Below are 65749 nucleotides of genomic sequence, written 5' to 3' on the forward strand. Positions count from 1 at the left end.
GGGGGCTTAATGGCTTCGTTATCCACAGCTCACTCATCCCCAAAAGGGATTTCTGCCTCCCCCTCTCCTGCGCCACGGTGGAAATAATTTGAATATTTTAGGAAATAAACCTTTTAAGGGGGGGGAACCGCCAGGGGAGAGGTGGCTCCTCTGCCGTAACGCCCCTCTCCCCGCTGCCCTCCCGGGGTCCCGGTCCCCATCCCCTGCCGTGTCCTGCTGCACAGGGCTGGGGTGCGGCAGAGCCCGGTTTGGGGGGTCCCACACTCCCGGCAGCCCCTTCAGGGACCACGGGCAGCTCTGGGGGGGGCCCTGGTGGGGCCGTGCTGGAGGCAGCTCCGTGGCGCTGGAGCCGCTGGCGTGATGGAGCACCGGGCGCTGGCGGCACAGCCACTGGCATGTGGGGGGCACCCCCAAGCCCTGGCTGACCCCCCTGCTCTGTCCACAGCGGCACAGACGCGGTTTGTGGAGGAGCCGGAGGACCAGACGGTGGTGGCCGGCCAGAGGATTGTCCTCTCCTGCGTGGTGCTCAATTACTCCGGGATCGTGCAATGGACCAAAGATGGGCTCGCCCTGGGGATGGGGCAGGGCCTCAAAGGTACCTGTCCTGTGTGCTGCGGGGTCCCGCGTGCCCTGGGCAGCCCCCGTGTGCCCGGGATCCCGTGGGCACCAAGGATCCCACGTGGGCCAGGGATCTTGTGTGCCCTGGGCATCCCCTGTGTGCCCGGGATCTCGCGTGTGCCCAGGATCCTCTGGTCACTGGGCATCCCACATGTGCCCTGGGCATCCCCTGTGTGCCCGGGATCCTGCGTGTGCCCAGGATCCTGTGGTCACTGGGCATCCCACATGTGCCCTGGGCATCCCCTGTGTGCCAGGGATGCTGTGGGCACCAGGGATCCCCCGTGTGCCCAGGGATCTTGTGTGCTCCTGGCATCCCACATGTGCCCGGGATCCTGTGGGCACCAGGGATCCCCCATGTGCCCAGGGATCCCCCGTGTGCCAGGGCCCCGCTGGCTGCCCATGTCCCCCCCAGGGGCTGGCAGCGGGCGCAGGCACAGCCCCCCCCCGGCCCTGCCCGGGCTGTACCCAAACAGGCAGGAGCTGCTCCTCCATGAACAGGGAGGGGGGTTCCCATCCACGCCGTCCTCTCCTCCCTGAAAAAGTGGCCTTGGAGCATCCTCCCAGCCCTGCAGAATTCAGGTGAACCCCCATTCCCTCCGTGCTGACCCCCCCGCCCCGTGTCCCCGCAGCCTGGCCGCGCTACCGCATCGTGGGCACGGCCGACTCGGGCCAGTACAACCTGGAGATCAGCGACGCCGAGCTCTCCGATGACGCCGTGTACGAGTGCCAGGCCACCGAGGCCGCGCTGCGGTCCCGCCGGGCCAAGCTCACCGTGCTCAGTAAGGAGCCAGCAGCCCCCCCACTGCCCCCCACGTCCCCCCCCACTGCACCCCGCGTTCCCCGCAGGCAGCGTGGCTGCTCGCAGGCAGGGGAAAGGCTGTTGCTGCCTGCGCTGCCGCCCTCCCCCTTCCCTCCAGCAGCCGGGATGTGCCATTATCTTTAATGCCTTAATCTATATTCACGCCGCGGCTGAGTTACGGGACCTACGAGTGCAGTAACTTTGATTTCCCTGACTTTTGTGTCTTGTAAAAAAAAAAAAAAAAAAGGGAAAGAAGATGCTGGAGCCGCAGCGGAAATGTTGCATGAATGGGGTTTTGGGGCGGATTTCTTGCTTTTCTTAATTTTTTTTTTTTTTTCTCCTTCTTCCCCTGGCATTGAAATTCCCATTAGAAAGACGGGAGAGAAAAGGCGCGCGAGCAGGAGATGTGGCCGGGGTACTGATGTGGCACGGCAGCCACTGGAGCAGGGAGGGTCCCCCAGGGACCCCCCCAGCCTGAAAGGGCCACGTTTGGCCTGGGGGGGCTGTGAGTCAGTGGGAACAGCCCCCCCCCACCCCCCCCAGAGTCTTTGGGGTGGCACTGCCAAGGCTGGGGGTACCTGGGGTCTCCTCCTTACCCTGCCAAGCTCAGCGGGGTCCCCCTGCATCCCCTGCCCAGTGTGGGGCTCAGCTGGGGCAGGGCAGGGGGTTCCCCAGGTGGGGGGGTCCCTGGGCAGAGGAGGCTCCTGCGGGTATTGGGGTCCCCAGGCAGGGAGATACTTGGGCCCAAGGGTCCCCAGGCAGGGGGTTCTCCAGGCAGAGAGGTCCCCAGGCACGGGGGTCCCTGGGCAGAGGAGGGTCCTGTGGGTATTGGGGTCTCCAGACATGGGGGACCCCCCTGCTCCACCCATCCTACTACCACCAGGCAGCCAGTCCCCATTTCCATCCTTACCAGCTCCCCGGGGCGGTTCGCAAACACGCACCCAGCTCCTCATGCATGGCACGAGCCCCCTCTCCACGAGCCCCCCTCTCCAAGCCCCCACCTTGGGGACACCCCAAATCAGGCCACCGCACCCGGCTCGTGCCTCCTGCCTGGCTTCTGCCGGCACAGGGTTCCCCTCCCGACGCCAAACGGTGCCTTTACCTCTCCCCGAGAGCTGAGCCCTAATAAATCAGTAACGGGGCTTTAGCTCCTGATCAAAACAGGGATTAATACCCAGGTGGTGCCGGCCCAGTTGAGGCTCCTCTGCCAAATGCTGCCTGCACTTGCAGGCAGCAGCGAGGAGATCTGCCTCCGCTGCCCGTAATGGCTCTCCCGTTATCAGAGCAGCATCGATTTTTCAGCGTCACGTGGCGCGGAGCGGGGCCTGCCTGTCCCCAGGCAGCTGGCACCCACCCGGTGTCCCCTCGCCCCTCTGCAGTCCCCCCCGAGGACCCCACCATCGACGGAGCCCCCGAAATCCTGCTGCGTGCCGGGACGCCGTACAACCTGACCTGCCGGGCACGCAGCGCCAAGCCGGCGGCCACCATCGTCTGGTACCGGGACGGGCTCCAGCAGGACGGAGCCGTCACCAGCACGGTAACGGGGACATGCCGGGACCCCGCGTCCATCCCCTTCACCCCACGCTGTGCTTTGGCGTCCCCGGTGCGGTGCTGGGAGCCAACGGGGACTGTCCCCTCTCCCTGGCAGGAGGTGTTGGCCGACGGCAAGCGGGAGACGACCACCAGCCAGCTCGCCATCAACCCGACCGACCTTGACATTGGGCGGGTGTTCTCCTGCCGCAGCACCAACGATGCCGTCCCGACGGGCAAGGAGACCTTCGTCAAGCTCAACGTTCACCGTGAGTCGGTGTCGGGGGCGGAGGGGATGACCCCTGCGTGTCGGGGGCATCGGGGTGTGGCTGGGGCAGGGAGCGGGAGACGAGTTCTCGGGGTACGTGGACGTCGTGGGGTGCCCGGGGTGCCCCAGCCCTGTGGTTGGAGCTAGGTCTCCGGGGGGGGCGGATTCACCCAGTCCCACCCGGCCAGTGCCGGCTGGAGCCTGGGCTGGGACTTGGTGGTGAACACCGACCTCCAGTGGCTGCTGCGGGAAGGCTCTGCCGGGCCGGGGCCCAGCACCCACCACCAGCACCCACGGTGGGTGGGGATGATGGGTACCCACTCTGGGAAGGGATGCTGGGCACCCACGGTGAGCACCCACACTGGGCAGGGATACTGGGTGCCCACACTGGGGAGGGATGCAGAGCACCCGCAGTGGATAGGGATACTGGGTGCGCACCGCCAGCACCCACAGCGGGTGGGGATGATGGGTACCCACTCCAGGAAGGGATGCTGGGTGCCCACAGCAAGCACTCACACCGAGAAGGGATACTGGGCACCCGTGGGGAGCACCCACACCAGGCAGGGATGGTGGGTATCCACACTGGGAAGGGATACGGGGTACCCACACTGAGGAGGGATGCAGAGCACCCACAGTGAGCACCCACGATGGACAGGGATGCTGGGCACCCACACTGCGAAGGGATACTGGGTGCCCATGCTGGGGAGGGATACTGGGTGCCCATGGTGAGCACCCACACCAGACAGGGATACTGGGTGCCCACACTGGGGAGGGATGCAGAGCACCCACAGTGAGCACCCACGATGGACAGGGAGCCCACACTGAGCATCAGAGCTTTTGGGACCCCCCCCCACCCTGGTGGGCCATGCCCTGGGTGTCACCATGGGGAGTGGGTGACACGGGCAGTGCCAGGCAGGGGGATTGTCCCTTTGTCCCCTCTCCCTCTGCCCCACTGAGCCTGTGGCAGCGCCCGTGACGGCTCCATCCACCCCCCCACCCCCCCCCGCAGATCCCCCGACTGTCACCTTGTCCATCCAGCCCCAGACGGTGCAGGAGGGCGAGAGGGTCGTGTTCACCTGCATGGCGACCGCCAACCCCGAGATCAAAGGCTACAGGTGAGGGGCCCGCGGGACCCCAGGACGTCCCTCCCCAACCTCCTGGCTTGGCTTCAGCATCATGCGGGATGGAGGAGGCGGGGGGGGGGGGGGTCAAACGGGACCCTGGGGGTCCTGCGTGCCCCCTGAATGTACCCGCCTTGCGTCTCTGCCCTCCCCCCCCCCCCCCCCAGGTGGGCCAAGGGGGGGGTGATCATCGAGGATGCCAAGGAGAACAAGTACGACACGCAGGTGGATTACACCTTCTTCACGGAGCCCGTCTCCTGCGAGGTGCACAACGACATCGGCAGCACCAACGTCAGCACGCTGGTGGACGTGCACTGTGAGTGGGGCAGCTCCCCCCCCCCCCCCCCCCCGCCTCCCCGGCACCCCCAGGCTGCTGCCGTGCCCCGAACTCTGCCCCTCACCCTCTCCCCCATCTCTCCAGTCGCCCCTCGGATCGTGGTGGACCCCAAACCCACCGTCACGGACATCGGCTCCGACGTCACCTTGACGTGCGTGTGGTCCGGCAACCCGCCGCTGACCCTCACCTGGACCAAAAAGGAGTCCAACATGGTAGGGTCTGGTGGGGGGTGGTCTGGGGGGGTGGCAGGGGGGGGCTCTGTGTATCCCCTCCCTGATGTCCCATGGCGCTTGCACCCAGGTCCTGAGCAACAGCAACCAGCTGTACCTGAAGTCCGTCACGCAGGCCGACGCGGGGCAGTACGTCTGCAAAGCCATCGTCCCCCGCATCGGTGTGGGCGAGCGCGAGGTCACCCTCTTCGTCAACGGTGAGTGACCCCCCCGCCAGGGGAGCCAGCCCCAGCCCCCTCCCCGTGCCAGCCCCGCGATGGATTGATGCGGTTGCGATGCCCGTGACCAGCCCGCGGCGTGTTCCCCCCCCGCCACCTTCTCAGGGTTTCAGGGTCAATCCCCCCCCCCACCCCACTTTGCCTCCCCCAGGACCCCCCATCATCTCGAGCGAGGCCGTGCAGTACGCGGTGCGCGGGGACCGCGGCAAGGTGGAGTGTTTCATCGGCAGCACGCCGCCCCCAGACCGCATCGTGAGTGCCGCGGCGGGGGGCCGGGGGGGTGCTGGGGCCGGCGCTGAGCCGCGGGTGCTGACACAGCCCCCTCTCCCCCACCCCGGCGGGACCAGGCGTGGGCCTGGAAGGAGAATATTTTGGAGGCCGGGACGCTGGAGCGGTACACGGTGGAGCGGACTAACACGGGCAGCGGGGTCCTCTCCACCCTCACCATCAACAACGTCATGGACGCCGACTTCCAGACCCGCTACAACTGCACGGCCTGGAACAGCTTCGGGCCGGGAACCGCCATCATCCAGCTGGAGGAGAAAGGTAGCGCCGGCTCGGCACCGGGGCTTCGGCGAGGGCAAGCGCCCTCCCGCCGCGGCCACCCCTTGGCGGTGCCACTGTCCCCAGCTAACGTCTCCCCGTCTCCTGTAGAGGTTTTGCCCGTGGGCATCATCGCCGGGGCCACCATCGGGGCCAGCATCCTCGTCATCAGCTTCCTCGTGGCGCTCGCCTGCTTCCTCTACCGGCGCCGGAAAGGAAGTGAGTGGGGGGGCACGGGGCGGGGGGGCTGCGGCCATGGCAGAGGGGACCGTGGGTGCCACCCGTGGGAGGATGCTGCCAGCGGCCACCTCCATCCCCGGTGCCACATGTCCCCAGGCCGCAAGGACGTCACCCTGCGCAAGCTGGACATCAAGGTGGAGACGGTGAACAGGGAGCCCCTGACGCTGCACGCGGACCGCGAGGAGGACACGGCCAGCGTCTCCACGGCCACCCGCGTCATGAAGGCCATCTACTCGGTAAGGGACACCCCGCACCAGGGCGGGGGGGGTCACCCCACAGCACCCTTCCCCGCGCTGGGCCGGATGGGACCGTGGAGGAATGAGTGTGTCTCTCCCCCCACCCCTCTCCCGCAGTCGTTCAAGGACGACGTGGACTTGAAGCAGGACCTGCGCTGCGACACCATCGACACCCGCGAGGAGTACGAGCTCAAGGTGCGGGGATGGTGCTGGGGCGCGGGGGGGGTAGAGGAGGGGCAGAGCCCGCTTTTGGCCTGGGAAAGGGGCCAGGACTCTCCCTGCAGAGCCGGGTCCCTGCTGGGCTCAGCACAACCCCCTTCTCCTCGCAGGACCCCACCAACGGCTACTACAACGTCCGCGCCCACGAGGACCGTCCGTCCTCCCGCACCGTCCTCTACGCCGACTACCGCAACCCCGGCCCGGCGCGCTACGACACCCGCCCGCCCTCCCGCCTCTCGCACTCCAGCGGTTACGCTCAGCTCAACACCTACAGCCGCGGCCCCGCGTCCGACTACAACGCCGAGGCGGCGCCGGGTCCCGGACCCCCTCCCGGGACGGCGGGCGGGGAGACGGCAAGCCAGCTCTCCTACGAGAACTACGGCGGTCACGCCGCCTTCCCGGCCGGCACCGGTTATGCCACCTATCGCCTGGGGTACGGCCAGCCCCCCCCCAGCCTGGACCGGGCCCCCTACGACGCCTACGACCCCATGGGCAAGTACGCCAGTGCCACCCGCTTCTCCTACACCTCCCAGCACTCGGACTACGGGCAGCGCTTCCAGCAGCGGATGCAGACGCACGTTTAAGGGCGGGCAGGGGCTGGCAGGCAGCGCCGAAGCCGGTGGGGGGGGGTGGTGCAGGCAGCGGGGGTCCGCAGGTACCTCACGACTGTCCCCTGATATTCAGGGGCTCATCCTGACCCTTCTGCCCCGCTTCTCCTCCGGCGGCTGGACTCCACGTGCCGGGCCAACCCCCCCCTGCCCACCCCGCCCCGGGGTTTGCTGGCAGCGGGGACGTGCCCCGAGTCTCTTCGAGCTTCCACTCATTCAGTTCTTTCTTTTTGGTACCTTCCTGGAGGAGGGAGAGGGTTGGGGGGCATCCTCCTGCCCCCCCTCCATTCCCACCCCTGTCCCCCCCCATCTCCATCCCACCCAGTCTCAGCGGGTGCGTGCGGCTGTCGGGGCCGGCTCTGCAGCCTCTGCTCTCCCGCCACCCCGGATTCCGCCCCCACCAAAAGCTCCGCGGGGCCAAATCCTCCCCCGACGGGTCCCCCCAGCACCCCTGAGCCAGCAGGAGCGAGGGGCTGCGCAGAAGCTGCCCCCAGAAACCCCCCCGCACCCCACCGAGACCCCTGGGTGAGGGAGCAGGGAGGTGCTATATGTGTGTATATCCGTGTCTGTATGTACATACATATATGCCCGGTTTCTGGTTTTGCCCAAAAAAGCCCCATCCCAGCCCATTTCCATTCCCTGTGCCTTGATTTTGGAGACAGCCCCCCACTCGGGGCCAGCCCTACCCCCCCCCCCCAACCTTTCCCATCCATCCCACCCACCGACAGCCCCCCACGCCCACCCTCCGAGCCACAAGCAGGGGGGGTGCCCGGGGGTCGGATGGGCGAGTTCAGAGCCGCAGACCCCCGGCACCCATGTGTGTGTCGTCCCCCCCCCCCCCCCCACCTCCATACGCACACTCGTACCTATGGGCCAGGCAGCGGTGGGTGTCACCCATCCCGCTGGTGTCACCCTGACCCCAGCCAACACCCCGAGCAACACCCGGTTGGACCGGCCGGCTCCATCCCACCACTGCTGGTTTGGGGGTGCGGGGAGGGGGGGGGGTCCCTCTTATGAATGTATATAAAGGTGTATAGAAGGGGTGTAAGCACCCTCCCAGCCACCAGCGTCACCGCTCTGCACCCCTGGCCCTGGCACGCCCCGGCCCCGAGGGTTTGGTGAATGTTTTCAGCCTCGGCAACCAAACCAGCTGGGAGCGGGAGCTCAGCTGGTCCCCCCAGTTCCAGGGACTGGGAGGCACTGGGCAACCAGGGACCCCGATTTTGTGTGTGTGTCTGTCCCCCAGTTTCGCTGCCTGCAGCCATAACGCTCGCCCGGCTGCTGGCTCAGGAGCTGGGGGACGGGGGGGTCTTTGGGGTGCGATGAGTTGTGGTGGGTTTTGGCTGGGGTCATGTTGTTGCCCCAAGTGGTCCCCCAGGATTAGGTACGAGACACACACACACACACACACCCCCCCATGTGTGCACCCACCCCGCGGGGTGTCCCCCAGGGAAGGGACATGCTTCGGGGTCCCCGGGAGCCGGCCCCCGGCGGGCTGGATCCGGCCCTGTGGCGAGCAGGTACGATTTTGGGGGGGCTGCCGGGAGGGTTTGGCAAAGCCGTGCTGCCGACGCAGCCCAACGGCACGGCCGGGGGGGTTTCCCTGCCCCCCTCATTTCCCCCTCAACCCCCCCGCCCCCCAAAAAAAAGGTACTGTCAGGATGGGCCAAACCCTGGAAGGTGCTGAGCCCGCGCCCAGCCTGAGCCTCCGACTGCAGGACTGCGTGCCATTTCTTGCAATGGTGCCTGATTTAACCCCCCAACACCCCCCTTCTCCCCCCCGCACCCTCCCAACCCCCCCCCTCGGGGACAGCCCCGTTTCGGGGGGCTCCCGCCCCAGGTGCTGCATCCCCACGTCGATAGCAATAGCCACCGCGGCAGCGCGGGACGGGCGTCCTGCCCCAGCCATCCCCGGGTGTCGTGAATCGAAGCCGAAGCTTTAAATTAAAACTTTCCCGAGGGGGGGGGGGGGGGGGGGCGGAAACGGGGCCCCCCAAGGCCACGGCTGAGCCCCCCGGTACCGGGCGAGCAGGTCCCTTCCTTAGCACAGGCTGTTTTAGACCCCTAGAGACACGTATCTGTGATCCCCCCACCCCGCCCCAACCTCCCATTTTTTATTTTTTCATTTTCCTTTTTTTTAAATATTATGTACTATATTTTTAGTCTTAAACACGATATATTATATATATTTAATTTTTTTATATATATATATAAATATAAATGTTAAAAAAGGGGCTGCAGGTCGCCTTTGTTCTGCGGGCGCATCGTGACGGGGTGAACGCGAGTGACCCCCCCCATGGTACAGAGTGGCTGGGGGGGGGTGACCCAGTGGTGGCACGACCAGTGGCACTGGGGACATGGGATGGGGGGGTCCGGTGGCCCCACAGACCCCAACCAAGCAGCCGAGGTGGGGGCAGGATGCACGCGGGGCTCCGCTGACCTATTTCACCGAAGCTTTTAAGCGGAGCCGATGCCAGGAGGAGCAGGGGAGGTTTGCTAGCCTCTCCACACCCAGCCTGGCTTTATTTTATATATATAATTATTTTTTTTTCCTCCAGAAAACCTTGCAAATAGGCTCGCTTAACGATTTTGTTTCCCCACAAATGTAGCCTATTACTCGGTGTGTTTCCACGCCTGGTTTATTATGCATGAACCAGGCAATTTGCCTGCTGCTCCCGGGGACCCATCTTTAAAACAAAAAAAAAAAAAAAAAAAAAAAAAAAGGTGCTTTGTCATTCTTAATGGCTTTCGCTGGAGCGAGGAGCGGGCAGATGGAAGCCCGGATCGACGGGTGGATGGACACGGAGGAAAAGAAGAGATATTAAGTTTTTTCGCCGTCCGTAACCCCTCGAACTCATACGCCGCCGTGCGAACCACCACGCCGGCAGCTTCAAAGCGATCGGCTCCGCTCCGAAACCCAAGCCCCGGAGGTGTCTCTACCTTGAAGAGGCAGCCTCCTTTCCCCAGGAAACAAATCTCCCCTCCTCGCCATCCAGCTAATTTATTCCCGAGATGTATTCTAATTTATCCCCCAGGACGGCGGCAGGCTCACCGCCTCCTCGCAGAAATCTCTCGCCTGGTTCTTCCTCTCGCTTCCCTTCCCTCGCGGCCTCAGCCTTCGGCGGAGCAGGGGGGCGGAATTTGGGGTGGGTTGCGTGATTTTCTTTCGCTTCCATCCCCGTGTGCCCGCTCTCCCCTCGATGCGACGGAAAAGGAGGGCGGCAGGCGGGAGGGGAGCGTCTCTGCCAAAGTTTGGGGGTGCAAGTGAAACCCCCCCCCCGGTGTTTTCATGCCCCCCCAAGGACCAACACCCCCCCGCTCTCAGATCTCAAGCTTTTCTCCAAAATCACAGAATCATCTCGGTTGGAAAGGACCTTAAAGATCTTCTAGTCCAACCGTAAAAAAATCCACCCTGCGCCAGCAAAAACTTTACCAGGGGATGCGAACAGCCGCGATTTAACTCCCGAATCGCCCTGACAGCTGCAGCAGGTTAAAAAAAAAGATAAAATTAAATAAAGATTCCCTCAAGAAAACTGTAATTTGTCTCTCAGAGCCCAGTGCCCGATAATAACACGCTGTAACCAAAGAGAGATATGATTCCCGTCCCTTCCCTCATCGCTGACTGTCATGCTGGAATTTAATCTTTCAGTCCTCTGTTCCCCAAGCCGGTGATAAAATATAATTTGATTTTGCTCCTAATAAATCACAAGCTCTTGGAGAAAAAAAAAGACAGAGAGAGGGTTGAAAGTTCCCTGAGTTTGTCTGCGTGGCAGAAGGATGGAGAAGTGGGAGTTAACGCCAGCACCCCGGCTCGGTGGCACCCCAGGACGCAGCGAAGCAACACCGAGGTGACAGGGAGGTGCTGCCCACGGGCCTCAGTGTCCCCTCTCGCAGGGGCCAGCTCAGCCCTGGGAGTAAATCGTGACGCGGGGACTGTGGGACAGTGGGACCCAGCGGCCACCCCTCCAGGGCCTGCCCGCGGCAGGACGGCTGTGGAGAGGGGGCCTGAGGGACAGAGACCCCCCGCCTTGGCGCTAGGCCTCAGCGCCCGGCCTCGGCCCTCACAGCCCTCAGGAACAAGCCTCAGGCTTCAGCCGTGCCCCTTCAGGGCAACCGCCAGGGCTCTCCCGAGCTAGCCTGGTGACCTGTCGCCCTGGGGACCTGTCGCCCCGAGGAACCTGCGCTCCTGAAGCCTCCTCACCCCGGCCTGCGCGGGCACTGAGCGGCGCTGCCCACAGCGGGGCTATTTATAGACTCTCGAAATCTCGCGAGATTTGGGCGGGGCCGCCTCCAGGTGAGAACGAGGCGCTGGGCGGGGCTTCACTTCTCGAGGGGGGGGATCCCGCCCACTGCGTGCGTCATCATTCGGCGCCCGGCGACAGCCAGGCCGGAGGGGGGGGGCGGCCCTGGGACCCCGCGGGGGGGGGGGCGGTGGGTGAAGGGGCCCTTGGTAGAGCCTGGGGGGGGGCGGAGGCTCCAGGGGCGCTCTGGGGGGCCACAGGGGAGTGCTGAGGGTCCTGAGCCTGGGGGCGCAAGGTTGGGGGGATCCGCGACCCCCATAACCCTGAACCCCCCGAACCCCATAACCATACAACTGTGTGAGCTTCACTAAGGGTAAATGCCGGGTGCTGCCCTTGGGCCACAACAACCCCCAGCAGGGCTACAGGCCTGGGGAGGAGTGGCTGGAGAGCTGCCAGTCAGAGAGGGACCTGGGGGGGATTGGTAATGAGCCAGCAGTGTGCCCAGGGGGCCAAGAAGGCCAATGGCATCCTGGCTTGTACCAGCACTGGCGTGGCCAGCAGGGACAGGGAAGGGATGTGACCCCTGGGCTCGGCACTGGTGAGGCCGCCCCTTGATGAGTGGGTTCAGTTTTGGGCCCCTCACTCCAAAAAGGCCATTGAATGACTCGAGCGTGTCCAGAGAAGGGCAACGGAGCTGGTGCAGGGTCTGGAGCACAGGTCTGATGGGGAGCGGCTGAGGGACCTGGGGGGGTTTAGTGTGGAGAAGAGGAGGCTGAGGGGAGACCTCCTGGCCCTCTGCAACTCCCTGACAGGAGGGTGCAGAGAGGGGGGAGGAGTCTCTTGAACCAAGTAATAAGCAATAGGACAAGAGGGAATGGCCTCAAGCTGCGCCAGGGCAGGGTCAGACTGGCTCTTAGGAAGGATTTCTTTGCAGAAGGGGTTGTTGGGCGTTGGAATGGGCTGCCCAGGGCAGGGGGGGAGTCCCCATCCCTGGAGGGGTTGAAGAGTCGGGTTGACCCAGCGCTGAGGGATCTGGTGGAGTCGGGAACGGTCAGTGCTGGGTTAACGGTTGGACTAGATGATCTTCAAGGTCCTTTCCAACCGAGATGATTCTGGGATTCTGTGAGTTCGGCTCCTTCGCAGAGGGTCAGAACTGGGACCCAGCCCTGACGCTGGTGGGTTGAGCTCTGGCCGTGGCAGCGCGCAGCACAAGCACCCCGGTTTATGTTACCGGCTGAGCCCCTTCTGGTTTTAAACAGTTGGGTTTTGGTCACTAGCGTGTACTGGAGGGAAACAGGAGCTGGCCCTGGCTTGGCTTGTGCCGTTCTGGCCCTGGGTTCAACCTCACGCTTCAGGGTGTGAGATGGCGGCACCGGGGTGAGACCCCGACCCTGCACTGGGACAGGGCGGTAACGGGGTGGCTGCGGCAGGGGCACCCCATGAAATGGGGGCTGGAAGCGAGGCCCTGGGCTGGGGCAGCCACATGGCACCTGCAAGATCCCTATAAAATACTATTTTCTGTCTGCAGCGGGTGAGGAGTAGCGGTGACTGGCACTGGGTCCTTTCCTGAGGCCACACTTCCCTCTGCTGGAAGGCCACACGGACGCATCCTTCTCCATCCCGGACATCTCCTTTACTGGGAGCGGTGGGAAAACCCCGGAACCCTTCTGTCCTCGGGTCGTCACCTCCAGGGAGAGAAACAACCGTGTGCTGGGTGAGGAAAACGTGCGGCGGTGCCTCGGCCATGGCGCTTTGGCTGCTGGCGGAGGCAATTCGAAGACGACGCTGCTGGCGGGGCTGAGCTGAGCCCACGCTCTGAGCAGGCTTTGTCACTGCTGCTGTGACAGCGATGGGGACAAAGAAAAGTGGGCTCTGACGCCCAGGACCCCCCTTGCTCACCGAGGCTTGGCTGGGGGGAGGGGTGTGACACCATCTGGCACCCCCAGAGCCACGGGGGTCCCCTGGTTTTGACGCAGGGATGTTGCTTCTCAACCTGAGTCACCTGCTCCCCCCTTGCCTGTCTGGCAGGGGCAGTGCCTGGGGGGCACGGCGGTGGGGTGGGGGGGCACAGCAGGTAATGTGGCGTCCCCTCCTTGTCCCCCTGACCCTGCTGATGTGGGGACAGCAGCACAGGAGGTGACGGAAGGTCTCGCCGAGCTGCGGGCTGGCAGATATAGGCAAGGTGTGAAACCACAGCGGGGGGGTTGCTGTTCATAGACACAGGGTGTGAATGTGGGACACCCCCCGCTCCCCGTCCCAGCTTCGTGCTTTCGTTTGCCGCCATGCGAGAAGGCGGCGAGGGTCAAGGATGGGTGCATCTGCCTTTTCGGGGTCCCTTTGCTGGCCGCAGCCATCGGCTTCGCAGGTGGGTGAAGGGTGAGAGCGGGGGGGGTCTGCAGAATGGCCGGGGACAGGGGGGCTCATTTCAGCCGCAGCGTCCCACCCCTGCAGGACTCCGACCAGCTCCTCCTGCCCCAGCCATCAGCTCCCCCGCTGCGGGTTTTGGGGTCCCCCGTCGCTCTGTGCCTGCAACCCTGGGGTGAGGGACGAGGCAACAGGCTCCTGGGACCTCCCCCTCTTCTGCACCAGGTTTTTCTGATGCTCGATCACCCCAAGCCTGGGCACAGCCCTGGGGGGGTCCGTGCTGCTCTCCCCGGCTCTGCCCCCCAACAAGACGGTGAAGGAGATCGAGTGGAGCTTTTCAATCAGCGCCAGTGCCACCATTCAAGTGGCAGAATTTGGCCCCGGTGGCTTCGAGCCCCCCCACCCCAAGGACCAGTTCAAGGACCGGCTGGAGACAGCGCTGAAGATCGGGGCGGGGGGTGGGGGGGGGCCTGGAGCGGGGTGACTGCAGGGTCTACAGGGCTTGGACTAAGCTGCACCCGGCACTGGCGGAGGATCAGTTCTTCAACCTCTCCGTCTCCAGTGGGTGGTTGCAAAGGGGGGGATGGAGATTACAGAAATTCTTCAGTTTTGGCACTAACCGCCAGCACGCCCGGCCCCTCTGCTAGAGCAGCTGGGATGTTCCCAGCCCTGGGAACAGATTCGCCCCCGTGTCCCCCTCCCTCCGTGTGTGCGAAGTGACGATTTACGGTCACGTCGAGCTGAGTGCTCAGCAAATTCTGTGGTTTTCCTGGCTGCAAACAAGCGCGGTCCCTGCCCCCAGCCCCCTCCTCTCCCTCCGCCCGCCTGGGGCTCAGCACCGCTCCGCATCGGCCACGCACCGGGTTGCGGCTGCGTGCCAGGGCCCTGCTCTCCCCGACGCGACACGCAGGCGCTCGCTGCTCTTCACCCGCCGAACAGCAGCTGCCGAGCCGAGGCCGGCGAGCACGTAGGCGGCTTCAGCTCCCCGCTCCCCGCGCTGTTTCCTGACCTCCCGGCTCCGGCACGCTGCAGCCGCGCTGGGCTTGAGCTAACGGGCTCCAGCAACCGGCTACGGCACGGGGCGTTCGGCTGGTCCCCATGGCCGTGGTGGTTGTTGGGCCACATCCCGCCTGCTCCCAGCCTTCCAGTCACCCCTGAGCCCCCCGGGACAAGAGGGCAGCGGGGGGAGACCCACTTTTACCAGTATATAGAATCCCCTCCCGTTGCAGCAGCGCTGCCGGACCCCAAAATCCCAAGCTGGCACCTTTCCAAGAGCCCCGTGTGGTGCCACCTCGTGCTGCAGCGGGACCGGAGGCACCGTCAGCTGGATGAAACCCTGCGGGGAACTGGGGGGGTGTCAGGGTGCATCCCTGCTGCAGCGGGGTGCTCCGTGTTGGGGTGCAGCCCGGCTCCCCCCCAACACCCCCCTGAGCTGCGGGGCCTGGCGTGTGCCAGGGGAGAGGAACCGACCCACAGACCTGACCAGCGTGTGCTGGGGCCGGGGGGAGAGTGAGGCTCTTGGGGGGGTCTCTGGTATCTCCAGGCACCCACGAGCTGCCTCCTACCCCGCAAAGGGCTGTTTTGGCAGCCAGGCGTCCCCCCCACCGTGGTCTTTTCCCCATTGCAGGCTCCTGGCAGCCTCCGCTGCCACGCTGGAATTTGCCAAAGTCCCTCCGTGGCTCCGTCCCTGGTGAAGAGGGACGTGGTGACAGCTCAGACCTCCGTGTCTTCACCAACGCTCTCGGCTTTGCGCTGGCGCTGCCCGGCTGCCCCTTCGGGCCGGCTTCCCCCGTGCCATGGGGACATCCCTCGCTGTCACATGCCAAGAACCGCAGCCCATTCCCACGGCCGGCCGGTCCCAGCCGCAGGGAGCGGCTCTGGCAGTGACACGTGCCAACGGGAAGGACCTCACTCCAAAAAGGCCATTGAATGACTCGAGCGTGTCCAGAGAAGGGCAACGGAGCTGGTGCAGGGTCTGGAGCACAGGTCTGATGGGGAGCGGCTGAGGGACCTGGGGGGGTTTAGTGTGGAGAAGAGGAGGCTGAGGGGAGACCTCCTGGCCCTCTGCAACTCCCTGAAAGGAGGGTGCAGAGAGGGGGGAGGAGTCTCTTGAGCCAAGGACCCAGCGGCAGGCCAAGAGGGAATGGCCTCAAGCTGCGCCAGGGCAGGGTCAGACTGGCTCTTAGGAAGGATTTCTTTGCAGAAGGGGCTGTTGGGCGTTGGAATGGGCTGCCCAGGGCAGGGGGGGAGTCCCCATCCCTGGAGGGGTTGAAGAGTCGGGTTGAGCCAGCGCTGAGGGATCTGGTGGAGTTGGGAACGGTCAGGGTGAGGTTCATGGTGGGGCTGGAGGAGCTTCAAGGGCTTTTCCAACCGAGATGAGTCTGGGATTCTGTGACCTTGTGATGCCAACCTTGGGACTGGTCCTGGGTCCCACAGACACCCCAACATCCCCCCCAGAGAACCAATTTCTCAGCGTGATGGTGGGGGTGTGACGGACCCAGCAGCTCTGCTCGGTGTTTCCCAAAGTCCTGAGCCAGCGCCCGGTGCCTTCAGCCCACCCGGCAGCGAGCGGCTGCCCCTCGCCTGGGGAGCGCGGGGGATGTCCAGCGCAGCGATGCTTCACCTCACTGCGGATGTCCCAGCCCACGAAACCCCTCAGCGCCGGCTCGCAGGCAGGAGGAATTGGCAGGAGGAAGCCCCTGCCCTGCACAAGAGCCGGTGTCAGTCCCGGCGAGCGCCTGCCGCGGAGCCCCGTCTCCGATGCTTGACCTTCGTGCCATCAGCCGCCTCGTTCTCCTCTTCCTCGGACCCACCGATTTTCCCCATTTGCTGGAAATTTCAACTCAGCGACTTTCACTTCCCCTCTGCCCTCGAGGAGGAACTGGCAGCGTGGGCAGCGTGTCCAGCCCCTGCTCAGCTGCCCGCTCACCTCGGGGGGACCCCGACGGGCAGTTTTGGGGCATTCACTGGCCGTAAACAACCCGTGTCCCTCCCCACACCGGCCTCAGTTTCCCCAGTCGTTCGAGGATCCTCATTTGAAGGTGCCCCAGGAGAAGGGCTGGAGTTAACAGTCCCCTCGGTGCTTTCACTCGTAAGTGGGGAGCAGCAAACGCCGTCCCCGCTGCTCCGTCCCGCTGCGGGGAGCGCAGCCCTGCTGCGGAGGCTGCTTCCCCCCTCCCCATTTTCCACTTTGAGTTGCTGGAGGTTTTAAATAAAAAATAAGCTTTCTGTGCTGCTAATGGAAAGTTCTTCCTTCCAGCCACAGCCCCCGCAGCAGCTCAGGGCTCTTAAATCATGGCTGAGAGGGCTCGGGGGGGAGAGCGGGGGGCGCTTTTCTGCAGCCTCCTGAGGGGGGAGAGGTACGTGAGGGAGCGGGGGGAGCCCATGGGGATGGTTTGGCAGGTCCACGGCTGCCTCGGCACCACCGCCGACCCCTTCCAGGGCATCTATTCCCCAGGTGTGACCCCTGTGATTCATCCCGGACCGCGCATCCACTTGGGGACGTCCCCTCCCGCGCTGTTTTCTGCACCCAAGGGTGCTCGGGTACCCCCATACCCTCCCCCGGGAGCAGAGCTGCGGGGTGCTCCCACCGTGTAGCTCCAGGGTGCTCCCGCTGCCCTGGGTTTCCCCAGGCAAATGCTGTAGATACTGGGAAGCCCCATTTCAACGAGCCCTTGGGCCAGCGCAAGACCTGGCAGGGCCAGCGCTGATCCGGGCACCGAACCTGGGCTGGCGAGGGATGCCGCAGGGTCGGGGGTCACCCCAGCAGCCCACCCCCCCCTCCCCAGCGCTGGCTTCGCATCCTCGGCGGCGCAGCTCTCGCGCGCTTCCCCCGGTCCTCTAATCATTTCTGGCGAGCTAATTAATAAGCTGTGCCCCGCGATGCACGGCTTCCTACGGGTTGCAGCAAGAGGCAGATTTGCTCCTCCCCGTCTCTTCTGCCGCTGACTCTGCCCACTGAGCCGCACGAAGAACCGAGGAGGAGAAATGGAGGGGGAATTGGCCAGGAGCAAAGCCCGGCTGCCCTCGCTGCTCCTGGCGCTGCTCGGCCTCGGGCCAGGTGAGTGTGTGGGTGGCCACCGCCGAGCCCTCGTCCCGCGGGAGCCTCGTGGCAGGGGGCTGGCGGCGGGGTGGGCTGCGGGCAGGGATGCCGACCCCGTCCTGCCTTCTCCCTGCCTGCTGCGGGCTAATTGTAGCCCACCCCAACGCTGCCCCTCCATCCCTCCGCGCTCCCGGCCAGGTACGGGAACGCCGGCTCAGCGGTCCAGCCTTAACGAGAGGTTTCATAACGAGGCGGCGGCCGAGCGGCCGCAGACCCCCCCGGCTCCGTCCCCCCACGAGGGTCCCTTCGCCCCTAACGCGGCTTCTGCCGGGTGCCGCTGTCGCCCCACAGAGCCCTTTAACCCCCCCACTGGGGCCGTGCCAGATCCGGCTGCGAAGCGGCTCCTTACGTAAAGCAGGAACGAGGAATCCCCTTAATTCCCAGCGTGCTAATCCACACATTTAATAATTCCCATAAAACCTCCAATTCCTACAGAAAGCATCTAATAGTACGGGCAGATTAGCGGGGGGGGGAGGTTTATCTTCCTAACGATTAATTGGCTTCACGAGTAAGTCGGGCTGTCACCAGGCATCGGGCAGGAGGGCTGTGGCACAAGGTGCCAGCCTTGCCGCGCCGATGACAAATATCTGACCCAGCTAGATGGAAAATAGGTTGTTAATGATGCTTCGGAGTTTTCCAGCTGCTTGCTTTCATCAAAATTATTCGATAACAGAGCGTAGCCGGGGAGTGATGAGAAAGAGCAAAACCTGGGCTCGTGGTGAATAAACCCTGAGCTAAAATCTTCGGGTTTTAGGGTCTGATGGAGACCCGAGTTGGACTGATCCGGGTGCCGAATGCATCGTGATGCATCGAGCGTCAACATCTTTATCCCCGTCCCTCAGCCACCGGATCCCGCCGTGGGGTCAGGGCTGCGGAGACTCGGTTCCTGGAATCCTGGGGGTAAACAGGATGAGCCGGGAGGATGCCGGGGAGGCGAGGTGGCGGCCTGGCACCAGCCACCTTTTCCCAGCTGTCATTTCCTCCAGCCGCTCGTACAATAGCGCGGGGGCGGCCGGCGGGGACCCCCCCAAAGAGCCGCGGCGGGGCCGGCGGATGTGCTGCGGGGCGGGAGGGGGGGGTGGAAAATGCAGGCAGGGGTGCAGGGAGGATGCCCGCGTCGCTGCTCGTGCTGCTGCCTGCGCCGCTGCCTGCGCGGGGCCCTGGGCGAGCAGCCCGCGGTGTGAAGGCGGCGGGTAGAGCCGCGTGGGGGGGACGGACAGATGGACAGCGGGCAGACGGGGCACACGTGCACCTCCAGGCTCGGCACGGGGTGGGGGAAGAGCATCTGCCTGAGCCTCTCCGTAAGAAGCTCGATGAGCTTCTGCAGGCCCCCCCGCAGCTCCTTCCTGCCACTCGGGGCGGTGGGTGTCCCCTCCTGTCCCCCTCTGGACCCCAAACTCAGCGCCTCGGGACCCCCAACTTCCCCGTCACCACCCCGCTCCCACGCACGGGCTCAGCATCCTCTCTCCAGGCATTGGTGCCCATAGCTGGGGCAGCTTCAGAGGACCCCAAAAACTTCACAGTCACCCCGGGAAGTGTCAGAAATTTGGTCTGGTTTAAGATTCAGCCAGAAGAACGGGAATCGAGCCTGGGATAAGCAGGATCAGAGCGACAAAAGCTCCAGCGCCGGGGAGCGCTTCTTTATAAAGCAAAGCAAAGAGGCAGCTTGTAATGTGGGGCTGCTGGAGGGTTTTATACAAAGTAAACACTTGGATGTCTGTGTTTAATCTGCTTTAATATACAGGCACATCTGCTTCTGCCTCCTGCGAGCAGGGGGGAGCGGACGGGAGGCGGCGGGGGGTTGCAGGACCCCTCAACGCGGCCATGGTGGGGACCCATCCCAGCCGGGACAGGGGGCAAACTTCGCCCCAACTTCACCATCCCAAGGGTTGGGCATCCCGGTGCCCGCGTGGGACAAGGACAGGGAGAAGGGGAGGCTGTTCTCGCGGTGGCAGAGGGGCGTGGGGGGCCGCGGGGGCCGGGGCTGGCAGAGGAGACAGCTTGTAGGTAGGCGGGAGCTGCCAGGAGCGAGGGAGGTGGTGCCGAGCGGTTCCTGGCGTGATTTTGCAGAGAGCTGTCGATGCTGCCAAAAAAAAACCACGGTGGAGGCTCAGATGGAGGGGCTGAAACCTGCCCCTCGGGCGGGGGGAGCCGCAGGGATGGAGGCAGCAAACTCCATCCCTGCGGGAATCGCCCTGGTCCGACATCTCAGAGGTGGCCCCGTCCCTCCTGGGTGCAGAGTCCCCACCCCGCAGGGACCCCCGCAGCCGTCCCCGCTCTCCCCCATCGCCTTAACCCTTGTTGATCTTTCGTAGGCATCTGGGCCGAGGCGCGTTTTAAGGCGGACAATGAGGTTTTGCAGCCGCTGGCTGGAAACTCCTCCCAGACTCTGTTGGAGCGTTGTTCTGGTGAGAGCCCGGCCGCAGCGCCGGGGACGGCAGTGTTCAGATGGGGCACCCGCATCTGAACCGGTAGATCCTTTGATTTCTTCATGGCGACCAGTCTCCAAGCCCGGCATCCTTCCCTCCCTGCCGGAGCAGGAGGCGGCTCCGCCGGGATACAGGGTCTTTTGGGGGGGACATCCCCGTCCCCAGCCCGGAGAGGGACCAGCCGGCGGAGAGGAGACCAGGCGGCTGCGTCAGAGCAGGGAGATGCTGCTTCTTCTGCCCAAAAAGGGACCTGTCCCCGAGGGTCCTCCTGTCCCCGTCTTGTCCCCACTGTCCCCATCTTGGCCTCACGCATCCGCTGACTTTCTGTCTTGTCCACAGAGCTCCTCTTCGGCCAAGCCCGGGCACAGCCCCAGCAGGTGAACGGCGTCCTGGGGGGGTCCGTGCTGCTCTCCCCGGCTCTGCCCCCCAACAAGACGGTGAAGGAGATCGAGTGGAGCTTTTCAATCGGCGCCGGTGCCACCATTCAAGTGGCAGAATTTGGTCCTGGCAGCTTCGAGCGCCCCGACCCCAAGGACCGGTTCAAGGACCGGCTGGAGATGTTCAACGAGACTGCGCTGAGGATCAGGGCCCTGGAGCGGGGTGACAGCGGGGTCTACGGGGCTCGGATTAAGCTGCACCCGGCGCTGGTGGAGGATCAGTTCTTCAACCTCACCGTCTACGGTGAGCGGCTGCGCGCTGGGGTTCGGCAGAGGCGCTGGGGGCAAAAATAGAAATCCCTGAGTGTGAGCACTAACCCCTTTACAGAATCCCAGAATCATCTGGGTTGGAAAAGCCCTTGAAGCTCCTCCAGCCCCACCATGAACCTCACCCTGACCGTTCCCAACTCCACCAGATCCCTCAGCGCTGGCTCAACCCGACTCTTCAACCCCTCCAGGGATGGGGACTCCCCCCCTGCCCTGGGCAGCCCATTCCAACGCCCAACAACCCCTTCTGCAAAGAAATCCTTCCTAAGAGCCAGTCTGACCCTGCCCTGGCGCAGCTTGAGGCCATTCCCTCTTGGCCTGCCGCTGGGTCCTTGGCTCAAGAGACTCCTCCCCCCTCTCTGCACCCTCCTTTCAGGGAGTTGCAGAGGGCCAGGAGGTCTCCCCTCAGCCTCCTCTTCTCCACACTAAACCCCCCCAGGTCCCTCAGCCGCTCCCCATCAGACCTGTGCTCCAGACCCTGCACCAGCTCCGTTGCCCTTCTCTGGACACGCTCGAGTCATTCAATGGCCTTTTTGGGGTGAGGGGCCCAAAACTGAACCCACTCATCGAGGGGCGGCCTCACCAGTGCCGAGCCCAGGGGTCACATCCCTTCCCTGTCCCTGCTGGCCACGCCAGTGCTGGTACAAGCCAGGATGCCATTGGCCTTCTTGGCCCCCTGGGCACACTGCTGGCTCATTACCAATCCCCCCCAGGTCCCTCTCTGACTGGCAGCTCTCCAGCCACTCCTCCCCAGGCCTGTAGCCCTGCTGGGGGTTGTTGTGGCCCAAGGGCAGCACCCGGCATTTGCCCTTAGTGAAACTCCCCCAGGTGGCCTCAGCCCATCGCTCCAGCCTGGCCAGGTCTCTCTGCAGAGCCTCCCCACCCTCGAGCAGATCAACACCCCCTCAACACCCCCACCCAACTGGGTGTCATCTGCAAAGTGACCGAGGGGACACTCGATCCCCTCATCCAGATCATCAATACAAGTTGGGAAACTGAGGCACAGAGCAATGAGGGGGTTTACCAGCGTTGGGTTAGACCCCGACCGTTGCACCCCGGTGCCTGCAGCCCCTCAAGCTCTACAAAAGGCCAAATCCTGCCACCACAGGTGTCCCCGGGGTCCCCGTGCTGGGGACAAGCATGACGGTGGGGGTGAGCAGGGTGGAGAAATCCCTCCCGTCCCGCGCTGATCTGTCCCCGCCATCGGCCGCAGAATCGGTGCCGAGCCCGCGGACCCGCAGCCAGCTCCTGGCCAGCACCCTGGAGTGGTGCAACCTGACGCTGCAGTGCCAAGGCGCCGGCAAAGGCGCCGTCAATGTCACCTGGAAAAGGGACAACGTCATCCGGGAGCTGCCCTCCGACCGCCACCAGCTCTCCCCGGATGGGACCACCCTGCGCCTGGCCCTGTCACCCGCCACCACCAACGTCACCTACGCCTGCACCGTCAGCAACCCCGCCGACCACAAAGTCGTCCTCTTCGACCTGCAAACCATCTGCCAAAGCGGAGGTGAGACCCCCCCCGCGCTGGGGATGCTGGGGAGGGGGGATCCGGCACCAGCCTTGGGACAGGGCAGGGCTCAGCACCTCTCTCTGCCCTCCCAGGGGGACAGACGTCCTTCTCAAAATCGGGGTACATCGTCCTGACCCTCATCCTGCTGGCGGTGAGCTTGGGGGGAGCCTTCTGGTGTTGGCGGATGAATAGCGAGAAGGCGGCAGACCCAGGCAAGTGAAGCCCCCCCCACACTTCCCCGAGGGCTCACACAGCTTGGGGGGGGATGGGGGAGTGGGGAGGGGGGTCTCCCAGCACACACACCCCCCCTGACACCCCGCTCCTCTGCAGCTGCCACCCCCACGGTGCCCGCAGAGGAGAGCCCCGCCGACCCCCAGTACGCCGAGATCGTGCGCCGGAGCCCCCCGGAAGGTAATGACCAGGTGAGGCCCCGGGGGGGCTGGGGGGGGCCTGGCCACATCACGGTCATGGTCACGCTGGGAGTCACGGCCACACTGGGAGTCACGGCCATACTGGGAGTCACGGCCACACTGGGAGTCATGGCCATACTGGGAGTCATGGACATACTGGGAGTCACAGCCACACTGGGAGTCACGGCCATACTGGGAGTCACGGACATACTGGGAGTCATGGCCACACTGGGAGTCATGGCCATACTGGGAGTCACAGCCATACTGGGAGTCATGGCCACACTGGGAGTCATGGCCATACTGGGAGTCACGGACATACTGGGAGTCATGGCCACACTGGGAGTCATGGCCATACTGGGAGTCACGGCCATACTGGGAGTCATGGCCACACTGGGAGTCATGGCCATACTGGGAGTTATGGCCGTACTGGGAGTCACGGCCATACTGGGAGTTATGGCCGTACTGGGAGTTATGGCCACACTGGGAGTCATGGCCATACTGGGAGTCACGGCCATACTGGGAGTCACGGCCATACTGGGAGTTATGGCCGTACTGGGAGTCACGGCCATACTGGGAGTTATGGCTGTACTGGGAGTTATGGCCACACTGGGAGTCATGGCCATACTGGGAGTCACGGCCATACTGGGAGTCATGGCCATACTGGGAGTCATGGCCATACTGGGAGTTATGGCCGTATTGGGAGTTATGGCCATACTGGGAGTCCTGGCCGCATGAGTCCCAGCCCCAGTGGAGTCCCACCCCCACGGAACACCCATGGGTGCAGGCTGGGCTCCGTGCTGGGGCAGAGCACCCGCAAGGGCTCCCTGGGGCCGGGGAGCGGAGTGGGGCTGGGGGATCTCTCACCAACCCCCCAATTTCCGCCGCAGGGCCCCGGTCACCCCGAAAATAACCAGGAGCAGAGTCCGCCGCAGAAAACACCGGTCACCACCGTCTACGAGCAGATCCGCCGGGCGCCAGAGGACACGGCCGAGGAGGTGACATAGGCCCTCAGGTGCGGGGGGGCTGCCCCCAAAAGGGGACCAGTGCCGGGGGAGAGGGGGGGGGGTCTGCATGTGGGGACCCCCCCAAACTCCGTCGCCGCACGCTGCGGGGGCTGAAGGGCTCCTCTCTCCCGCAGGCACCCGCAGAGCCGGAGCATCGGGATTTCCCGGAAGGGCTGTAAAGTGCGTTGTGTGCCAAATCCGAACCCCCCAGCCCCCGTTTCGGCTCCGGGGATGGGAGGCACCATCTCGGGGTGACAGCCGGACGGACGCTTCCCCCCCCCCCCTACACACACACCTCCAGTTTCTCTCCAACCTCCTTGTCTGACGCCCTCCGAGACTGTTTGGGGAGTGGGATCCCGGACCGAGGCAGAGATGAGCTGGGGCACCCTCCGTGGTCCCCGGATGCCCCGGGATGCTCCGGGATTGGGGGGACCCCGGGGTTCACCTCCCACATGCCGCCGCTGCCGGGCTTGGCTGGGGCTGGGGACACTGGGGAGGGCAGGGGCACATGTGGGTCCAGAATGAGACCCCCCCTGGGGCAGATTGACCCCCCCCACCCCTCCCCAACTCCCCTCCCCCAGCCTCCGGCTCCCCCCGGGGACCCTCTGTGGGGAGATTCCCACCCCCAGAGACACAGAGGGGGGGCCTGGGTGGCATCTCCAGGGCCACGGAGGGACACAGAAGGGACCGTCGCCTGTGCAGATCCGCCGAGAAACACCCCCCCTTCCCCCCCCCTCCCCGTAGCTGTCGCCCGTGTAGCCCCATCGCGACGGAGGGGGTGTCTCACTGCCTGTGTGTCCAGCACCTACTGTCACGGGGGCCCCTCGCTCGGCCAGACCTCCCGCCGTTGTAAAAAGAGCAAATAAATGTTGGTGAGATCACAGGGGAGAGCTGCGGGCGGGGTGTGCACGCGTGTGCACGCGTGTGCGGGTGCGCTCACACACGCCTGTTTCTCTCTGGGCATCTGCACGTCGGACCCGTCACAGCGAAAGCATCCCCAGGGGCTGTGTGAACCGCCCAGGTCTGGGGCTGTGCCCCGAGAAACCCCAACCCGCTCCCCTCGTGCGCAGGGGGGTGACGCAGCCGCGTCTCGCTTCCCTTTTCGGAAAGGCAGCAGCGGGGTGACCTCTTCTTGTGGTCCCTACGCTGCCTGGGGCCATCCCCCAGTCCCCCCCACACCCCCCAAAACTCAGGGGGCTCTCGCAAGCTGACTCTCCATCACAGCCAGGACACGGCGGGACCCCCGAGGGGGTGACAAGTGGTGTGGGGACAGGGCTGGGCTGTCCCCAGAGACCTGCTCCTCTTTTGCGTGTCTCCTGCTGCTGCTGGAGGGGGTGGTTCTGGTTCCGTGAAAGCTTCTCGAGTAAAAATTTTGCTGCTCATGGGGAGAAACTGGAGGAAATCCCAGTGGGAAACGCAGCCTCAGGGTGGGGGACAGACCACCCTGGATTTGGGGACAGGGCATCCAGGTGTGGGGGACAGGAGCATCCCGGGCGCTGGGGACACGATATCCCAGGTGTGGGGGACAGGAGCATCCCTGGCACTGGGGACAGGAGCATCCTGGGTGCTGGGGACACGATATCCCAGGTGTGGGGACAGGAGCATCCCTGGCACTGGGGACAGGAATATCCCGGGTGCTGGGAGCCCAACCAGGACAATTCCGAGGTGACAGGGACCTTCTCCCCTCGGTTTAAACCCTCCTCGGGAGGAGCAGCCACCCCAGCTTGGCCCCGCGCTGGGGACAAGGACTCGTCCCTACCAGGTGCACCCACCTCCGCGCAGGCAGCCGGCCCAGCTGGCGTTATTTACCCAAGAGCAGGAAGCAACAGGCAGCATCCGGATCCTTCCTTTATTTACTGCACCCGGTTCCCGGGGGAAAACAAGGGCTGGGCAGGGGGGACCAGCTCGGGGGACCCAAGTCCCAGCTGGAGTCTTTGGGGACCAGCACCAAACCTTTGGTGCAGCGAGAGGGGAAAGATCCCACCGCCCCCAACCTCTGGCCGGGCCATGCCAGGTGGGGCTCAGTGATGTCCCCACGGTGTCCCCACGGTGTCCATCCCATCGCCACTCCCCTGTGTTGCTGTCTGGGGGTGGATTTGCATGTTCACTCCCTCCACGCCCGTGCGTAGAGCTGAGTTCAAGGCTTCGAGCTCGCAGCGTTGGAGCGATGGGGATGTCACCCGGCCGCCCCCGGTCCCCCGGCCCCTGGCTGCTGGCCCCACTCCTCGTGGTGGCAGGTAGGCATGAGGGGAGGGCAGCAGCCATGCTGGGAGGGGACCACGGCTCTTCCAGCGCTTGCAACCCCCATTTACAAGCGAACCCCCATTTCTCAGCGACCAGGCGGCGATGGGCGAGAGCTGGGGAGCGCGGTTTCGGGTCCCAGTTGCAAAATGAGCGTTAGCCCTGGGGGGTTAGAAAATAGGTGAAATATTAGGGGTGAAAACAAGATTTCCCTCAGCGAAGGAGCTGGGAATGATGCAGCGGGGGCACCTCGGAGGGTGAACTGGGGTGAGCTGGGGCTGCTTGTTGGCAGCCGATGGGGGAACCGATGGGGGGTGTTTCTCAGCCACCCCTCCTCACTTTAGTACCGGCATAAATCAACCCCCGAGGGGTTTACGGTCCCCGGTGGGGCTGAGACCCCCGGGGCTGGCGCCTGGGGCTGGTTGATCCTTCTTCTGCTCCGCAGCTGCTGCTGGGCACACGCTGCTCGACCGACGCGATAGAGGAAAAGGGAAAATTAATTTTGGCGAGTCACAGAGGAAGGCAAGGAGGGGCGATCTCCCCTCTTTGTTTGCCGGCGCGTTTCCGTGAGGAGGAAGAGGGAGAGCGAAGGGCAGCTTGACCCCTGGCTGCTCCGGCCGTGCCGCAGCATCGCCGCTACGTACCCGCTTCCTCCGGGCAGGGTGAGGGGCGGGGGGGTGTATCCTACCGCCATCGGGGGCACCTGGAAAACCCTCGACGGGTGCAACGAGCGGGCAGGGGCTGGGTGCTGCCCGGCGTTAACCACCACCCAGCTGGGTGCCCCGGGGACGGCTGGGTCCCTCTCGCTCCTCGTCACCGCGCACGGCTGCAGACCCAAGCGTGGCATCCTGACGCGGTGGTACCCAAATAAACCCCACACACACTTTCTACTCCCTGGGTTGGGGGGTGGGGGGCGCACCCCCTAAGCCAGGGGGGGTTTCCACATCTCGATGGGGCGATGAACCTCGCCAACGCTGCGCCGGCGCGTGCGGTTTGCCGGCCGCGCTCTTCCCCTCGCCTCGCCTTCCTCTTTGCAAACCAAAGTGGCTGCGGAGAGCTGGGGAGGGTGGGGGGCAGAGGTCAGAGCCGGCCCCAGAGCGCGCAGGAAGCGAGCGGCCTGCGAGCTGGGGTGCAGGATGGACCCTGCAGTGTGGGGACGCGGCTCTGTCCGAGCGTTCCCCCGCCCCGGGGGAGGCTGCATCAGCTTCTCGCAGCGTTCGGGCGGCATCTCGGAGCCGCGTCCCCCCGGCGTGGGCAGCCCGGCTGCTGGGAGCGTCTCGCTGTCACCCCAGAAATAGTGGGGCTGCACCCCAAAAGCTCAGCGCTGAGTGGCTCCACAGCCCCGGGATGGAGGGTCCCTGTCCCCACCGGGACCCGTGGGGACATTTCCCAAAGGTTTAACCTCAAACCTGTCCCGGTTTGAGCCCCACTTGAGCACAGGCATGGTGGGAAGAGCATCCCCATCCTCTCCCTGAAGTCCTGGCTGGTCGCTGTCGTGGGGATGACCCGTGCACAGCGTGGGGTGACACGGGGACAACACAGGATGATGCTGGCAAAGCACCACGAGCGCCCGGCATCCCCCCGGGGGATGCTGGCAGGGAAGGTGATGGGTGTAGGATTAAATGAATCATCTCAGGCAGGCGCCGCACTCCCATGACTAAGGCACGGGTGGGCAGATGCCCACGGGTGCCTCGGGTGGGGGCTGTGGGCAGGAACGGGGGGGCTGCTGGGGGTCTCCATCCTCCAGACTATCCCTGACCCGGCCAGGAGCTGCAGCGGCCCAGCCCCGGCAGGTGAACAGCGTCCTGGGGGGGTCCGCTCTGCTCTCCCCGGCTCTGCCCCCCAACAAGACAGTGAAGGAGATCGAGTGGAGCTTTTCAACCGGCGCCGGTGCCACCATTCAAGTGGCAGAATTTGGCCCCGGTGGCTTCAAGCGCCCCGACCCCCAGGATCAGTTCAAGGACCGGCTGGAGATGTTCAACGAGACGGCGCTGAGGATCGGGGCCCTGGAGCGGGGTGACAGCGGGGTCTACGGGGCTCGGATTAAGCTGCACCCGGCGCTGGTGGAGGATCAGCTCTTCAACCTCTCCGTCTACGGTGAGCGGCTGCAGAACGGTGGGTGGTGAGACAGGTTTACAGTGGGAAAGACAATAAAACCCTTCTGCACCGAGTTATCAGCACCGAGAAAGGGGAAGAGAAGTTGCTACTGATGCTGAACATATGTCACGGGGATTTTCCTGGCACATGACTAACCACAATCCACCCCCACCTGCGCTTCCCCTTCCCACACCCTCTCACTGCCCCTCCAGCCCAGCTCACCCTCCCTGGAGGACTGAGGGTGTCCCCAAGGTGTCCCTGGGGTGTCCCCGGGTCGTCCCCGGGCAAGCTGGGCCCTGTGACAGGGTTTATTTGCACCTTAAACAGGGCCGGTGCCAGCACCGGAGATCCAGCAAGAGCTGCTCTCCCTCAGCACCCAAGAGTGCAACATCACCCTGCGGTGCTGGGTGCCGGCCGGCAGCGACGCTGAGGCCGCCTGGCAGCTCGGCGGCTCCCCGGGGACACCTTGGGGACAGCCCTGCGAGGACGCCTGGATGCTGTGCCTGGCCGTGCCCGCCAGTGCCTTCAACTCCAGCTACACCTGCGTGGCCCGAAACCCCATCATGGAGCGTCGCGTCAGCATCCACCTGGACACCCTGTGCCAGCTGCAGGGTAAAAACCCCCCCAGCACCCGCTCCCACCCAGCTGGCGGGGTCCCGGCACCCACCACGGCTTGTCCCCGCAGACACGCGTGGCTGGTGGAGGTGGCACGTGTGCCCGGTGCCGCTGGCCATGGGTGTGGGAGCCCTGCTCGGCGGCGTCTGGCTGCAGAGGAAGAAGAGGAGGAAGAAAGCAGCTGAGGGAGGTGGGTGCTGCCGGGTCAAGGCTGTGTCCTCGCAGCCGGGATCGCTCGGCAAACAGAGCCGGGAAAGAGGGAACCGGCTTTTTCCTTTGCTGTGGCTCTGCCCCTGCCTGCCCCTGCCTGGACCAGGGCGGCTCCATCCCCCTTTCCCTGCATCCCGGCTGCCCCCCGGCACCCCTCGGCTCACGCCCGCCTGCTCCTCTCTCCGTAGTTGCCCTCTCCTCCCTCTCCAGCGAGGATGCTCCGTGCTACGCCCAGATCCAGATCGAGAGGAGACCCCCCCCGGCAGCGGATCAGTGGGTGAGGCTGAGGGGCCGGGGCCAAATTCACCTCCTGGTCCGTTCCACGGTGATTCCGGGGCCAAATTCACCTCCTGGTCCGTTCCACGGTGATTTCGGGGCCAAATTTGGCTCATGCCAGGGCTGAGCTCTGGCTTCCAGCCCTCCCCTCCAGGCGCTGTGGCTGCGGGTCCCTCCGTGTCCCTGAAGTCCCCTGAGCCGGGGGGGGGGGGGGGGCACAGCCCCTTCCTCAGCCCCACTGAGGCTCCCGGTGTCACTCCAAAACTCCTCATGCTTCACCCAGGGTGGACGGGGAGGGGCCGCAGGGGGACATTGAAGGGCACTTTCCAGGGCATCATGTCCCCGGGGGCTTGTCCCGGCTGGGGAGCGGCCACGAGCATCCCCCTGCCAAGGGCTGGTGGCTCAGGGGGGGGGTTTCTCCCTGTTTTCTGGCCCCCAGCAGCGAGACCCCCCCACCACCATCTACAGCAACTTGCAGGCAGGCGCGGGCAGCCAGGCCGAGACGCTTGCCTAGTCCAGCGCAACCGGTGAGTACCCCCCGCACCGCGGCTGTGCCGGCACCGGGGGGGGGTCTGTCCTCGTCCCACCACCCCCGGAAGGACCTGGCTCTGCCCCCACACTGACTGTCCCCCGCTTTGTGTCAGGAGCGACCGCCGCACGGTGCCGTGGACTGACGGACACTTGTGTGTGTGTGTGTGTCCCCCTCCCCTCCGTGATGTCTCCTCCTGCCCCCCCCCTGCTCCATGTCCCCCCACCTCTGCTGTGGGAGCAAAGCAGGACTCCGGGGGGGATGGGGACAGCGAGTAGCATCCCTGGGGGCTGCCACATCCCCTTTTCCCAAACCCAAGAGCAGGGACAGGGGTGTGGGACAGGCCCAACCCCCCCCCCCCCCCTCAGCTCACTGGTGGCTCCAATAAATGTGGGTGAAGGCGAAGTGTGGGCGGATTTATGGGGGACAAAGCCCCCCCGGGGCACCCAGGGACATGGGGCTCTGCAGCCTGGTGGGGGACCGGGGCTGCCGTCCCCTGCAGCCTGGGGGGACACAGGGTGATGCTCAGGACTGGGGCTGGCACCAGGATGGGGCCCCCTCCCAAAGTGGCCCCCCCAGGAGCTGCAGCAATGGCAGGGCGGGGGGGTGGGGGGCAGCACCCACAGGGTGTGGGGGGGAATAGCACCCACTGTGCAGCGTGTCGGGGCCAGTCATGGGGTGCCCCCTCCCAGAGTGTGGGCCCCCCCCCTGCAGCCCCCAGCTGCCTGTGCCCCAGGGACAGATCCTGCACAGCTGGATCCCAGAAAAGTGGGACCCCTGCACTGCTGGATCCCAATACAGCGGGATCCCCGCACAGCTGGATCCTCACTCACACTCCAGCACAGCTGGATCCTCATACAGAAACACCCCTGCACAGCTGGATCCAGGTAAAGTGGGACCCCCGCACAGCTGGATCCCCACCCAGCTGGACACCCCCATTCCAGGGCCCCTGCACAGCTGGATACTCAGTCACACCCCTGCACAGCTGGACCCCCACATACCAGGAACCCCACACAGCTGGATCCCCATATACTGGGATCATCACTCAGCTGGATCCCTGCACAGCTGGATCCTCAGTCACACCCCGCACAGCTGGATCCCCATCCAGCTGGACCCCCCCATTCCAGGGCCCCTGCACAGCTGGATCCCAGTAAAGCAGGATCCGTGCACAGCTGGATCCTCAGTCACACCCCTGCACAGCTGGACCCCCACATACCAGGAACCCCGCACAGCTGGATCCCCATATAGTGGGATCATCACTCAGCTGGATCCCCGCACAGCTGGATCCTCGTACAGTCACACCCCTGCACAGCTGGATCCTTGTACACTCACAGCCCTGCACAGCTGGATCCTCAGTCACCCCCTGCACAGCTGGATCCCAGTAAAGTGGGACCCCCGCACAGCTGGATCCCCACCCAGCTGGACCCCCCCATTCCAGGGCCCCTGCACAGCTGGATCCTCGTACAGTCACACCCCGCACAGCCGGATCCCGACCCCGCCGGCCCCTTCGCTTTCCGCCGCCGTTTGTCCCTCGCCGCCACCCGTCGCAGCGCCGGGGCGCGGCCGGGGGCGTGGCCGTGCGTGCGCGCTCCCGCCGGGCCGAGGCCGGAAGCGGAAGCGCGTGGGAGCGTGCCCGGAAGTGTGTGGGCGGCGGCGGCGGTTCCGGTTCCGGCGGCCCGTGCGGGGGAGGCAGCGGCGGCGGCGGCGGCAGCAGCGAGGCGAGCGGCGCGCACCCCGCATCGGCACCGCGGCCCGGGCGCGCTCCCGCCGCCCCACCGGCCCCCGCTTCACCCGCCGGACCCGGCCCGGCCCCGCGCCGCCCCCCCCCCCTCCCCCCCCCTTCCCGCAGGTGGGTCCCGGTACCGGGCGCGGCCGAGCCGCCGGCGAGGCCGCCGCGTACGCGCAGGCTCGGGCCCGCTGCGGCCCCGGGGACCGGCTGCTGCGAGACCGGGGACGGGCACCGGGGCGGGGGGGGGGCGGTGCGTGCCCCCGGGAACCGGGAGGCCGCGGCGGGCCCGACTACCGGAGGCCTTTGGCGGCGCTGCTGGGGACGGAACGGGGGGGCGGGCGCCTGTTGGAGGCCTCGTGGAGGGGGGAGGAGTAAACGGGGAGCCCCCGGTTACCGGCGGGCGCTCGGCGGGAGGGGCTGCGCGAACGGTGTGTGGGATCCTCCCGGGAACCGGGCGTAGGAGGCTGGTGGGGGTGTACGATCCCCGATGGCCGCGGAGGGGGTGGGAGAGGGTGGTCCCCGGTAACCGGGGAGGGGGTTAGCGGCGACGGGGAGGCGGCGGGTGGGGTGCGGAGGGGGGGGGCGGCGGTGCCGTGGCTGCCCCGCCCGGGGCAGGGGCGGGCGCGGCGGGCGGGCAGGCTGGGGCAGGCCGGCGGCAGGGAGCGGAGGGGGCGGCGGGGCTGTAACGGGAGCCCGGCAGCCCGGGCCCGGCCGCCGCCGCGGCGCCTCCATCTCCTCCTGGCAGCCATTTACATACTTTGAACATTTCAAAGCAGGAAAGGCCGGCGGGGCCGGAGCGGGGCCGGTTCCTCCCGGGGAGGGGGGGGTGAGGGGGGGCTCGTCTGGCTGCCGGGGCTGAGAGCTGGGGGGGGGCTCCCCCAGCCGTCGCTGCTGTCGCTCCCCAAACCCCATTTTACCGTTTTTTTTTTTTTGTTTTTTTGTGGAGGCGGGGCGGGGGGGGGGGGGCACACGCAGCGCTCGATTCCCGAGGCGCTGGCAGGTAGCGCCTCGAGCCGAGCCCACCTCAAGCGATTGGAATCAGATGTGCCGTCTCCGACGGGGATCAGGAGCCGGGATTTTATTCCCCCCCCCCCCCGCTGCCCCCCCGCCCCTTTTCCCTCGCTGGTACATCTGGGCGAGCTCAGCAGCTTGTGTATTTTGGCAGCGGAGCCCGTCTAGTAACAGAAGACAAACTGTGTTTGGCTTGTTTTGTCTGTCTGACGGCCCCGCCGCGCTGCCGCGTTCCGTTCGCGGGCTTTAACGGGCAGGAGGGAGGGAGGGAGTCGGGGATTAAACACCGGCTTTTTGGAAAGACACACGGGGATGATTATGATCGGGGAGACCCTGGGCAGCGTCTCGGAGGTGGCCTCTCCGGAGAAATTCCAAGTGCCGCCTGCGATAATGGCGTGTGGATGTCACTGATGCCGATTTCCTTCTGTTTCGCAGTCAGCAGGAGGGAGAAAATGAAAGCAGGCTGCAGCATTGTGGATAAGCCAGAAGGAGGAGGAGGTAAGGAAGTCTAAAGGCTGAGTTGTTCAGCTGTTACGAATTCTTTTCCCAGGATAAAGGAGCTCAGGCGGGATTAATTCCACCTCTCCCAAAACCTCTCATATGTGGGCAAAACCCGTGTGCGAGCGAGGAGCGATCCGACGCCCGGCCGCTGGGCTGTCGGCGAGTTTTTGAGAGCGCCGGGTTTAAGATGCAAATAAAATAATCTTCCTGGAGGTGTTTTTATTCGTAAGGATTGGGGATCTCTTGAGGTGGATCCCCCTCCTGTGTGGCACAGCTCGTGCTTGGTTTTGTCTCCGTCGCAGCCTGCGATAGTGGTGTGGGTGGCGTTGGAGCGTGATGCGACTTATTCCACGCTGCCGGAGCCTGAAATTGTGGCCACGATGATTTGGGGGAAAAGAGAAAAAAAAAAAAAAAAAGAGAAAACCTCGCGTTAGTAGTTGTGCTGGGAAACTATTCTGAGAAAGCCGAACTTGGCAGTCGCTCAGAAACATCTGCCGACGCAGTTGAAGCTGGAGCAGGCTGCCGTGCTCTGAAATAAGGGGGAGCTGGAGTCGCTGGGAGCCACCCGCCCTCGCCCCCCGCCCCCCCCCTCAACATCAGCGCACCAAATGCTCCGATCTGGATTAGTCGCCTCATTTCAGCCACCTGGAGTCCAAATTGTAGCGAGGTCTGAAGCTTTTGGGCTCCTTTTCCGCTGCTGCTCACGCTCCCGTCCCTTTCAGTTTTACCGTGGTTTGGTGGTGGTTGGGGATTCTCCAAGGAGAGGGGGATAAAAGGAGTAAGAAAATGAGCAGCGAGAGGAGGAGAGCTGGGTTTCTCTGCTTCCACGCTGAATGTTTGACAGAGTTACAGCCCCCAGCGATGCTCTGTGGTCTTGCTCTGGAGAAAACACGATAAATACGCAGTAGAGCTTGACAGTTGTGAGCTCCTCTTGTTGTCTGGATAACTTTTTATTTTTTTTTTTTAACCTCCTTTTTGGCCCTTTCCAAGGTTATCATTTCCCAGAGTGGGCTTACAAGACCGAGTCCAGCCCCGGCTCCCGGCAGATCCAGTTATGGCATTTCATCCTGGAGCTGCTGCAGAAGGAGGAGTTCCGCCATGTCATCGCCTGGCAGCAGGGCGAGTACGGGGAGTTTGTCATCAAGGACCCCGATGAAGTGGCCCGGCTGTGGGGCAGAAGAAAATGCAAACCCCAGATGAACTACGACAAGCTGAGCCGGGCGCTCAGGTGAGCAGAAATTACCGTGGAGGTGAGGGGCAGATAAGGAGCCCTCCTTCCCTCCTTCCCCGCCTCGTTTGGGTAACTAATCATAGATATTCAATCCCTGGCTCGGTGGCGTCTGCGTTTCTGGGAGGTTTCTATCAAATTTGGAGTCCTGGGATGCCAGGTTGCTCGGGTAGGTCTGACTGTACTTGGGTGTGATTAGAGAGACGGGGGAGGGAGTCCTGAGTTCACCGTGCCGTGTTCTGCGTCACGGTGTAAATTTGCACCTCTAGTTCAGGTTGTTATTATCAGGATGGCTTCCTTCCGGGGAGCTTTTCTGTCTCTTTTCTCAGCTTCCATCGCCGCTGCTGGCTTGAGCAATGAAGGTGTGGGAGGAAACCAGAGGTGTTACTCTATTATCACACCATCAAGGGGACCGTTTCAGAGAAAGCAACTCCCCTTTCTAACATAACTTGTATTTCCCTCTTTACGGCTAAATCTGTGTGAGGCAGAGGTTTGGTGCCGATCCCACAGCGAGGGCCTGGACTGGGGTGTTTCCCGAGCCCTGATGACACAAATTTGGGTAAATTTAGGGACACCCCTTGCCCACGAGCGTGCCCTTGTGTGAGACAGGAGCTGAGCGTTCCTCACTTCGCAGCTCCCCAGCCTCCAGTACAACGTTGCCCTCTTATTTAGACCCTTGCAGAGTTGGGTTTATTTTTTGCAGTTATCACTGTGTATTTTGAAGTCAGACAGCGAAAAACTAGCGTGACTCTCTGAAGTATTTCAGCATTTCGAGGCTGTCACCTGCAGGAGTGGCCGGGTTCCCAACAGGTTCTGGCATTATCAGTCTGTAACGTGGACTTCGCTGCCTCACGCCCTCTGATACCTCCTGGGTGGAGCTGACAAAGACAAACAAGGCAGCAAACACAAGAGTCTCGTACTGGAACAGGAAGGAAACAATAAATTGAATGGCATCGAGTCTGTAATTGGTGCATGGGAGTGGAAAAATAACCTCCACCTGCCAACGCTGGTCGTGTCTTGGCATCTTGGTGCCGAGCGTGACAGCGACGGGGCAGCAGCACTGCGGGTATCGGCAGCTGCCTCAGCTCGGGGCCTGGGGCTCCCTCCCCGCTCCTGCTCGGGGTTCGGCGCGCGCTGTGGCAACAGGCAGCGCCTGTTAATCTGCCTCCTAAATACAGAGAACGGCGACGACGAGCCGCCCGTAACACCTTTGTTTGTACACCAGAGGCTGAGGACAAACAGTGGTGGTGTAAGCGGGGAGGAGGCTGCGGTGGGGATTAGACCCGCTGCCTCCGTGCTGCCTTCGTTTGGGGCTGGGGAGGTGAGGAGGGGAGGCCCCAAGCACCTCCACGGCCCGGACCGGCGCTGCCTGCGAAGGCGAGGGGGTGTTTGTAATCCGAATGGGTGAACAGAAGGGAAACAACTTGCTCACGGGCATGGGAGCAGCAGAAACCAGCTCTCCCGATTTCCAGCCCGATGCCCTGTTGCGCTGTTACAATACCCTGGGCCTGGAAGATTGCAAAAATAAAAAAATCTGAGGCTATCTGGGTAATTTGGGCCCTTTTGCTCAGCTCTGTCGGTGCCATGAGTCTTGTTCTGCCCCCGCCCAGGTGCATGTTCCCCTCTTTTAGGTTCCCCTGAATTTTCCCCTCCTGCTCTGGGCCCTGTAACGTTCCCTCGGCCGTCACAGCCCGGGTGGAGCCACCACACGAGTGTCGCTGGCTGCGGGGACCCTGGGACGGGTGGGAATAGGGGGAGGGATGCTCAGGGGAGACCCCCCCAGCCCGTGGCACTGGTCCCAGTTTGGACAGGGGTGAGAACAGCGTGTACAGGCTTGGCCTGTTGTTCAGCTTTCCCTTCCCTTCAGCATCTCACCTTTTCCTGCATATTCTGAGGAACATAACGACCTGTAAAATGGTTTGAAACCTACTGCTAAAGGATGTGTTGTAAAAGGAGTGAGTGTTGTTTGGAAACTTCCCGATTTACTAATATTTTCTTGTGTTAATAACCTAAATCCTCTGGGGCGACTTCACTTTTGTAGCTACGTCAGAGGTGGACGTTGATGGCGCTAAAAGAAACGAGACTTTCAACGTCTCGCCACGTGCTTTGATCGATCTCTTGAACTTTCCTTAACAGATACTATTACAACAAGAGGATTCTCCACAAGACAAAGGGCAAAAGGTTTACCTACAAGTTCAACTTCAACAAGCTGGTGATGCCCAACTACCCGTTCATTAACATTCGGCCTAATGGTGAGTGAAGGGGTCGGGGCTGCTGCTGTTGACTGTCGCTGCTCCTGGGGTGTGGAACGGGGCTGGGAGGGACCCGGGCGCCTCGGGAGGGACCCTGGAGCCTCGGGAGGGACCCCCCAGCGCCTCGGGAGGGACCCCGGCGCCTCGGGAGCGACCCCGGCGCCTCGGGAGCGACCCCGGCGCCTCGGGAGCGACCCCGGCGCCTCGGGAGGGACCCCAGAGCCTCGGGAGGGACCCCAGAGCCTCGGGAGCGACCCCGAAGCCTCGGCACATCCCCTATCAGTCATCTACACTTGAAAGACTGCCGGGGCAATCAGCACTGCTGTGGTGGGAATGTCTGAACGTTGATAAAGCCTTATCCCGAGCGCTCTTTCCCTCGGGATCTGTGGTTGTCTTCAGGGGGAGACCGCGGGCATTCTGGTTCCTCTTTGAGCTCGCTGGGTGGACTGTCTTTACGCAGGTTTGCTTTGCTGTTGGCGGGGGGCGGGTGTCCTTGGGATAAGAGGGTTTCAGCCCTGTTGCAGGGACCTTGCCTCACTCACATGCTTGTCACGTAAGTTTATGGTGCCATATAAATGTGACCCTTCTTGACAAGGAGCTTAGAGGTGCGCGCATGTGAGCGCTATCAGAAAGTCCGCAGCTTAACAGCAGTTTGCTCTCCTCCCTGCTTCTGCAAAGGCCCCTTGTTTGCTTCAGTTCTGCTCCTTTTAAGTCAAAAGGAACTTTTCTTAACCACCTCCTATCTAGAGTTCAGAGGAGCATAACAGCAGAGCAGTTTTCAGAGGAGTGTAGTAACCTGGCTGAGTTTGACTAAAATCACAGGTATTTTTCAGTTTGTCCCTGTGGCAGGACGGCGTGCAGAACATTCAGGATAACGAAAAAGAGTTTGGGAATGGAGCATAATTGTTCCTTTCTTGTCCTAAAAGGCCTTTTGAGTCTCTTGCCAGGAGCAGTAGCAGGAGTTCAGTCTGGGTTTGTCCCGGAGTCAGCAGTACTGCTGTGGTTTCTCTGGAAGAGGGTCCTTTGTTCACAAGCTGCTTTTTTGGTGGAGTTGAGTCCCCCCGTAGCTAGATTTCTGCAGCTGGGGTGATTGCCTCCATAACTGCACAGCCACCACGCAACCAGGGAAATTAGCGGCCATTGAGTCCATCAAAAAAAAAAAAAAAGGGGAAAAAAAAAAAAAAACAACACACACCCTTCTGGAAGTCATTACAGCGAGGCCCGAGACGGCGAACTCTCCACAGCAAAGAAAGCGCGAGCGCAGAGGCGCCTGAACCGGCCTTTCTCACAGCTCTTAGTTCTCACCTCGTGCCGAGTGCCCCAGGGGAAGCCTTGAAGATCCGTCTAGCAGGGAGAGAGCAGGGGAAAGTGGGGATTGAATGTTGACTCTGAAACCCCGGCGGCTCAGAAAAACAGGTTACGTGTGGGCAAGATTATTTCTCATCGCTGCTCGTGTAGCCTGTGCCTACGTACGGCGGTGGCTGCTCGTTGATCTTGGCAGTTGAAGCGACCCGAGTCCCTCCCCGCCCCTGGGGAGGCCCGGCCGGGCGCGAGCGCAACTGTGATTTCAAGGCATTGTCTTCTGAGCAAACAGCAACCCCAAAAACGGGGCTGGGAGAACAGAAATATTCATCAAGACGTTCTGCTTCACCTGTGTGGGACACGTTGCCTTTATGGCAGCGGGGAGAAGGAAATGTATTCTCCAGGAGTCCTTAGCCAAAGCATGGGGGTGTAAGATGTAGTATGAAGCTGCGCTGCAGATCTATAATTACTTGCAGCAACGAGTCTGGGCAGTTCCAGCTCAATATTGCTCACTGCTGTTCCTTTTCCCTGTTTGCAGCCACTCCCTCCTATCTCTGGGGCATGCATTTAAAAAAAGAAGTTTGGAGAACTGGAATGCACTTGTCTAATTACAACCTGTTTTCTTTCCTTCTGGCTGGGCTGGGGGTTGGGATATCAAACCTGTTTGGGGCACTGGAATCAGGTTTCTTCTCTGGGCTCTCGCTGGCGCAGGTTTGAAGGGAAGCGGGGGGGGGGGGGGGAAGCAAACGGGTGCGTTGTGGAGGTGAAAAAGCGGGTGGAAGAATTTGCCTCAATATGGCTCGTTATGGCAGGAGTCAGTCGTAGACAGGCGGCTCCGTAGGCACGGCGGTGGAAGAGGAGCCAGTGAGAGCTGGCAGGAGCGTTGGAGAGAAGCCGTTTTCCCAGAAAAGCACAAATCAGTGACTTTCAGTCAGCCCTGAGAGCTTGAGGTTTACCAGCAGCGCTTCTGCCGGTGGCGTTGGAGCACGATTGCTCAACCGTGCTCCTCACGCACCGTCGCCGAGACGTTTTCTGGTTAAACCAGAGCGAGGAGGTCAGGGGAGGGCATCCGAAAGTGGAAGTTATTTCAGTGGGCGCTGGAGGTTCATGAAACCTCAGCCGGGGCGGAGAGCGGAGAAGATTCATCCCCAGCAGTGGCGAGGTTTTGAGGTGGGCAGAGGAGGCTGGAGGAAGGGAGCAGATGGGAAAGGCACCTCCCATCTAATCGTCTGCTGCGTGGTTGATAGCGCGTGGTATTTTTGTGTTACTCTTCCAAACGCCTGCAGGCGCAGCCCTCTTTACCTGTGATTTAACTCCCTCGGCGACTGCGCTCTTAACTCTCCCCCGTGCTCTTTCTCTTCTCCCCCTCCCTGTCGCAGGTGTCGTGCCGCAGAGCGCTCCTCCCGTCCCCACCGCTTCGTCCCGCTTCCACTTCCCGCCGCTGGACAGCCACTCTCCCACCGAAGATGCCCAGCCCAGTCGATTCTCCGCTGGCTCCCTGGTCCCATCCAACCCCGAAGCGCTGGGGGACGGCGGCGAGAGGAAGCCGGACATGCCGGAGCTGGAGGACGGCTCCTCGGATTGGCGCCGTGGCGTGGATCTCATGGCCTCGCGCAACGCCGTGGGCGCCGGCGGCGTCAACCACCAGAAGCGCAAGCCCGACATCATGCTCCCTCTCTTCACCAGGCCCGGGATCTATCCGGATCCTCACAGCCCCTTTGCCGTGTCCCCTCTGCCGGGGCGCGGCGGGGTCCTCAACGTCCCGATCTCTCCTGCGTTGTCCCTGACTCCCACCCTTTTCTCCTACAGCCCCTCTCCGGGCCTCAGCCCCTTCACAGGTAGCAGCTGCTTCTCTTTCAACCCTGAGGAAATGAAACACTACCTGCATTCGCAAGCCTGCTCCGTCTTCAACTACCACCTGAGTCCGCGGACTTTCCCCCGCTATCCGCTCATGGTGCCGCCACTACAGTGCCAAATGCCCCTCGAGGAGCAGCCCCAGTTCCCCATCAAGCTACAGCCTCCCCCCGTGGGCCGCAAAAACAGAGAGAGACTGGAAAGCGCTGAGGAGCCGGCGGCCCCCCAGCTCGCTACTCCTCCTCCCAGGGTCAAGGTCGAGCCTGCGATGGACAAGGAGGCAGAGGCCGAAGAGCCACCGGCGAAAGGAAAAGATAAAAGTGAGCGAGAGGAAGGCTCCGGCCTGGAAGAGGAGAGAGGGCCTGTGTTTGCCAGGCCAGCTGCCCCGTCGTGGCACCCAGCCCCGCCGGCCCCTGCCCAGGCCGGCTTCTCGGCCGAAGAATCCCCGGAGCAAGGGGAGAGCAGCGGGGAAAAGTCATCCCGAGAGTCCGCCGGAGAACCGGGGGCTCAGGAGAAGAGAGAGGATGCCCTGATGCCTCCCAAGCTGCGTCTCAAGCGCCGCTGGAACGGTGACCGACAGGCCGACGTCCCCGAGGAGCGCCAGAACGGCCGAGTCCACTGGAACGGGGCGCTGGGCAGCCCACACCTCGCCGCGGCTCCCAAGGCCGTGGCGGCCGCCGCTGCCTCCGACACCTAAACCCGGGGCAGCCTCGCGGGTCCGGCTGCGCTGAAAACATCTGTGTATTTATGTAGCAAGGTTGCAGAGCGTGGGGGGCGGGCGGGGGGCTGGGGCTAGCCTGGTTTGGTAATTCTAGAAACTAGGGGGTTTGTGTTCTTTGTTTTCATTGTTGAATTGCAGGTGAGACGCGGTTGTCTTGCTCCGATGAGGAGAGGCGAGGGAAGCCGCCCGCCCTTGCGCGCGAGCTTCAGACCTTGCACGGACTCCGGCGGGGTTGAGGCCTCCACCGGGACGGAGGAACTCCAGACACGGTCTATTTTATATGCGCTCTAGTATTTATAGAAGCAGGAATCTCTGAATTCATCTAGTTCCCTTTTTTTTTTTTTTTTTTATATATATATATATATATATATATGGAGCCTGGTGCGATGGTGGGGAGAGGATTTCCTGCCCGTTGGAGACGTGCCGTGCGTCAGACTCGGAAACCGTCTGTATTTTGAGGGAGGGGACGGGGCGAGGGAATATCGCACCGTCTGCGGAGCGGGGGAAAGTCACAGAAAGACACAACTCGGAAAGTCACCGGCGCGCCAGCAAGGTGGGACGCTGCTGGAGAGAGAGGGAGCCGCGTTCCCGGCGAGCGGATCTCGGTAGCGCTTCGGGATTCCTTAGTCGTCCTTTTTCGCCTTTCTGAAATACTGCAGAAGCCATGAGCAAAATATTATGAAAAAAAAAAAAAAATCTTTCAGGGAAGGGAGTGGGGTGGGAAAAAAAAATAACCTAATGCCTTTAATAGACGCATTAAAATGTACCCTAGGTTTTTTTTTTTTTTTTCCCCCCTAATTGTATGGGTGGAGTTGGGAGTGATTGGAAGATTAACACTGAAACGATTGTGGTGAGTTCATAGAGAAGGAATGACAGGAGCTTTGTTAAATCTTATTTCCTTTGTTCGGTTCCCCTATCACTTTGACTCATGCCTTAACTACGTGTACACTTTATGCGAGCAGGGTCTGTTGACAGAAGCCGCCCGGGCGAGCGCCGGATGCGTCGGGGCCGCGGTTGGGTTTGGCGGAGGTTTGGGATTTGGCCGCCTGACGGAGACGCGCGGTGGTTGCGGCGGCGGAGGGGCGGCCGTGCCCGTTGGCCTCCGGCTCGAGGCGCGGGGGGTTGCGGTGTAAATCTCGCTGTATTTTTTTTTTTGCTATAAATCTGCTATTTCCCTACGCAGCTGCGTTAATCGTTAGGCTGATTAATTTAGGCTCCGGATGACACCCAGGAACGCGCGCGCTCGTCTCCCGCCGCGGCGGGACGAATCCCGAACGAACGGAGCTTGGAAACGACCCACCTCCACGGGGGTAGAGCTGCGTCCCGAGCGCGGCCGATTGTTGAGGCGGTTGTAGGCGAGAGGCGTGCGCGGGCAGATCCCTCCGGTCGAGGACTCGGGGAGCTGTTGGAGGAGGGCAGGGAGCGTGTTGGTGTGTGTGTGTGTGAGCACAAAATTCTTTGCAAAACGCAGTGAGGCGGGTAAACGGGGCTGGTTGGGCCCCGCCGAATCGAGACGTCGATCCCGGGGGATGCGGGAGCTTTAATCCGCTTACCTGGGCGAGCTCGGGGGGGCGGGGGGGGGGGTGTGTCCCCCCCTTCCCCAACCCCACTGGGCTTCGGACCCCCCCCCGCCCCGGCACCTGGAGGAAAGGGGGAGGGAGCCCCCCAATCCGGCCCCGGAGAGGGGATCAGCGAGTGAACTCAGGAATTAGAAACACGAGGCCTTTCCCATCAGCGATGCATATCGTCCCCCCCCCCAGCGCCGGGGGCCGAGGTGGGGCAGGGGGGGGGAGCCGCCCTTCTCGCCCTTCCTTTAAGGCAAAAAAAAAAAAAAAAAAACCCCAACAAAAAAAACAAAACCAACCCAACAAAACCCCAAAAGTTGAACTGTTGTTTGGCTTTAAAAGTTTGTAATCGGTTTTGGGGAGGGGAGGGGGCGCTGGGGAGGGGGAGGGAAGGTGGGGGGGGGGGGTGTTGTCTTCATAGCCATTGCACTGCAAACCGGGAGCTCCGTTCAGGGATAAAGGACTCAGGTTCTCAGGACAACGGACCAGTGAGCGGCTGCGGGTGAGGGGCTCCGCTTCGGAGGAGCGGGAAGGCGGGGGGCAGCCACCCAGCAGCCCCCCCATTCCCCCCCCCCCAAACCGTCACCCGCGTCCCCGCCGGCTCAGGGGGTCACCTCGGTGCGAGGCAGGGGCTCCCCCCCACCCCCCCCCCCACCCCCGACCAGACTTCCCATTGCCGAGCAGCAGCCTCGGAGGAGGGCGCTTATAAATACATTTTAAATAAGAAATGAGAAGAAAAATATATATATTCCGATGTGCCAAAATATTTAAACTTGTAAAGTTTAAATGGTTGAAATCTCAACGTCCACCTGTATTAATTAATCAAGAGCATGTTAATGTTTAAACCATTTTTGCTTTGTTTAGTCATAGAGAATCTGTAGGAAAGAGACTTTTAATCGGACAACCGGCACTAAACCAAGATTTTGGGGGAAATAAAAAAAAGATCAAGACGGGGCAGGGTGGATGAAGCACCCATCTTCCCGCGGCGGCCAGAACTGCAGCGAGCCCCGGGCTGGGGCCACCGTCCCCTTCCCGAGCGCAGGGGAGGATGAGGAGGAGGAGGAGGAAGAGCCCCACTCCAGAAGCATTAACCTCGGCGGCCCATCGCCTCGTCCTCGTCGCCTGCGGGAGGTTCCACCCGTTGCTCGGTTGTCCCTTGTTTTTATTTATTCCATAATTATGTTTTTAAAGTAACTTTGGTTGTTTTTTTTTTTTTTTTTCTCTTTTTGTCTTATGGATCCTGGTGGGTTTTAAAAAAAAAAAAAAAAAAAAATTTTTCTTCTTTCGGTTTGAAATAATCATAATCAGATTGTTTAAAAAAAGTTCGATTTTTTTTTTTTTTTTTCTTAGAGTGCTTTTAAGGAGAAAGTATTTACTGATAGAAAGTTGTTTTGTTTTTTTTTTTTAATTTTAAAAAAATCACTTTTCCTGAGGCATGTTCTTTGACTTTACTAGAATTGATTCAGCAGGGATTAGTGCGGATGCATACACGTGGTTAGCTTGAGCTGTCTGTCCATGGAGAGCAGGATGGAACGTGTGTGGATATGTACATAACAATGTAAAGTAGTCTTTAAAAACTCCATTGTGCAGTGCCTTTAGACGTTCCACTTTCTATAAAGTCTTCAAAAAAAAAAAAAGTTTGCATATATATATTATATATATATGATGTAATGTTATAGAAATATATGTATAATATACATATTTTTTCCAGGGGTATCTGATAGCTCTGTATTTTGTTATGGAAGTTGAAAGAAAAAAAAAAAAAAAAAAAAGTATTTTACCTCAAATTAAAAAGTTAAATAAACCTTTTAAATAAGCATTTCTGCCGTTTGCTCGCTTCTTGGCGGGTTTCGCTCGCTCTCCGCGTGCGGAGCCGCTGCGGATCGAGATGCTCGGGGCTGGATTTGGGAGAGGAGCAGCCCCGGTGTGTGTCCCCCCCCCTCCACCGCCCCCCGCTGCTCCCCTCGAAGCCTCCCCAGCCCCGACGGGGCTTTTCCCAAGGTCAGTCCCTGGGGAACCGCAGCTCTGCCCCGGCAAAGCCTCCGGTGACCCCCCCCAGTTCCCTGATCCCCATGTCCCCCTCTGCGAGGGGACCCCCCACCCTGACCTGAGACAGACGGAGCTTTGCCCGCGGGTTTGGGGAGAGCTGAAGTGCCGCCGAGCGGGATGGGGGGGACGCGGGGCTGCGACGGCCCCAGCTGCGCTCTTGTAAAGTCGGGTTTAAACTAAACCCAACTAAAACTGGCTTAAATCCCCACGCTGAGACCAGCGTGGCCGGACCCGCTGCCAACGGGGCCTTTTTTTATAGGATTTCTCCAGTGGAAAGGGGCTGGGACGGAGGGGCCGGGGCCTGGGGGACCCCGCTCGGGCTGGGAAGGCAGCTCAGGGCGGGTTTTATTTCCTTTTTATTTTATTTCTGAGCACAGAAAGGCATCTGTGTTAGGAGAGGATTAGGGGATGGAGCTCCTGGCGCTCAGCCCTGTGCTTACACCACGGGGCTCTGCTCCACGGCCGTCACCTTTCCAGGCCTTTCTTATTACCAGCAGTGGTATTATTATTATTAATATTAATATTATTATTATTATTATTATTATTACTCTCTTGCAAACGGTGACAGGGCCATCCCCCCCCCAGCACCCTCTTGTTCGTGCCACACTCTTGGAGGGATGGAGCGGCCCGGTGAGAGCATTCTGCTTCCTTCCTCGGGCACACAATTAATTTAATAAGAAGTATATTTAATTAAACACCCATTAATTCCAAGGATGCGTGCTGGGGTCCTGACAGCTGGCTAATCCTCGTGGAGGATTCCTTTTTATTTATCAGTCAGTACTTTTCAATTAGGTGTGAATTTAAGACCCTGTTTCTGCTGTTGCCGGTGGCTTTGGTGGGGTATTCCCAGGCCAATCTTGGGGGGATTTGAGACATTTTGGGGAAAAACAGGTTCTGTTTGGAAGTCTGCAAAATGCTCGTCGCAAAAAAAAAATAAAATCCAGTCGCACAATGAGGCACCGAACGCGGGAGCCGGAGGAGTCGTGTCCCCCTGGCTGGGGATGCTGCTGGCCCCTGCGCAGGATCAGGCCCCTCCTGGGGAGGGAGTGGCCAGGAAAATAAGGGGGAAAAATGCACTTTTGCAGATGCTGTTCCAGCTTCTTGATTAAAGGGGAAAACAGCAAATGCTCTTCCAATTTCACGATGAAGATGAGCCCCCTTCCAGCCCCGCTGAGGATTCCTCTGGAGCGGAACGCTGTCTGCTTTCCAGGGAAAAATAAGGGATATTTGAGCCCAGACTGGAAAACCAAAGCTTAATCTTTAGAAATTTCCAGCAACATCCAAGCGGGAATTTTCCAAAGCGGCCCCAGCAGCTCGTGCCGGGAGCCGACGGCAAAGCTGACGGAGAACCGGCGCGTCGGAGCCAGGGCTGCTCCCGGCCAGGTGCTCCCCCTCCTTCCCAAACAGCGGCGCGGCCAAGAGCCGAGTTCAAAGCCTGGCGCTGGGGGAGCGATGGGGGGGCCGGGAAACCCCCCCAGTGCCGCTCCTCCTTCCATCGCTCGCTTTGTGCTCCCTCAGCCCGCGCCGCGCTGGCTCCCGGCGCGGGGGTGATACTGCAGCCTCTCGGCGTGGAGGTTTTTGGGGGGCGCAGTGTGGGGTTTGGGGCTCCCCATCCTCAGCCCGGCCCATTTCTCTCCATCCCTCTCCCCTCCTTCACCCCCCTTTTCCCTCGTCCTCCTCGCTTGCCGGGGGGGGGGGCTGGTATCGATCTGTGCCGTTCCTCCATTTCACCCGCATTGATCAGGTAATTGCTTTATCTCTTACTTGGCCACCACGTTTTTATCTCCAGCTCCCCCAGTTCCCTGGGGGGGGTCCAAAAAAAACCACACTGGGGGTTCATGTCCCTTCACCTGTTCCCCCCGGCCTCGGGCCTCGTGTCTCGCCAAGCCGATGGCATCTGCCGTGACCTCGTGGGAGCAGAGTCCGGCCTCCCCCGAGGAGCCGGTGGCCAGCTCCTGCCCCTCGGCCCGTGCCCACGGTTGCGTTCCGCTCCATCCCGAAGCAAGTTTGGGGCGAGGGGACCCCCACTTTGCTGCACCGCCCCGTGTCCCCACGGGGACGGCAGGATGGGCCCCCCCACCCCATCCATCAGCTCCCAGGGCCGATGCGCTGCCACGGTCAGTGCCAGGGGCTGCGGCTCCAACCCCACAGGGCGTCAACCGGAGCCCTGGAAAAGGAAAAACGGGTTTAAGAAACAACCCCGGGTGGTTTTCCCTTCTCCCTCGGAGCCGTAGGAGCCCCCAGTGGGATCTGGGGTGCACCCTGTCCCAAACCCTGCGTCCCCATCGCTGTCCCCGTGCTCTCACTTACAGGCAGCAAAGATGGAATGGGGGGGACGGGGCTCTGCCCGCTGGGGCTGGGGGGGGCCTGGATAGCACCGACAGCCCGGGAGCTGCTCCCCACAACGTCCCCCCAATGCCCGAGCGTCCCCCCGATGCCGGAGCACCGCGCTACCGGGCTCACGATAGGCTGGAAAACGCGGCACAGGCCGGGTGAAATCTCTCCGGGACTTTCCAAAGCCTTTTTGAGAAGGGATTCCCAGCTCGCCACGGCGGGGGGGGGGATGCTCGGGTGCAGCTGGGCGCGTGGGAGGTCACCCCCCGAGGGCAGCGAGCCCACAGACCCACCGGGGATTTCCCCACGCTCTCAAGTCCCCCCTGGTCTCTCCTTGGCCTCGGTCCTCACCACCCCCCCCCCCTCCAATTTTATCCTGGGGGGTCTCTGCGCCTCGCGGGGACCTGGCCGGGAGCACCCCCCCGTGTTGGCGGGAGCCTGGTGCTGTTGGAACCACCCGAATTCACAGGTGCAATAAAACCCCAGAGCTCTTTCATCCAGTCCCAGCCTCCTCTTAATGGCAATTAAAACCACCTCCAGCCCCATTCCTGCCCCGGGTGCTGTTAATCCTCCCTTGGCACCCGAAAGGCACCTCTGAGACGCAGAGCGAGCTGCTCCCGCCCGGCCGGGAGGAGGGATCCCGGGGCCCGATCCTGCCCGGCACCTCGGCTTTGCACCACATCGGCCAAAAAGGGGCCTGGAGGCAGCCGTGGTCTGGGGGGGGCTTGTGCTGGGGTGGGTGGGCGGGTGCTGGAGGGGGCTGGGGCAGGCGAAAACATAATAAATTCCGTGGGCGCGATCGCTATCGATCGGCAGCTGCCACCCTCCATCCCCGCTAATGGGACCTGAAGAGGCTTCGGGAACCAGAGCGGGGCCTGCGCCTGCACCCCGGCCTCATCCTGCTCCCGGCACGGCCCCCAGCACCCCTCGCCTGCCCCCTGCCTCCCTTCTCTCTTTTCCTTTCCTCCTCCTTTACCATTTTCTGCCAATTCCACCTTCCCTCCCCTCTCCCCAACCCCAGTTCACCACATCCTGTCACTCTTCATCTCCCCTTTCTCCCCGTCCCTCATCCTCATCTCAAATGAGCATCCCCCATCCCTCATCCTCACACGAGCCCCCTCCGCTTGTCCCCTCCCTCCTCCTTCCCTTTTCATCCCCTTTCTCCCTTTTTCTTTTATTTCCCCCCCTCACTCCCCAAGCTCAGCCTCTTCCCTCCACCCCAAGCCCTCGGCTCGGCCGCTGATGTCCACGACCACCCCTCAGCTCGGTTCCCCGCTCCTGACCCACCTCTTGCTTTTCCCCCCTTCCTGCCCAACTTCATTTATTATTTTAATTTATTATTATTTTAATTTGCGAGCTCTCCCAGCGGGGTGGGGGGATTAACCTGTGAGAAATGACTTATTGATCCCAGCTCGTGCTTGGCAGCTCCATCCCGGGGGGACATGGGGACGTCTCGGGGGGTTGCCCACAACGAGATGCCGGGGCTGGACCGGGAGCATCCCCCAGCGCTGCGCCGGTGCAACGGGCAGGGAGAAGCTGGGCACGGGCTGCCGGGACACGGGTCCAGCACCACCACTGCTGCCTCCCCATCCCGCTCGCTCCCGGCGCGCTCCCGGCGTGCTCTAGCCCTTCAAGTCTGAACAGAGAACGAGCCGCCCGGGCCCTTCCTCCCAATTACAAGGAGGGAAAGCAAAGGAGCGGGAATTCGCCCGGCGCTTCGGTAGGCAAAGCGCTCGGCGCCCGGGGGCCCTGGCACCGTGCCGCCGCGGCTGCCGGTGTCGCAATGGGTGGGCAGCCGCGAGCCGGCTACACCCTGCGGGATTCGCAGCGAGCTCCTGGATCGGCAAGAAACGTTCACCGGCTCCACCCGGGCTCCGCGCTGCCAGGACGCGTCTGGCTGGCTCCGGCTGGGCTCGGGCCGCGGGCAGGACTGCTGCCGGCTGGGAGCGGGCAGAGCTTGGCCCCAGTGCCAGGGAGGTGCCCGCGCTGAGCGTGGCCAGGCAGCGGGGTCACGCTTGCCGCCGCCGCGTGCCCTGGGCTTGGGTGCCGGTGGGAGCCAGCTGGGGAGACGGGTGCCTGGCTGGGGTGGGGGCTGTCGGCACGGGAGAGGGATGCGGCACGGCGAGCTGGGAGATTTTCCCTCCAGCCCTGACGCCTGGGTGCTCTGGACCCGGACAGCTCCATTTTCCAGCATCCCTGCGACTCCTGAGGGGACGAGCACCCACCCGGGACCCCCCGCAGCCGTCGCTCACGCCCAACTCGCACGCCCCTCGCACACCCACCCATCAGTCCCCCCACACACACCCTGTATCGCTTTCCATCGCATTAGCCTCGCTTGATTTAACCAGCAAACAGCCCCGGGATTTAATTCCCTGGCCCCGGGCAGAGCGGGGTGTGCGGGGAGGGATGCTGCTCCCCTCCATCACCGCCGGCTCCCCAGGATGGTTGAACTGAGCGGGGCTCATCCCCACGGGGGGACACGTGGCTCTGTGCCCCAGCCCCTCCTTGCCCACCCTTCCCCTTCGCATCCCAGCTTTTCCCCGTGGCCAAATCCCTCCCAGCTCAGCCGTGACCCTGCTGTGATAAACTGGGGGGGGTCCCATCGCCTTTCCGGCTGCCTGGCATCACCCAGGGTGGGCTGACGGCCCTTTTGGTTCTCCTGGGCTTTGTGTGTGGCTCCGGGAGGGTTTTCCAGAGGCCTCCGGGGCTGGTGAACCCCCGTTTTGGCCAAAACATTCCTGCTGGATCCCCGCTTCTCTGGCGGGGCCCTGCTGGCACTGCTGGCACAGGGCTCGGTGCCCGTTCTGGCTGTCCCCATGGGTGCCACCGGCCGCTCTCCTGCAGGGAGCTGCATCCCCGTCGCTCACAGGGACCAGCCACGAGGAAGAGGAGGAGGAGGATGGCAACAGCCCCGCAGCCAGGGAGAGGTTAACGCCATGGCCTGCGCAGCCACGGCCACGCTCCCAGGAACCAGCAACGGGACTGGGGCTTCATTTTAAGTGACCCCAAATGCATCGGGCCGGGTGTGCCGGGGACGCGGAGCGCGCGGGCGGGATGGACGCCGGGTGCCACCGGGCAGTAGGAGATCCCCGAGAGATCTCCTTTGGGAGACACAGCGGGAGCCCTTCCCTCGCAGGGACCCGGGGGTCCCAGCACCCCTCGGAGCCCCTCTCGCTCCCGGTGTGGGTCAGATGTCCACCGCGATGGCACCGGAGCGGGCACGGGGCATGACCGGTGCCCCCGACACCCCGCTTGCCCCATGGCTTAAACCCGCATGCTGGGATGTCCCTTTGCAGGTGTTTGGGGCAGGATGTGGCTCTGCTCAGCGTCACCGCAACGGCCTCGTGCTCCCGAGGCTGCTCGGTGCCTCCACCTCTGCCTGCAGGCAGGGTTCACTGCAGGCAGGGTCCGGTGCAGGCAGGGAACGGGTCTCGTTTTCCATTTTCACCATTTTCACCAAATCAAGGGTGGGGTTTCACCCTATTTGCTCAGGTTGGTGCCCCTGCGCCAGCCCCGCCTTGCCGCCGGCTCCAAAGAGGATTTAGGCGGTGAGGGAAAACCCCAAAGAGCTTTGAGGATTAGGGCTGGGCTCGGGGGATGAAGCCAACGATATCCCAGCCCAAATCCCAGCCCTGCTCCTCACGGCGGCTGTAAGAGCTCCACGGTCAGGAGCTGGATCCAGTGCCCCCCTCCTCGTCAGCCCCCAGCATGGCCAGCCCCAGGATCACTGTATGCAGCTCGGAATGGCCATACCCAGCCCCAGGATCACCGTATCCAGCCCCAGAATCACCGTATCCAGCCCCAGGATTACTCTATCCACCTAGGATGGCCGCATCCAGCCCTGGAATGGCCATACCCAGCCCCAGAACCACTGTATCCAGCCCCAGAATCACTGTATCCAGCCCTGGAATGGCCATATCCAGCCCAAGGATCAGTGATCCCCAGGATCAGTGGCCGTATCCAGCCCCAGGATGGCCATATCCAGTCCTGGAATGGCCGTATCCAGCCCCAGGACCACCATATCCAGTTCTGGAATGGCCGTATCCAGCCCCAGGATCACAGTATTCAGCCCTGGAATGGCCATATCCAGCCCAGGATGGCCACATCCAGCCCTGGGATCACCGTACCCAGCCCAGGATCACTGTATCCAGCCCAGGATGGCCATATCCAGCCCCAAGACCACCATATCCAGTCCTAGAATGGCCATATCCAGCCCCAGGACCACCATATCCAGCCCCAGAACCACCATATCCAGCCCAGGATGGCCATATCCAGCCCCAGGACCACCATATCCAGCCTGGAATGGCCATATCCAGCCCCAGGACCACCATATCCTGCCCGGAATGGCCGTATCCAGGCCCAGGACCACCATATCCAGTCCTAGAATAGCCATATCCAGCCCCAGGACCACCATATCCAGCCCAGGATGGCCATATCCAGGCCCAGGACCACCATATCCAGCCCAGGATGGCCATATCCAGGCCCAGGACCACCATATCCAGCCCAGGATGGCCATATCCAGGCCCAGGACCACCATATCCAGTCCTAGAATAGCCATATCCAGCCCCAGGACCACCATATCCAGCCCAGAATGGCAATATCCAGGCCCAGGACCACCATATCCAGTCCTGGAATGGCCATATCCAGCCCCAGGACCACCATATCCAGCCCGGAATGGCCGTATCCAGCCCGGGATGGATGTATTGTGTCCTGGAATGGGCTGTATCCAGCCCTGGGATACAGGAGGGGACCAAGCAGGGGACAGGGGATGTCACCGTGTGCCTGGGGACCAGCCCTGCCCCCCAGGGACCCCCCTGGGCCCCTCGCCTGGATGTTTCCAGGGCTGTGACTTTCCGATGTGACCTTCATCCCCTTTTTATCCTTCCCCCTGCCCCAGCCCGGTTCGAGTTTCTGTTTGAAACCTTTTAAATCCCACGGTCCCAGGAGACCGAAGGATGGGAACGAGCGGGGCCAGGGAGGGAAGGAAGAAACCGCCGTGAGCATCGGGGGGTGCTCCGAGCCCAGGATGGGGCTCCCCGAGGGGGGTGCAGGTCAGACCCTGTGGCACAGGGGGGGCTCCCAGCCCTGGGAAATGAGGGGGTGGCGTGTCACCGAGGGTGGCTGCGGTGATGCTCCTTCCCCATCCCTCTGCGGCAGCCCCTCTCCTCTGCCCCATAGATGAGCCTCAGGATCTGCCCCCCCCTCTCCCCAGCCCTGCTGGGGTTCCCCCCCCACCCCACACCCCCCCCCAGCTGTTCTGCTGTTCCCTAATCCGCTTGTTTTAATAGCATTAACTGCTTTTAAACAAACAGGCCCTTCACCTCTGCCTGCCCGGGGGGCGATGCCCCAGCAGGGCCGGGGGGGCCGCTGAAGGAGATCAGAGCAGGATTTGGGAGAGATAAAGGGGCAGGAACCCACCCATATCCCAGCCCCAAACGCTCCCCTGTACCCCCCCACTGTCCCCTTCCCGCCGTCCGGGGGGGACCCAGGTGTCCTGGCTCCCTGCCCACCCCCCAGAGCTGGGGACCAGGCACCCCCTGCCCCAATTCGGAGCCACCCCCCCATGTCTGTGGTTCCCACTCTCCCCTTAATCCATGGGGGACCCTCACCCAGAGACAGGGCACCCCAGGAAAACACCCCCCCGGGGCTCAACAGCCCCCGTGGGACTCACGGGGATCCCAGACTCCCCCTCTGCGACAGAGACTTGAAAGAGGCATCAAGGCCTTCGCTAATGAGAGATGGAGAATAAACGAGGAGGGGAAAGGAAATTAAAAGAGGAAAAAAATGGGCACGAAGCTTTTCCGCGGCCGCCCCAGCCCTCAGGGGGGGGGTTCGCAGCCTCCTGCCCTTTGGATCCGCTGTTTGTCTTCCCGCTCCAATCCAAATATCCCGAATTGCCCCATTTGTATTTACCTGGCTGGGACACGGGGCCGGGGAAGCGCCGCGGCCGCTCGGGCGACGGAGAGGCAAGGGGGGGGGGGGAAGGCGCCGTCACAGTGTCCCCTCTGCTCCCATCTCTGGTTTTTTCCTGCTTTTTCTCCTGAATCTGGAATCACGCTCAGATCAAACGAGGGGGCACCCACCTCCGGGCACCTGCAGCCAAAGGGGCACAAACCAGTCAGGGTTTTTGGGCAGCGGCTCCTTCGCCACTGCCAAGCAGGGACCCCCAAACCTCCCCCCACACCCCAACCCTCCGCTCCCCCCTCTCCTTCCCAGCCGTTTCTCGCTCCCTCTCACCCTTTTGGGGTCTCAGCAGATTTATAAGCATAAATTAACCCATCCCCCCCCCTCTATAGACCCAGAGGATGCTCCCTAAGACCCTCAGAGGGTTTCTCCTGCCCAGCAGCTCCCACCTGGGAAGACCCCCCCGGCGGGGCTGCAGGTGAGTGGGGCAGGACCCCCACCCCGGGGCCCTGTGGGAAGTGGGTCAGGGCTGGTGGTTTTGGGGTTTTTTGGCGATGCTGAACCCCCTGAAAATGAGGACACAACCGTCCCCGTGAGTTGTGGTGGTGTGGCCTGTCCTGGCCACAGCGGGGAGGTCACGGGCAGCATCTTCCCCCCGGTGCTGGGTGCACCCCCCCAGGTGCTGGGTTCATCCTGGGTGCTGCCCGGCTCCTCCTGGGCATCAGGTGAGCGCCCAGTGAGCAGGACAAAGCCTCGGGGAGGGAAGGGGTGACCCTCAGCCCCCCACATCCCTCCCTGCCTGCACCCAAGGCCGGTCCCTCTCTGCAGACCCACAGCCACTCTGGGATGGGGCACAGACCCCATCACCATCCTCCCCAGAGCTAAAAACCAGCTGCCTTGGGGACAAGCAGGGATCTTGGGGTGATGTTGCCCGGTCCCCCAAGAGCCCTAAGTGTGCCCCGCTCATTCTGCAGGGCTGTTCTTCCCTGACGGGGCGTACAAAGCTGAGTCTGGGCCCGGCTGCCGGCAGATCCAGTTATGGCATTTCATCCTGGAGCTGCTGCAGCAGGAGGAATCACAGAATCCCAGAATCAAGGAATCATCTGGGTTGGAAAAGCCCTTGAAGCTCCTCCAGCCCAACCATGAACCTCACCCTGACCGTTCCCAACTCCACCAGATCCCTCAGCGCTGGCTCAACCCGACTCTTCAACCCCTCCAGGGATGGGGACTCCCCCCCTGCCCTGGGCAGCCCATTCCAACGCCCAACAGCCCCTTCTGCAAAGAAATCCTTCCTAAGAGCCAGTCTGACCCTGCCCTGGCGCAGCTTGAGGCCATTCCCTCTTGGCCTGCCGCTGGGTCCTTGGCTCAAGAGACTCCTCCCCCCTCTCTGCACCCTCCTTTCAGGGAGTTGCAGAGGGCCAGGAGGTCTCCCCTCAGCCTCCTCTTCTCCACACTAAACCCCCCCAGTTCCCTCAGCCGCTCCCCATCAGACCTGTGCTCCAGACCCTGCACCAGCTCCGTTGCCCTTCTCTGGACACGCTCGAGTCATTCAATGGCCTTTTTGGGGTGAGGGGCCCAAAACTGAACCCACTCATCGAGGGGCGGCCTCCCCAGTGCCGAGCCCAGGGGTCACATCCCTTCCCTGTCCCTGCTGGCCACGCCAGTGCTGGTACAAGAGGAGTTCCACCATGTCACCACCTGGCAGCAGCAGGGCGAGAACAGGGAGGCCCCCGGGGAGGTGGCCCGGCTGTGGGGTCAAAGGAAACGCAAACCCCAGATGAACCACAACAAGCTGAGCTGGGCACTCAGGTGCCGCAGGGGATGGGGGGTGCGGGGGGGGCAGAGCTGTCACCATCCCAGGGGACCCCATGGGGTGGCATCTGCCATCTCAGGGGGACCCCTTGGTTCCTCTGTTAACAGCCCCCACCCTCGCCCCGGTACTACCACAAGCACAAGATCAAGGGCAAACGCTTCACCTACAAGTTGAACTTCAGCAAACTCCTCTTCCTCAGCTGCCCAGCCCACCCCCCCGCCGTGTCCCCCAACATGCCGAGCCAGCCCGGGGGTCCTGGGGACCCAGCCCAGCTGGGGACACCCCTGGGGACAGGCTGCCCTTCCCCAGCACTGCCACCTCCCCTTTGGTCCCCCCAGTTGGTACCGAGCCAGCGGGTGCTGCACTGGGGTCCCCGGCACCCCGACATGCTGGAGAGGAGGGCGGCCACCACTGGGACCAGTAAGCGTGGGGCCAGCGGGACTGGTGGGCACGGCCAGTGCCAGCACCCAGGGGATGCGTCAGGGCCAGGCGGGGCAGGGGGCTGCAGGGTGGGTGCCAGGGCTTTTGTGGGTGCTGGGGGCCCTCGGTGCAGGCAGGAGGGCCCTGCCTGCAGCCCCAGCGCAGGCAGGCAGGGACGCGGCCGTTGCCGGTCCCACAGCAGCACCCAGTGGCTGTGGCTGGGAGAGAGGACGGGGCACCCACCCGGAGGGTGCTGAGCCCAGGGAGAAGGGACCTGTGGGAGCACCCCGGGGTGCTGCCTGCACCCCCGTCTCAGCCGTGCCGTGCGGTGCCGCCGCCAGCCACGCTCACGGCGCTCCCCGTCTCTTGCTGCCCGCAGGCCTCGGCTCCGCGTCCCCCCCAGACCTGGGGGGCTCCTGCTGCCGGCTGGGGGTCCCGGGGGAGCTCCCCTGCCTGGCTGCCTCCCCCCTGCCGCTGCCAGCCCTTGGCCCCCCGGCACCTGCCTGGGTGCCACCTCCGCCCCCCCCCCCACTCAGCTGCCCCCCTTGAGCCGGGGGTCCCTGCATCGGGGCTCCTGCACCCCGGCTTCCCCCCCAGAGCCTTCCCCGGGCTCCTGCTTGTGGTCGGGGGGCTGGTGCTGGAGCCCCCCCCCATCCCAGCCGGGGGAGGAAGGCAAGGAGGAGGAAGAGGAGGAGGAGGAGGAGGAAGGCCGCTGTGCAGAGCTGCCCCGGGGTGAAGCTGGAGCTCAAGGGCAGGGGGACGGGCAAAGGTGGGGTGCTGCCGGCCCGCAGCTTCGCACCCCCCAGCCCCCCGGCCGCTCCCTCCAGCCACCCTAGGGTGGGCTCTGCATTGGGGGGGTGGGCAGCCACGACACCCCCTTGTCCCGCCATCTCAACCCCGCAGCCCCCAAGGTCTGGCTGAGCCCCCCGCGGGGTTTGGGGTGCCCCCGTGGCCCCCAGCCTCAGCCCTTCACACACACACACCCCCCCCCGCCATCGTGTCGCTGCCTGCACGCAGCTGCCGGTCTCACCCTGCCTGTACAAAGGGCAGGAACCAGCCCCCCCCCCCCCCAAATAAACCAGTTTGCAGAGAGGGGTCTGGCTGTTCTCGCCCTGGGTGGCACCCCAAATCCGGTGGCACCCCAAAGCCACCGTCACCGCAGAGGGGAGGCCGCCTCCGTGACCCCAACCTACACCCCCCCGGGGGCGTGCAAAGGGGATTTTGCGGGGGGCTGCAGGCAGGACGGGGGATCCCCAAAAAGCTGATTTGGTCCCGGGGGGCAGCGGGAGGCTGGGAGCTGGTTTGGGGTTCAGGATTTGGGGTGCAGGGGGATGAGCCAGGCTGTCGCCTCTCGGTCCCAGGGATTCCCGGAAAACGGCTCATTTTCATTTTCACTTTTCCGTGTTTTCCACGCTGGGAAATCTGCAGGGGCAGGAAGGGGGGGAAAGCGCCTCGCTCTCCTTTTTGGGGACCCCCTCTGCCCTCCCCTCACAGCACGGTGCACCCGTGGGGTGCTGAGGGTTTAGGGGGCTCTTCGTGGGGCACCCCTTGGTGGGGTGTTGGGGGGTGAGTCCCCATGTCACCTCCAAAGCCTTGTGTCCCCCAAATCCCCGCTGCGGCTCAGGGCCCCCCCCATGCCTGGGGTGCGGGTGGGACCCCTATAACCGGGCTGGGTTTGTGGGTCCCCCCCCGCTGGGCTGTGACGGGGGGTCCCATCAGACCCCGGCCACGTGCTGGTCCCCAATGCCAGGCTGTGGGGGGGGTCCCCCCATAGCCGGGCTGTGTCTATGGGACCCCAATACCTGTGTCTATAGGTCATCCCATATGTGGGTCCCCCCCCTACCCAGGCTGTGTCTGTGGGTCCCCAAGTCTGTGGGTCCCTCCACACCTGGGTGTCCCCATGGGTCCCCCCACACCCACGCTGTCCTCATGGTCCCCCACAACTGGGTCTCACCGTGGGTCCCCCATACCCAGGTGACCCTGTGGGTGTCCCCCACATCCCCATGGGTCCCCCACACCCGGGTCTCCCCGTGGGTGTTCCCCCCCACCCCACGCTGTCCCCATGGGTCCCCCCTACCCGGGTCTCCCCATGGGTCCCCCCACACCCACACTGTCCCTATGGGCGCCCCACACTCAGGTATCCAGAGGTCCCTGTGGGTCCCCCCCCAACCACGCTGTCCCCATGGCTCCCCTATACCCAACTCTCCTTATGGGTCCCCCCCACACAGCTCTCCCCATAGGTCCCCCCACACCCACGCTGTCCTCATGGTCCCCCACAACTGGGTCCCGCCGTGGGTCCCCCATACCCAGGTGACCCTGCGGGTGTCCCCCACATCCCTCATGTCCCCATGGGTCCCCCCTAGCCGAGTCTCCCCGTGGGTCCCCCCACACCCACACTGTCCCTATGGGCGCTCCACACTCAGGTATCCCCCATATCCAGAGGTCCCTGTGGGCCCCCCCATGGGTCCTGTCCCCCGCTGTCCCCATGGGTCCCCTATACCCAACTCTCCTTATGGGTGCCCCCCCCCCCCAGCTCTCCCCGTGGGTCCCCCCACACCCACACTGTCCTCATGGTCCCCACAACTGGGTCCCGCCGTGGGTCCCCCATACCCAGGTGACCCTGCGGGTGTCCCCCCACCCCACGCTGTCCCCATGGGTCCCCCCTACCCGGGTCTCCCCATGGGTCCCCCCACACCCACACTGTCCCTGTGGGCACCCCACACTCAGGCATCCCCCATATCCAGAGGTCCCTGTGGGTCCCCCCCCAACCACGCTGTCCCCATGGCTCCCCTATACCCAACTCCCCTTATGGGTCCCCCCCACGCGGCTCTCCCCGTGGGTCCCCCCACACCCACACTGTCCTCATGGTCCCCACAACTGGGTCCCGCCGTGGGTCCCCCATACCCAGGTGACCCTGCGGGTGTCCCCCCCACCCCACGCTGTCCCCACGGGTCCCCCCCACCCGGCTCTCCCCGTGTGTCCCCCCCCATCCACGCTACCCCCCCCCCCACCTCCGCCGGGTGTCCCCAGGGGTCGTGTCTGCGCCCCCCCTCCCCCGCACGGCCCCCGCCGGCGCTGCCCCCTCGGCGGCGGCGGCGGGGGCCGGGCGAGCCCGGGGATTGGGAGCGGGCGTAGGCCTCTCCCTCGGCCCGGCCCCCAGCGCTCGCCGGGCGGGTCGTGAAGGGGAGCGGGGCGGGGGGGGGCCGCGCCGCCGCCGCCGCCGCCGCGCCGAGATCAACGCCGGAGCGGGGGGTCGGGCCCCGCCGCCGCCGAGGCCGCCGAGGCCGCCGCCGGGTTCCCGGGGATGGTGGCGGCCGGAGCGGGGCGGCGGCTCCCCGCGCCCTGACCGCCGAGGGGCCGCGGGCGAGGCACCATGAGCGTGCGGCCTCCGCAGGCCCTCGACAGGTAGGTGGGGGGCCGGGGGGGGGCCCGCAGCTCCCCGCGGCCTCGGGGCGGTTGTCAGCCGGGGGAGCGGCGCCGGGGCGGCGGGGAGACCCCCCCCGCTGCGGCCGGGGGGTCCTCTCTGAAAAAGCAGCGTTTTGGGGTGAAACTCTGAGGTTTGGGGGGCGTGGGTAGGGCAGGCCGCGGGCCCTCCCGCTCTGGAGGACGAAGGGGGGGGGGGGGGGTCACAGCCCCTCACTGCCCCCCCCGCCTGTCCCTCCATCTCCCCGGGGTGCTGCGTCCCGCCGCGATGCTCAGATCAGGCTTATGTGTGTGTGTGTGGGTGTTGTGTGTGTGTGTGTGTGTGTGTGTGCGTGTGTGCGTGTCCCCTCAAAAAAAAAAACCCACAAAAAACCACCCCAAAACCAACCCACGTCTGACCGGTGGGAAAATGTGGCCGAAATTAGAAATGGGGAAACACCCAGTTTTGCTCCTGCGCCGTTAAATATCTTCCCCTGGGTGCAGCAGGAGCGTTTTGCCCCAAATAGCCTCAGTTTTAACCTGAATTTCTTCAGGTGGGTTTATGGGGTGGGGGGCACGCCCCTGGGGTGAATGGGGCACCTCACTGCCCTCTCACCCTCCTCAGAGCTCAGTTCTTCGCAGGCAATTAAGCTAATTAACCCCCAGCGGGATGCGTTCGCCTTCTGCCCTGGGAATGGGGGGCAAGCGGCCGGTGAGGGTCCCACTCGTGTCCCCCCCCCACCCCGTCTCCGGACAGCGCGGGCCCAGGTGGGCAGCGCCGCCGGCGTCTCCCCCGCTCTGCGCGCGGGAAGATGGAGGTCGGTGTGTGTTTGGGAGCTGGAAACGGGCACCTCGCTCCTCACAGCCAGCTCAGACCCTTCGCTGCATCTGTGGGAATAAGCCTCATAAAAAAAAAACATTTGCTTTTGGGGTGACTCGAGGGATGGAGGTGGGTTGCGGCTGCCCCGTCTCGGGGCGAGGAGCTTCCCCGTGTCCCTGGCTGCGACCCCCCCGTGCAGCCGTAGGGATGCGACAGCGTCTGTTCCGACGTGGATCTCGCCCCTTTGTGCCGCCGAGGGTGACTTTCTGCCGAAAACGAGGTTTTCTTCCCGCTCCTCGTGCTCCAGAAGAAGCCGATTCAGGGCGTTGGGGGTGGTTGCGAGGCCGCGTCTGCTGGTCCCTGGCTGATGGCGTTGAAGATGCTCAACGTGAGGTGCCAGCGCATCGGCACCCGCTGCTGCGCCCAGAGGCGGTTTGGTGCATCCGTTGGTTGGACGGGCGACGTGTTTCCACCTCCTTCACCAACGAGCCCTTCGCGCGGCGTCCTCCCGCTTTGGGGGGAAGATTGGGTGTGCGAGGCAGGGGCTGGCGTGGAGCACAAAACCGCCCCGCCACGCTTTCCCTCTGGGTAACTCTTGATTAGCTGGAGGACTCGGCCACGAGGCCGGCGACAAGGCTCTGCCTCTTCGCAGCCGGAGTAGAAATTAAGGAGCTGCTGAATTTCACACCCATCCTGGGTGGGGAAGTGGCAGGATCGGGTCCCGGCGGCGTGTCGGTGCCGCGTGAGCCTCGCTGCCCGACTTCCCCGCCTCGGGGAGCTGCGGGGCGTCATTACCAGGCTTAAGGCTTCTCTCTGCTCTTTAAATAGCCGCGGTCTCCTCCGCTCGTTAAGGTCAGGCGCCTGAAGTGCCCTGGCTGAGCTGGGAGTCGCTCGTCGCTGGGTGGCACGGCTCTTCGGCAACAAAAATCACTTGGAAATAGGTTCATGTGAGGAGTTTTCCCCCCAAAACACCTCAGCAGCCCCCACCCTCCCACCCACCACAGTGGCTTTGAGGTGGGCGCAGGGCTTCTGCCCTCTGATCCCCGCAGCCCATCGATGCGCAGGCAGCCCCCTGGGGGCTCCCAGGAGAGGCAGACCAGTGCAAACCAGTATAGATCTCCTTCCCCCAGTGTTAGGAGATGCAGAAGGAGCCGTGCATCACCGGCGAGCGCCGTCCAGCTGCGGGGACGTGGGTTTAGTCGCCGCTGTCTTAACGTCTTGTATTGCCACGGTTTTAATTGTAGAAGGAGCCCACTGGAGGAAAGCGGTTCGAGAGCTGCGCTGGTGGAAAGAGGCACAATCCTCCCCGCTGTGGGGTGTGCGGCTTTTATTTAGGAGGAAGGTCGGGGAGAAAACATCCCTTCGGGGTAGGTTATTCCGTATCTCGCTCGCTGCTCCAGATCTCGCACCCCAAAAGCGCCGTCAGTGCCGGACAAACCAGCTCTGCCAGTCTGCGTTTTCCAGTGGCACCGTTAATGATTACACTGCCCGCCACGGGGAGAGCTCGGGAGGGATTTGGGGTGGCTCACGGTCTTGCTGCGCGCTCCGGCAGCGTTCCCGGGGAAATCTGGGCCCCGCAGCGGCGCGTGAACCGCGTCGTCCTCGGTGGGGAATTCGCATCCCGGCTCCGCTTTGCCGTCGGACGCCCCCCCGCCGCGCTCCCATGCCGTGGGTTTTCTTGCAGGTGGGGAGGGAAAGGATGGCACACAGCTTTTAAAAGAAAATTTTGTGGTCGGAAAGGGCTTTCGGTGTGCGGGGTTGCTGCCGATCCGGCCTAACTTTGCTGGTAGCGGTCGTGATGATACTTAACGTTGATGTAGCAGAGCTGTGCAAAGTGCTTTGCAGACATTATCTAATTAAGGCGTAAATACTTGCTCGCCCCTTCCTCACCTCCCGCAGCCCCTCCGTGCTCTTCCCCAGCTCTCACTGGTCTCTGCCGGGCACAGCGCTCCAGTCTCCGTCTCTTTTTGGGTCTAATCCTGCTCGGGAGCTCCCACAGCCGCCTCGGGGAGCGGAACCGGGGTTGTTTTGGGTCTCCCTTCCCCGGCTGCACCCTCGCAGAGCTGCCGGGGGCTGTTTGGGGAGAGAGCGGTGCCGGAGGACCCCGGCCCAGCGAGCCGGGCAGGCAGCGCGACTGCGAAACCCGACTGATTTTGCGTAACCGACTGGCTGCCCGAAATCACAGCTGTCCCCGCGCTCAGCCTCCGTTCCTCCCCGTGGGGAATTGGCATTGCAAAAATTTGCAGCACACAGACAATTAGAAATGTGGGGAATGGAGTCTGCTGCGCCATTAAACAACCAGGGCTGCTGTGCTCGTCGCGTTAATTTTTTCTTTTTTTTTTTTCTCCCCCCCCATTTAATTAAAAGTCTTAATTTAAACAAAGCTTTTGCAGAATCCCCTGTCTGCTGCAACAAAGTTGCTGGAGGAATCCGGGGATTTAAATTCAGTTTGCTGTGGCGCGTACACGGGACTTTGCATCTGATTTGCAAAATGAAATTTGCTACCAGCCGCCTCCTGAGGGCTGAGGCTTTGCTTTGCTTTTCTCCCTTGGAAAAAAAAATGATAAATAAATAGCAGAGAGGGAGAGAGAGAGAAGGAAAAAGCTTTGCTGCATAAACCCCAGATGGATCCGGGATGACTCCAGCCTCGTGGATTCGCGGGCAGCAGCTGCGGGGTGGCTTGGCAGTCGCCCGTAGCCTGCGTGCCGCGGGGACGCGCCGGCTCTCGGCCGGCTGCCGCCTCGCCGCCGGTGTTGCCGAAGCCCCGGCGCTGGCAGCACGCTGGCGGGCCCGGCTCTGCTGCCGGGAAGAAGGAGCTGCCTCGCAAACACCCCAGGGTCGGCACGGCGGGGACGGAGGCAGCGGGATCGTGAGCCAACCCCGGCCAGGAGTCCCCGGAGAGCCGCTCTCGTCCCGCGCTTCAAGCGAGCTCTGACGTCTTCGCCGGCTGGGAGGTGGAAACCTGTTGTGGGAAAAGATGAGAAGAAAACCAGATCTCCTCGGGGACGGGGGGTGTCATCGCAAGCTGCGTCTGCAGGCGGCCAAAAATGTCGAGAAATGATTATATTTTTTGTTTCCCCCCTTCTTTCCTTCATTTGCTCACAACACCCTAGCGAGGTTTAAATCTGCCTCGCCGTGCAAACTGAGACGCAGACGCATAATTACAAGCTTCCCCGATGCGTCATCGTGCGGCAGCCGATGGGTCGGCCGCGGAGCAGGAGCAGCGGGCGACGTTGAGCCTCAACCTCTCCATCCCCAGCGAGGCAGCGAGCGTTCCGCAGCGGGGGGACGCACACCCCGCTCCCGGAGGCTGCGGCAGCGGGGATGGGGTGGGGGGGATGCGGAGGGACGTCCCCAACGCGCCGCGAGGCTGGAGCCGCTCCAGCGAGAGGAGCGTCGGGGCTGGACGCAGCCCGGCCAACGCGTTTTCCCTCTGCTGTGTGGCGGGGAGGGGGAAGGGGAGGAAGCTGAATCATTTTTATGTTGGGTTTTTGGGTTGGGGTTTTTTTTTTTTTTTTTTTTTTTTGGAGCTGAAATTCCTTCCTTCCTTCCTGTCCCCAGAATACCAGTATGTGAAACCGTCAGCGGGGCTGTGGCCCGGGGGAGCGGCCGGCAGCGGGGTTTGGCACGGGAGATGCCGGGTAATCCTGGTGCTACCAGCAGCGCAGACCGTAGCGTCAGGCTGCGGTGGAAGCAGTGACTCAATGGCAAGAGGAATCCCACCAAGACACTGATTTTCCCTTTTCAAGTTGTGGCTTTTGCTTGTTTGTTTTTTTTTTTTCTTTTTTCCGTACACATTTCTATTTTTTCACAACTTTTCCTGCTGATGGGCCGACGCTGGCCCCGCCTGCCGCCCCGCTCGCTTCAAAAGGCAGCAGGTTTCCAGGCGTGACAGCGCGGGCTCCAACTATTCGCAAAACGTTTTCTCTTCCCCGGAGCTGGGATCCACCGTTTGGAGACCTGGGAGGGAAAAAAAAAATAAAGCTCCCAGTCTCGGAGAGAGCGTTTTGCAAAGCTCCGGCTGGAGACTGACCCGCTTTGAGGATTTGATCCTATTTCTCCCTTAATCTTTTAATTGTGGCGTTTGCTCTGCGTGGGCTCCCGAGGTGGCAGCGCCTGTGCTGTGCTTTGCTCTTGAGCGTGCGTGATGATTTTATTTTCTTCCTTGTTTTTCCTTTTTTATCTCAGCTGTGCCTCTCGCCGGGATGCCCGGCGTGTCCTGCCTTCTCCCATCCTGCCCCCGTTGCAGGCAGGCGACGCAGAGCGTCTCGCTCCTCTTGTCGTGTGTTCGTGAAAAGCAAAGAGCTGTGATTTAACTCAAAGTAGCCAAAACCGAGGAAAATAACCTCAGAGCCAAAACCTCTGAGGGCAGCACGTAGGATGTGGCTGCAGGTGCCGGCCTGGAGACTGGCCCCAGCGCTGGGACTGGGTGAGTCAAGGGCGGTTGCGGGATTTGGGCATCGTACAAGGGCTCTGGAGTTACAACTTTTAGGAAAACCGAAGGGTCTTTCAGGGCACCAGAAGGAGCTTCCCCAGCTGGAAACAGGCGTCGGGGTCAGGTCTCCGTCAAGCTGGCAGCGTTTGGTTTAAAATGGCATGTTTTGGCTCTCTGTAAGTCAATTAGGAAGGAGCTTATGCAAAGCCGAATTAAACTACTCTTTTAGACAGCGATAAGCCAGCGCTGGCCTGGCTCCTTCGGGCGGGATGGAGACGGGCTCCTGCTGCGGGCGCGGGGCTGGCACGTCCCTAAGTGGTGCTGGTGTCGGCCTGGTGGCTCCTGGCCGGGCTGTGGGCTCAGCCGCGCGTGGTCCTGGCCTCGTCAGGCACCGGGGTGCTTCCCCTAATGAAGAGGCTTAATGACTGTCCCGCTGTGCAGCAGCACCTTAAGTCCTGGCATCCGGGGTGATGCGGAAAGAGGAGCCGATCCTTCCTTGGCCTGGATAAGCGGCGGGTCTGACCTGCCCCGAGAGCACCCTGCGCCCGGCTGCCGGGTAATCCCGCGGGGTTAATCCTGCACCTACCCTTCGCCTGCCAGCAGTGCCGCTCCCCATCCTGGATTGCCTCTGAAACAGCGGGGGGACCAGTCCCACCCCTGCCCCCAGCTCCTGGGGAAGCTGTTGGGATGCTTCGGCCGTGTCCCCGCTTCCGCAGCCCCCACCAAGGCTGCGCCCGGGCTCCTTCGCGCCGAGGTCCTGGTTTATCCCCCGCTTTAGCGAGCGAGGGTTGTAATCGAGTAAATTAGAGGCTGCGGCGTAACGGTTGTGAGGTCGGGTCTGGATGAGGATTGTCCAGGCGACCTTCAGCGAGGTGTTTCCTAATATTCATCTCCCGGCGCGCAGGAAGGAGCCAGGGACTTGTTGCACCTCAAGAACAGGCCCCAGCAGCGACGCTGTCGGGTTTACGCTGCTGTGGGCTCTGACTTTGCGTCCCCGTGGGGTGGTTTTGGGGGGGACCCTCTTGCTCGATGCCTCCCAGTTGCGCTGAGGAAGGCACAAAACCGGGAGGAGGATTTGCACCGAGAAAGGAGAATCCTGCCCCAAGCCCGGCGGGTGCTGTGAGGCCGTGCCGGGCGCAGGGGGGGTGTTTTTGGGTCCCGCCACCCTCCCCGAGGGGTGTCAGCGCGCTGTCACCCTGCCGTCAGTCACACCTCTGCCTCTTGATCTGTTTGTCTTTCCCCGCCTCCCCGCGCCGCTGTCTTCCGGGTGTCCCTTGGGCCACCTCACACCGCCACCACCCCGGCAGCCGAGCGGGCAGCAAGAGGCAGCCTCACCTGCCCAGGTAAGCGGGGTCGGCGACGGGGCTGCGTGTGCTCTCATCCTGCACCCCCACTTCATCGCAGCCTTCGGGGGCTGAGGCAGAGACCGGCTGCTTTTCCCACCGGGAACACCTTCATTTTCTCGCTCTTCCCGTTGCTTTCTGACCCCTCCGGCCCTGCCCTGACGGGGGAGAGCTGTGGCTGGTTTGGGGAGGAGGAGGAGGAGAGACAGGACAGCGGAGCTGCGCTTTCATCCCTGGGATGGCGTGAGATCGTGGAGGGACACGGGGAAGGGGAGGCAGCGCTCCGGGGCCCTCGTTTTGTGGATGGAGCTGGGTTTGGAGGCAAAATCAGGCCCCTGAGGAGGGGGAGAGGCTGGGGGCTGCTCTGGCATGCCGTTCCCTCTGGCCACAGCTCGTGGGTCTCCTGCCCACCCACCAAGCCTGCTGGCACGGTCTTGTTCACGCAGCATTCGCAGGGGTAGCGGCCCAGCCTGGACTTCTCCAGACCCCCGTTAGCTGGAGAATAAACATCGGGGCTCAAAAAAGCCACGTAGACGAGCCCCCCGCTTCCAGCACGGCAGCGAGGGGATGAGCTGTGCCCCAGAAAGCCCCATGTGCCCATCCAGCATCCAGAGCCCTGCTGGAGGACTAGCCAGGCTCAGCGAAAGGGCAGGACTGTAAAGTAACTGTCCATTGTCTGTCTGTCCGTCTCTCACCCATCCTTCGCTGCTTCGTGTCTCTCCTTCCATCAGCCCCGCTGCAGCCTGGCAAAGACCCGCCACCGAGCTCCGTCCTGCCTGCGCTGCATGATGCATCTTGCCCTGAGCCCCGCTCCCCCCCCGCCAGCAAACGCGAGACCCTGGGGGTCCTGGCGCCGAGCGGGGGCTCTTTTGGGGCTCTCCCCGGAGCCCTGTAGTGCCGAAGGGAGAGGAGCCTGTTCCCGGGGCAGTTTGGGGACAGGCAGCTGGAGGGACGGGCAGCGCTCGCCCGTGCTGGCTGCGTCACCTTCCAGCTCTGTGCCTTTGTTTTTCCCGAGCGTGGCTGGAGAATGGCTTTGTCCAGCTGTCCCCGGTCCCACTGAGGCTGGAGGGTGGCTCCGTCCAGCCATCCCCCTCCCTGAGCTCTCCTCCTCCTCCTCCGCAGGTTAAGCAGCCTGTCTTCCCTGGGTGATTCGTCTTCAGAGCGGAGGTCTCCCGGGCACCACCGCCAGCCCTCCGACTCCTCCGAAACCACCGGTAAGTTTTCCTGCCTCCTCCTCTGCTTCTCTCGCACCCGAGGACTTCATTTCGCACCCTGTCCCCACCGGGAGCTTGGGGGCACGTTGCCGCCTGCCTCGGTCCTTGCAGCGCCCGCGGGGACACAGCTCCTGTGCCCCTTGGCAGCACCCA

General features: G+C 63.0%; 5 protein-coding genes and 1 long non-coding RNA gene across 18 annotated transcripts in view; all 6 read left to right on the plus strand.

Moving 5' to 3' along the window:
• The first annotated feature begins 449 nt into the window (after positions 1 to 449).
• Positions 450 to 7040, plus strand: KIRREL1 (kirre like nephrin family adhesion molecule 1). The gene is made up of 14 exons (XM_074809494.1): positions 450 to 595; positions 1248 to 1397; positions 2797 to 2954; positions 3066 to 3216; positions 4225 to 4330; positions 4504 to 4652; positions 4758 to 4885; positions 4974 to 5100; positions 5273 to 5373; positions 5469 to 5667; positions 5776 to 5883; positions 6001 to 6140; positions 6258 to 6335; positions 6470 to 7040. The coding sequence occupies exons 1-14, from the start codon at positions 577 to 579 to the stop codon at positions 6941 to 6943; spliced, it is 2088 nt and encodes a 695-aa protein (XP_074665595.1). The 5' UTR covers positions 450 to 576; the 3' UTR covers positions 6944 to 7040.
• A 5055-nt stretch (positions 7041 to 12095) lies between these two features.
• On the plus strand, positions 12096 to 16811 carry LOC141916792 (uncharacterized). Its single transcript, XR_012621186.1, has 4 exons — positions 12096 to 12383; positions 12737 to 12922; positions 15200 to 15558; positions 16009 to 16811. It is a non-coding gene; the product is annotated as an uncharacterized LOC141916792 (long non-coding RNA).
• Positions 16812 to 17530: 719 nt separating this feature from the next.
• Positions 17531 to 24619, plus strand: LOC141916665 (SLAM family member 8-like). Of its 2 annotated transcripts, none has more exons than XM_074809392.1 (7): positions 17531 to 17632; positions 20443 to 20784; positions 22021 to 22314; positions 22410 to 22529; positions 22648 to 22739; positions 23615 to 23739; positions 23866 to 24619. In XM_074809392.1, exons 1-6 carry the CDS (start codon positions 17560 to 17562, stop codon positions 23729 to 23731), a joined length of 1038 nt encoding a protein of 345 aa, XP_074665493.1. In that variant the 5' UTR covers positions 17531 to 17559; the 3' UTR covers positions 23732 to 23739; positions 23866 to 24619. The 2 variants fall into 2 exon arrangements, with proteins under 2 accessions (XP_074665493.1, XP_074665492.1); XM_074809391.1 differs by having other exon boundaries at positions 23615 to 23722.
• A 3029-nt stretch (positions 24620 to 27648) lies between these two features.
• SLAMF6 (SLAM family member 6) lies at positions 27649 to 30072 on the plus strand. Its single transcript, XM_074809507.1, has 6 exons — positions 27649 to 28069; positions 28397 to 28681; positions 28755 to 28874; positions 29083 to 29171; positions 29610 to 29697; positions 29815 to 30072. The coding sequence occupies exons 1-5, from the start codon at positions 27649 to 27651 to the stop codon at positions 29682 to 29684; spliced, it is 990 nt and encodes a 329-aa protein (XP_074665608.1). The 3' UTR covers positions 29685 to 29697; positions 29815 to 30072.
• Positions 30073 to 31397: 1325 nt separating this feature from the next.
• On the plus strand, positions 31398 to 43680 carry ETV3 (ETS variant transcription factor 3). 3 transcript variants are annotated; one of them, XM_074809324.1, is made up of 5 exons: positions 31398 to 31548; positions 32875 to 32937; positions 33931 to 34168; positions 36305 to 36420; positions 39102 to 43680. In XM_074809324.1, the coding sequence occupies exons 2-5, from the start codon at positions 32892 to 32894 to the stop codon at positions 40271 to 40273; spliced, it is 1572 nt and encodes a 523-aa protein (XP_074665425.1). In that variant the 5' UTR covers positions 31398 to 31548; positions 32875 to 32891; the 3' UTR covers positions 40274 to 43680. The 3 variants fall into 3 exon arrangements, with proteins under 3 accessions (XP_074665425.1, XP_074665424.1, XP_074665427.1); XM_074809323.1 differs by lacking the exon at positions 31398 to 31548 and having other exon boundaries at positions 32752 to 32937; XM_074809326.1 differs by lacking the exon at positions 31398 to 31548 and having other exon boundaries at positions 32752 to 32937; positions 42727 to 43680.
• Positions 43681 to 57584: 13904 nt separating this feature from the next.
• ARHGEF11 (Rho guanine nucleotide exchange factor 11) overlaps positions 57585 to 65749 on the plus strand; it is a 27613-nt gene continuing 19448 nt past the window's right edge. For 9 of the 10 annotated variants that reach the window (XM_074809340.1, XM_074809349.1, XM_074809342.1 and 6 more), the window contains exons 1-2: positions 57585 to 57787; positions 65505 to 65596. In XM_074809340.1, the coding sequence (XP_074665441.1) occupies positions 57756 to 57787; positions 65505 to 65596 (124 nt within the window). In that variant the 5' untranslated portion in view covers positions 57585 to 57755. Of the gene's footprint in view, positions 57788 to 64335; positions 64383 to 65504; positions 65597 to 65749 lie in introns of those variants that run through there. The other variant, XM_074809350.1, reaches the window with a different exon arrangement.

This window comes from Strix aluco, chromosome 30 (assembly GCF_031877795.1).
Source record: "Strix aluco isolate bStrAlu1 chromosome 30, bStrAlu1.hap1, whole genome shotgun sequence".
In the NCBI taxonomy this organism is placed as follows: Eukaryota; Metazoa; Chordata; class Aves; order Strigiformes; family Strigidae; genus Strix; species Strix aluco.

Bases quoted from the DNA above. Each gene is read 5' to 3' on its own strand.
- LOC141916665 (XM_074809391.1), top strand. From the start codon at position 17,560: ATGGAGGGGGAATTGGCCAGGAGCAAAGCCCGGCTGCCCTCGCTGCTC. The intron at 20,785-22,020 runs GTGAGCGGCTGC...CATCGGCCGCAG, and splicing joins CTTCAACCTCACCGTCTACG to AATCGGTGCCGAGCCCGCGG. The intron at 22,315-22,409 runs GTGAGACCCCCC...CTGCCCTCCCAG, and splicing joins AACCATCTGCCAAAGCGGAG to GGGGACAGACGTCCTTCTCA.
- ETV3 (XM_074809323.1), top strand. From the start codon at position 32,841: ATGTCACTGATGCCGATTTCCTTCTGTTTCGCAGTCAGCAGGAGGGAG. The intron at 32,938-33,930 runs GTAAGGAAGTCT...GCCCTTTCCAAG, and splicing joins TAAGCCAGAAGGAGGAGGAG to GTTATCATTTCCCAGAGTGG. The intron at 36,421-39,101 runs GTGAGTGAAGGG...TCCCTGTCGCAG, and splicing joins CATTAACATTCGGCCTAATG to GTGTCGTGCCGCAGAGCGCT.
- SLAMF6 (XM_074809507.1), top strand. From the start codon at position 27,649: ATGCCCACGGGTGCCTCGGGTGGGGGCTGTGGGCAGGAACGGGGGGGC. The intron at 28,682-28,754 runs GTAAAAACCCCC...TTGTCCCCGCAG, and splicing joins CACCCTGTGCCAGCTGCAGG to ACACGCGTGGCTGGTGGAGG. The intron at 29,172-29,609 runs GTGAGGCTGAGG...TCTGGCCCCCAG, and splicing joins CCCCGGCAGCGGATCAGTGG to CAGCGAGACCCCCCCACCAC.
- KIRREL1 (XM_074809494.1), top strand. The intron at 4,886-4,973 runs GTAGGGTCTGGT...GCTTGCACCCAG, and splicing joins CCAAAAAGGAGTCCAACATG to GTCCTGAGCAACAGCAACCA. The intron at 6,336-6,469 runs GTGCGGGGATGG...TTCTCCTCGCAG, and splicing joins GCGAGGAGTACGAGCTCAAG to GACCCCACCAACGGCTACTA.